General features: G+C 44.7%; 3 protein-coding genes and 1 pseudogene across 12 annotated transcripts; all 4 read left to right on the top strand.

The window, feature by feature from the left end:
- Positions 1 to 18,733: 18,733 nt before the first annotated feature.
- On the top strand, positions 18,734 to 22,321 carry LOC119436926 (keratin-associated protein 19-2). Its single transcript, XM_037703969.2, has 3 exons — positions 18,734 to 18,897; positions 20,416 to 20,872; positions 22,022 to 22,321. Exons 1-2 carry the CDS (start codon positions 18,886 to 18,888, stop codon positions 20,860 to 20,862), a joined length of 459 nt encoding a protein of 152 aa, XP_037559897.1. The 5' UTR covers positions 18,734 to 18,885; the 3' UTR covers positions 20,863 to 20,872; positions 22,022 to 22,321.
- Positions 22,322 to 26,494: 4,173 nt separating this feature from the next.
- On the top strand, positions 26,495 to 26,675 carry LOC119437870 (U2 spliceosomal RNA; annotated as a pseudogene).
- A 30,471-nt stretch (positions 26,676 to 57,146) lies between these two features.
- LOC119436925 (acanthoscurrin-1) lies at positions 57,147 to 60,113 on the top strand. 9 transcript variants are annotated; one of them, XM_049660117.1, is made up of 4 exons: positions 57,147 to 57,288; positions 58,513 to 58,780; positions 58,961 to 59,438; positions 59,921 to 60,113. In XM_049660117.1, the coding sequence occupies exons 1-3, from the start codon at positions 57,277 to 57,279 to the stop codon at positions 59,407 to 59,409; spliced, it is 729 nt and encodes a 242-aa protein (XP_049516074.1). In that variant the 5' UTR covers positions 57,147 to 57,276; the 3' UTR covers positions 59,410 to 59,438; positions 59,921 to 60,113. The 9 variants fall into 9 exon arrangements, with proteins under 9 accessions (XP_049516074.1, XP_049516072.1, XP_049516070.1 ...); XM_049660115.1 differs by having other exon boundaries at positions 58,943 to 59,438; XM_049660113.1 differs by having other exon boundaries at positions 58,925 to 59,438.
- A 6,871-nt stretch (positions 60,114 to 66,984) lies between these two features.
- LOC119436924 (uncharacterized) lies at positions 66,985 to 70,006 on the top strand. Of its 2 annotated transcripts, XM_049660110.1 has the most exons (4): positions 66,985 to 67,141; positions 67,906 to 68,266; positions 68,330 to 69,025; positions 69,723 to 70,006. In XM_049660110.1, exons 1-3 carry the CDS (start codon positions 67,130 to 67,132, stop codon positions 69,004 to 69,006), a joined length of 1,050 nt encoding a protein of 349 aa, XP_049516067.1. In that variant the 5' UTR covers positions 66,985 to 67,129; the 3' UTR covers positions 69,007 to 69,025; positions 69,723 to 70,006. The 2 variants fall into 2 exon arrangements, with proteins under 2 accessions (XP_049516067.1, XP_037559894.1); XM_037703966.2 differs by having other exon boundaries at positions 67,906 to 69,025.
- The last annotated feature ends 2,083 nt before the right edge of the window (positions 70,007 to 72,089 follow it).

Here is a 72,089-nt window from a genome sequence, read left to right as displayed (position 1 = left end):
TTAGAACACGAATTAGCCAGAACCATGAAGGCAACAATTTGCTTCAGAATTGTGTACGCGTATCCTTCCGCCGTCTCCAGAAATCTCAATAAAACTAACTAGAAGCCGTGGTCCGCATGTGCAACAGAGTAGAGCTCGGAGTTCCCCCCCCCCCCCTTCCAAACATTGTTAACACTAAAAAAGCGCGAAAGAATACAGAGAAAAGCAGTTCCATTGATTTTTTTCTACATTTTCGCAGTATGATTCTCCCACGGAACTTATGGCAAGAAATGGTATGCAGTTACTATCTTTACGAAGAAAAAAATTGCGCCCGGACTTTCTTTCGGCACTCATTAGTAATGAATTAATTATTGAGCCATTAATATATATTAAATCCTTAACAACTAGACACATCCGGCACGACAAACGCACACTTTAACCCCATATTTTGCACGTACTGAAGTGTTCAAGTATTCCTTTATTCCACTAACCATTAACGACTGGAACTTGATGCTATCCCCAATTGTACCTACTACTGATTGACATTTGCTACTTTTTTCTTGTGTCTATTCAAATGCTTCTGTACACACCCTGCTTGGACCTGTGCAAGGTCCGCAGTATTGTATAAATAAAAAAAAGTGACACTCTGACTTGCAAGTGGCCGCCACACGCAACCCAATAGGAGATAGCAAGATCGAGGGCAGTTGGATCGCTCGGCTGCGTTTTTAATGCGGGAGCATTACTTGGCTCATTGTGCGACCCCGCCTGTCATCAGAAAGCCGTGGCATAAAAACGGCACACAAATTACGTCATCTTCATCTAACTAGATAAAAGTAGCCACGGTCAGGATTCGATCATCTGCCCCACCACGGCTACCACTCCGCAGCCCAGCTCGCTCAGCTTTTATGCATTATGCCGAGCCCCCCCCCCCCCCCCCCCCTTCCCCGCGTTTTTGTGGTATTTATTATGAATATAAAACGTACGTGCGTAAAGTATTTCCATAGTGTTTAGGAACGTTCTCCTAAGGAGTTTTAAAAATGATCTTGATATAAATCCTCATTCGATTCGACATCTTATGCCACCTAAATGTGAAGATGTGCCTTTTGACATGCTGCTACCTATGGCGTTGCACAATTTATGGAAAACTCGGATGTTAAATCGGAATGCAGAACCAATTGTATCTTCGCCGTGACATTTCATTCGGACGATTTCACAACTGAAATATTTTTTATAATTAAAGATACTTCCAACGAGACTGGTATCCATTGTTGATGCAGTGTATCCTTTTGCCTTCCTTTCATATAAATTTTGCCGTAATATTTGTATTGTGGAGTGTTCGTCTTGTGCTTGTAAACGCGGCTGTGGCTGTTTTGACTGCGCCACCGCTGCATTGCGCTTGCGTTGCAACAGGCGACACTGATGAATATCTTCGAGCCCGTGCACGTAGTTTGCCTCTGCCTGGCGGGCGATTCACTAGATGGCAGAGCGAGCGGCTGCAGAGCAAGCACGGTGAGCTGCAGCCGCTCGCTCGGCCGTTCGGGTTGTCGGGGGCCCTCAGACGCCGGAGCCGATGGTGACGACGACGACGATGAATAAGATGCAAGGCGCTTCAGGTACCCGTCGGACGACGACTATGACATCCCCCCAGAGTAAGAGCAGGAGTTCACCTACGAACCCGATGAAGAAATGTAGTGTCAACACCACGGTGCCGCTCGGAAAAGTACTGTCATCGCTCGGCCAATCGGTGTCATCGTGCTGAAAAGTGGCCTCATCAAGAAAGAAAACTCACCGCAATGTACGTGAAACACTACTTCAATGAGAACTCCGCAAATAAAACCCAGCTGAGAGATTGCAATATGGCCGATTTGTCGTCTTGTGTCCTCATAAGCAGCATCATTACACTCGGAAACATAACGCATCCCCACTAAACTCAGCGACGTAAATGGGAGTAATGATACCGCATTTACACATCAAAGGAATTGTTTAGTTGCCCCCATAGTATTTTTTAAACGCAAATAGCATTCGCTACCTTCTTCAGCCATTTTGTGCATATCTATCTATCTAGCCTGCTTACGCTGATCCAGCGGCCCAAGTAGTCTACCTGCTTGGGCCACTAGGCATGTGCTCCTGGTCGTGATGCCGTCGTGGTCGTTGCATCATCGTCATTCCAGCTTTGTCATTTGACTCACGTCATTCCGTCGTCATCACGATATCGTCATGACACAGTCATTTTGTCATTGACATAACTTCAGTAACGTCATCCCATTGTTGTCCTGCCGTCCTCGTCATACCGCCTTCGTCGTTCCATCGATGTCAGTCTTTCTTCGTCATTCTATTGTAATCGTACTTTGCCATCCTTTTACAGCGTAAGCTGTTACGGGCTCATTCCGATAGCCGTTTCAGGTCACGATGATCCCGTTTCTTCATCCGGTTGTCATCATACTGACGTCGTCACACTATCGTTCTCATACACTCGTTATCATTTCATTGTCCTGGTGTCTTCACTGTCACGTTGTCATCGTTAAATCATCATCATAATTTAAGAATCGACATCTCACTGTCATCATGCCGTGTTTGGTATACGCCTTTGTCGTCCGATCGATGCCATTCCTTCTTTGTCACTCCATCGTCACTGCGTCGGCGTCATAAAGTCGTCGTTGTGCCGCCAAGCTCATCGGCGACCTTGGCGAGCAAGTGCTTTAGCAATGTGGAATGATATCGGAATATGTGGCATAAAGCCAAAGAAACGAAAGTGTGAGTTGCCACTACAGGTTGTAAATAAACGTGACTTCATGAATATTGTCTATCGCTAGATTGCTCGGTTGCTTTTCGCATCTCCATCGAAAGTCATCGTGAGATGAGTTCTGCAGTAATTTTCTTTCTATGTATGTGTTGCCCTTGTGCGTATGCAGTGGAAAGTATTGAAGAAAACCTGAAAAACTGTGACAGCTAAATTCCACCAAACTGTACACGCTCTTGCTACCCGACGCGGTAGCTTAGTGGCTATGTCGCTTTGCTGCGGAGCTCAAGGTCACAGGCTCGATACTGGCCGCGGCGGCCGCATTTAGATGGCGAAATGCAAAACTGCTTGTGTACAGGAAGAATCCCCGGTGGTAAAAATTAATCCAAGGTTCCCCACTGCGGCGTGTCTGATAATCAGATCCGGGTAAGAGGAGGTAAAACCCCCGAATTTATTTTTTAACGCTCTTGCTATGTATAATCGGCCGAGAAGATGTCACCGATGCGGCTCGCCAATGGGCATTCGGCCCGCATTCAAACACACACCCACACACAAAAGCAAAAAATTATGCAGAAACTCCCCTTGAGTTGTAGAGAATGCCTAAGCATTGTGCCACTTGATCTTCTCCACGCATAGGACGCGGCGTATATTGTTTACCGCGATGAACGAAGCAACAAACGGTTGAATAAATCTATGCTTTATTGGCCTTGTAATCTGTTTTGGCTCTTGATTAGACCGGCTTAAACCCCTATAAACCCTTACCAGTCGTTATCAACCTTATCGGACTCGACCCAACCTCATGAACCCTAATCAACCCTTATCGGTCATTATCAACCTTATCGGAATTGATCCTACCTTTATCAACCCTTATTTGTATTTATCAACCTTATCTAACTTGATCAGACCCTTGTCAACCTAATCCGAATTGCTCCGACTATTATAAGCTCTTATCGCTCTTTAGCACCTCAGCCATCTGAGTCAAACCTTTATCAACCGCGATCAGACCCCTATGACCCTTCATCATTCCTTATCATCCTTATCAACTCATTGACTGCTTATCTGTCTGTGTTGTGCAACAACACAGCACATTCACCTGGTTCATATATATTCGCCGTCTGCAAGCGTGGGTATTTGGTCTAGTGGGTAAGACACTCGGCTTCTAAGCGTGGAGTCGTAGGTTCGAAATTGACCACCGCCGACGTTCTGACGTTGGCGCAACAACACAGACAACGCGGTACAAAATATTCATACGGTTCAGATAAATTCGCCTTCTGCAAGCGTAGATAGTTTGCCCAAATGTCCTTTAAGTTATTTGTACCTACCCATGCATGAAGAATGTCAGCCAGATTGATATCCACTTTTGATTAGGTGTTTAACTTCACCTTTCAACTTTTTGTGTGATGGAAGGTGTTGCTTTCAGTGACGTTTTCTTTATATGTACTGCTCGTTCACCTGTGATTGCTTATGACCACCTGGTGATCATATTATTGTAACTAGTTCCTGTACATACATCATGTCATTATTCTCTGTAATAAATGCCATGTTTCAAAAAAATATCTTTTATTTAGTGGTTAAGACACTGGGCTTCTGAGCGAGGGGTAGTTAGTTCGAAATTCACCACCGCCAATGTACTGCTTCGAATTTTTCTTTTCAAATTTATTCCTGTTTTATATGTAGACCGACAGACCGACGGGCATATTTCCTCGGAGAGTCGCCTAAGAATGCTTGCGCATAAAAAGGGACTCTTTGTTGAAGCAACGGTGGAATTGACTAAGGCAACCGGACACAAGATGGTTACCAGCAACGATGGTAAGGTAAGACAGCGTAAGGCCGTCTGCAGCCGCGGTCACGCATGCACTGACATTGTCGTAGACATGTAAAGGAAACAGTAAAAGCTGATAGAAGCACCCAGTCTCACGGTATTGTATTGTCCTGCGTCGTGTTGTTGTCTTTGACTACTTCCTCATTACCTCATGATAATTCAACGGCTACAATATTTTAGTTGTTTGTTTCCTATTTTTAACTAGCATTGGAACTGACTAGGAACTCCCTTTGGCTTTGTTATATCGCGGAGAAAACTTGGCGGGTGTAGGCATTGAAAGCTTAGCTTTAAAAATGTGGTGCCGTACAGCAACAAAGACATGGGGCTCCTACCCGTAGGACTCGCTTCAAGTTATGTGGTTACCATGATGATTTGTTCGTCCTTTTATCTCTAATGTAAGTCGCATCACGACCGATGTTAAGCTCATTCAACAACTCCACGAACCCTTCCAAGAGTTCGTCATACAGCTTCCCATTAAACTTTACGGCCGGCATAGTGAATTCAGGCAATCTTGGTCTAGCCGACATCATCATGATGCAGGCAAATTCGATAACGTCACAAAACAAGGGTCCTCTGTTGCTTAATTACTGTAAATTGGTTGTACCGTCAAAGAGTCAAACAGTAAGAGCGTGTTAGTGACGATTTAGACAGAAAACTCACAGCAACTGCGGCGTATGTCAGTGCGTACATCAGGCACAAATTAAACGCGCCAGTACTGCTGTCCCTAAACAGCAAAGAAAAAAAGACAAACTTGACTGAGAAGCTTGTCAACCACATCCACACTGTTGTTTCCATAGTAAGACGCATCGTAATAATTAGGACATTGCTAATGTTGGGGCACGAAACGCAATAATAATGTAAACTCCTTTATTCCCAACTTGAGAAATCTTGCATCACGCAGCTTTGAACGCCATGATATAAGTCTAGGTTCAGCACGAGAGCACCATATTTCAAACGGTTGGCACTGATTCGCGTGTTGGGCATACTCTACTCAATATTTCTAACCCTGTCGGGGCCCACTTGCAGGACATCATCAGAGCGGAATTGCAGGAAGCTCTCAGTGGTTCCGGGCAGCGCGAACGACGAGAACAGGGAAAGAAACCACATAGGATGGGCTCTGAACTTCAAATACATGTTGTTCACGGATAAATTGCAGTTGAAGTTCAGCGCCCATACTGTGTGGTTTCTTTTTCTATTTTCATCGTTCGCGCTGCCCTTAACTATGACTGGCCCAACCTCAACTTGCCCAATTTTTCGTTCTGTTCCAGAAATGTTGTCGGTGCTTGCACTGCTGTGGTTCATTATGTCAAAAGTTGTCGAATTGAAAGAAGCGCCATGAGATGGGCGTGTCCAACGGCTATCAAGGTGACTCTGCCCGAAATACCTAAATGAAAGGGACGCTCTTCTGGAGAACCTAAAAAAAATTACCTTGCGCCTGCGTGGTGGAAAAGCCAACGCTTGAATCGCAAGCTCAGGAAAAAGATGGCCGAGATCAACAAACAGATCGACGAGCACTGTCAATCCCTGTCTAGGAAGCAATGGGACGAAATTTTCAATTCAATCGACGGGCAGATGCACATGGGAGGGAAGTGGAATCTTCTGAAGCACTTGCTCGACGACTCCGGCACCAAATCATACCAAAGAAGTATCCTCGCTAAAGCACTACACGAAGCCAAAAAGTAGTCTTCAGAAGAAGAAGTGCTGGAGATGCTAGCTAAGAAGTATCTGCCGCTCAAAAGTGTGGCCGATGAGGCGGCATGCCCAGTATACAAAGGGAAGCCGAACTCCGCGCTGGACGAGCCTTTCCAAGTCAGTGAAATCCGCCTCGCCCTACACGACCTCAATGGCAGGTCGGCACCTGGACCGGATCGCATTAACAACAAGGCTCTCAGAAACCTAGAGGAAGAATTGGTTGAGTTTCTCACAGATGAAATAAATCGCATTTGGGAGGAGGGAATTGTACCGGAACAATGGAAGATGGGGAAGGTCATACTCATCTCAAAGCCCGGTAAACCGCCGAGCTTAGACAACCTCCGCCCCATCTCACTGAAGTCATGTGTAGGGAAGGTGGCCGAACACGCCATCCATAACAGAATTGCTGAGTATATCGAGACCAACGACCTTTTCCCTCCCAACATGATAGGTTTCAGGCCCAGCCTCTCCACCCAGGACGCCATGAAGCTTATCAAGATCCAAATCCTGGAACGCTGCACTCGGGACACGAGAGCCATCCTTGGTTTGGACCTGAACAAGGCCTTTGATAACATCCGTCACGAGTTCGTTCTCGACGCCATCTCCAAACTCAACCTGGGCTCGTCCTTCCATGCCTTCGTCAAGTCTTTCTTGAGCAAACGATGCGCCATCCTCAAGGCTGGAGATTTGGAATCAGAGAAAATGGAGCTGAGCGGAAGAGGCACCCCTCAGGGGTCAGTCATCTCGCCGCTCCTCTTCAACATCGCAACGGTTGACCTCTCGAGATACCTAGGCAAGATCCAGGAAATCGGTCACACGATCTACGGGGACGACATCACTGTCTGGTGTGCGGGAGGCAGTGTCGGACAAGTCGAAGCCGCACTCTAGGAAGCTGTCGACACTACAGAGCGCTTTCTAACGGACACGGGACTCCGGTGCTCAACAAAGAAATCGGAACTCCTTCTCAACAGCCCAACTAGAAAGGGCCGCAAGCCACAGAACTGGAAACCCCCCACCGAAATCGACATTAATCTCTACATCAAGTGCGGAGATCCGATTCCCAAAGTCGCGTCCATTAAAATCTTGGGAATGACACTCGAAGGGGCGGGCATAAATAGCATCACCATTCATAAACTAGCAAAGAAGACGGATAGCGTCATCGGTCTAATCAAGCGGGTAGCTAACAGAAGGAGAGGCCTGAGTGAAGAGAATCTGATAAGGCTAGTCCACGCTTTCTTGTTATGCCATTTCACGTACGTAGTGGCCATGCACGTCTGGAAGAGGGCCGAGCGAGACAAGCTAAATGCCATGATAAGGAGGGGGATCAAGAGCGCGCTCGGACTACCAAACTACACACGCACCGATTTCACAACCCGATGCCGGGGCACAACTATGGGCTGTCCAGAGGACCGACGATGCGGCGGTCGGGCATGGCCTGACTGTCCCAACGTGTGAGCGGCCCGCTGCGCGCTGAGTCGCGTACCCCAGGATTTCATTAAAGTTTTACATCCATCCATCCATTGCGCCTGCGTGCCTGCAACACCTTGTTTTCCCAGAAGAATCAGTTTTAGCCCGCAAAGAAGCTTCACATCTTCTTATTACTTTCTTAAAAGAGACTGGTTTGATGGAAATGTGGTGAAACACCGCAGTGATATTGTAAGAGACGCTCGGGCGGAGCAATTGCCTTCATTTATCGCCAAGCTTAACCCCGCCTATGACTACAATTTAACTCCACCACCACCAAAGTGAGGGCGTAATCCTACGGAAATATGCACTGATTCGCGCTGGAGGCCCACGTTTGCGTGAATCTAAGAGTGCCGCTTTGCATTGCTGTATTAAACGGGGAGAATGAGCAAAGCGCAATGCCATAATACTGCAGGCAAGTGTAGGTGGAGGCAGAGTTCACCATTAGCGAATTCACAGAAACGACGAGGGCATCACATTAAGGAGCATAGAAAAGATAACAACTTGGCTTCTGCGTGGTTCCCTGCACTCACTGTCGAAGTGCTCGAGTTTGGTGCTGACGCTTAGAACAACGCATTATGCGCAGAGGGAAAACAATGACCCATCGAATTAAAATGATAGGCTACGAAATGTAATGCGCTATAGTCACATTCTCTTAAGCGGGTCGACGTTAACGCAGGAGGTAGCATAAACAATTCCGAGCATGCTGAAAGTACTGTCGCAAGACTCACACTCGATGCGTCATGGGCGGGCATATTGACAACTAAGACTGCAGTAAGCACTTTGATAAAATTTTGAAAGCTCCTTTCTTGTACCTGGTTACGTCTGTTACAATAACGGTGATGTTGAAATGCCTGTTAGCTTTACAATTCACTTCCACGCAGCCACTCGAGAATTGAAATTCCTGACGCCATCCCCATGTTACCATCTATTTTCGAGTATAGTGCTTCAAGTGCAGTGACACGAAAGTTAAGGCCACCTTGATTTTCTGGAGCGCTCCTATCCCTTGATGATCAAAGTTACAGTGCTGCTCACCTGCCGTGGCGGCTTAGCGGCTATGGTGTTGCTCTGCTAAGCACTCGGTCGAGGGATAAAATCCCGGTCGCATTTTGATGGGGGCGAACTGCGAAAACATCCATTCCCCGTACAATGGGGGCAAGTTAAAGATACCCTGTTGGTTAAAATTAATCCGGAGTGCCCTCACTGTGGCGTGCCTCATAATCAAATCATGGTTTTGGCACCTAAAACATCATCATCATCATCATCATCATCATCATCATCATCATCATCATCATCATCAAGAGCCTATATTTATGTCCACTGTAGGACGAAGGCCTCTCCCTGTAATCTCCAATTACCCCTGTCTTGCGCTAGCTGATTCCAACTTGCGCCTGCAAATTTCTTAGCTTCATCACTCCACTTAGTTTCCTGCCGTCCTCAACTGCGCTTCCCTTATCTTGGTATCCATTCTGTAACTCTAATGGTCCACTGGTTATCCATCCTACGCATCCTGATGTGGTGGCGTGGAGCAGAGGTAGAACACCCGGCCTCTAATCTGAAGGTCGTAAGTTCGAATCCTCCTCCAGTCCACTACATTTTCAGGCATGGAGTGGCGCCTGACATCGGTAAAAAAAGAAAACGCTGAGAGCTAGTGGGGCTATACTAGTCCAGGTGCAACCAAATTACGAAGGCCCATTAAGCTTTAACAAAGTCACTCACTCACCAGAACAGGAATTGGCCTCCCTGGTGCAGTATTCGGCCACTACCTCCCTCATGACTCCTACAATTAAAACCGCACAATTTAATGCAAATACAGTGATGCCATATTGCCAGACCCTTGTTAGCAGGGCTTACAAATCTCCTCCCAGCGGAGCGGGGGCCCTCATAGGGCGGCGACCAGTATAGCGCGCGCGCACTCACACACGCTCAAATATATATATATATATATATATATATATATATATATATAGATGAGCGTGTGTGCGTCCGTGTTGCACTGTCGGATGAGATGATCCGACAGTGCAACACAGGCCACAGAAGTTGTGTTTGGGACGTTCACTTTTTCTTTACTTCATTGACTCCGTCAAAGCCAACTGCTTCACTACAAGCAGTTGTAGTGAAGCCAACTTTATCTAAATAAAAACAAATTTTTATGTGTGTTCTGCAAATAAATGTATTATTTTCAGTATACTTCGGGCACTTATTTAGTGTGCCGATTCAATCAAGCACTTAAAGAAAAATGGGCATTTTGGAAATGTTTTTGTTTTTTTAGAATTAGCTTAGTTATTATTTAAATAGAAATAGTTTATAATTAAATATACGTTAGCTCAGAGCAAATAAGTCTAGCTGCAACACAGAACATTAGTTGCCTTGCTTCATTGATAACATGAGGCACTACAACAATGTATTGTATGTTTTCACGCCTACTTACCTGCAAAAGTGGACAAAATTCATTCGTCTTCAGTATAACACAGCACCCATAATGGACAACAAAACAAATGATATTAACTGGTAACCTAAAGAAACCAAGGTGAATCTCCACTAATTCACTACACGCTCAGGTGGCTCATAAAACAGTATCGTGTGCCAAGAATCTTTGTCGAACAAGGGCAGTGACCATCGTGTGCAGTGCCTCGGGTTAATGCATGTAGCAGTACAACAATACATGCTTTACTGTTCTTGCTCGTGCCACATCAACCGATTAATCGCGAAAAATAATTAATTAATCGCAGAATTGGAGAGTTAGAATCGTCCTGCACAAAGCACTTCTGGTCACGAAATCACCTCCAACACTTGTCGAATGGCTGCCTCAATGCTACATTTGACCTGCCAAGGTGAGGCCGAGCCCCTTCTTAAAAAATGGAAAGGGGGCCGGCCCCCCTGAGCCACCTCCTGACTTTAAGCACTGCTTGTTAGTAAATATGGTGGTAGTGAGCGGTCTATCGTAGATGTATTTGTTGAGACGAATCAGTTAATACATATATAACAGGACCCTGTACATGTCGCTCTGAAAAGTTTTATCTAACAGAATGAAAACACCAATATCATCATCATACTTTGTACCGGATCCCGCGGGTGGCAGAAATGAGCCGACTGGCAAACAAATTTTAGTTTTTAACTGCTGCACTCATTCTGGCGCCTCTTTTGTTGCCTCACCACGTAAGTAATACAAGTTTGGGTGTGCAAAAGTTCGATATTTTGACTACGCATCGAATAGTCTTCGCTATTCAATTAGTATTCGATACAGCAATTGAGTATTCGAAATTGTCGAAAACTTATACATTCCAAAATAAGGGATTACAACGTTCATTGGAGGTAGACCAATACACGTGATGACTGTTAGATACGATTGTGCTGTAGGATATCCGCAGTTGTCGCGTAGACGCACCAGTTCTTGAGCGAACACATATGGGGCACGCAATCTCTGCCATTCATTGAAAAAGAATGTCTCGCTTGTACGTAGCCTTCGTAAGAGTTTGCTGTCTCTATTCAGGTAAAATATGTTATTTGACAAGTCTCACCCTGTTTGCATCCCCCCTTCTATCCCCCGATTTTTTTTTCTGGGCCATAGTATAACAATTCTCTCCTTCGAGGAACACAGCAGCACACTGGGTAGTACATCTGGTGCCGTACTGTTTCCTTGTTTTTTATCACCATCATTGGCATGGTGCACTGCATAAATGAATGCAGTTCTTAATTTACCAGCTCCTCTGTTGACTGGACGTCTATTTGAGAGCGGCTTTGCACATCTGCAATGAATTTGTGTAAAAGCCTCCTTTTTAAGCAAACGGGCTCCAAGCCAACTTAACATTTCAGTTTGTTTAGAAATAAGACAATATTTCATATTCGCAGGTCATATTTCTCGAATATCCGGATTCGATTATGAAATTCCAATCCCATAAATAAAAGCCGAAAGAATGGTCATATTTATTTGCTTTCCAATTCAGATCTGAATTGTGGGAGACAGGGGTAAAGACATGCCACTCAGGCCATAATGTGCGAAAACAGACATGCCTTTTGTTTCACCAAACTTCCTACCATGTCATGAGGCGTAAATCAGATATTGCACATACGGGGTTTCCTAAAAGTATCTCAGCAGTACAAATGGTGGTCCGAAAATTTTAAGCTTTGCTTACGGCAGTGCAGTGAGCACAAAAAGAGGTGCTGAAAATGTCCACCCCTGGCTTGAAGACATGTCTGCACATGACTCTGCATATTTTTAAACACTCGGTGGAGGGTTGCTGGAGTTATCTGTGAAATATGCGTTCTGGGTATTGGTTTGTATCTCCCGCTGTCTGTGAGGATTGTTCTCGTACACCGGTCCTGTGAGTGCACCCCGCAGACGTTATCAGATGAACTACAAGTCTCGCACTATCATATCGCACGTGAAACTGCCATGTCATTCGATATATCACAATTCTTATCATATTTTAATTTTTTTTGTCTTACTACACAGTTACTATTCAGACACTCAGTATATACTCCAGCATTTAGCCGTCATGTATGTTCAGCAAAGGAGCAGGTTAAATGCACGTACTACGTCTCACTGAATGTCTTAGGGCGTTTAAAAATAGTTCATGCACTGCAATATTATCTTGAGTTTCTCGTTTCCTGTATTCCCTCCTTCTGAAAAAGTAGGCAGGCGTTCTGCCCCTCTTGGTGGCAGTTGTCAGCTTGCTCCCTCCCTATTTCATTCATCTCCTTGTGTGTATATTGTTACGGGGAGGTATACAAACCAAATAATAATAATAATAAATACCCCATTCATTATCTATTCCTTGAGACAGTACTGTCACGTTTAGTTCAAGGCAATTTGCGAAGTATGAGGTAGCGGCATCGAATCCCGGCCATGGCGGCCGCATTTCAATGGGGGCGAAATGCGAAAACACCCGTGCACTTAGATTTAGGTGCACGTTAAAGAACCCCCGGTGGTCCAAATTATTCCCAAATCCCCCAATATGGCGTGCCTCATAATCAAATCGTGGTTTTAGCACGTAGAACCCCATAATAAATTTTTTGCTCGCTTTTCTCTATAGGAAAAGAGTTCTCGCGAGAATGAATCATTGTTTTGAGACACTCAGCGAACTGGACGTGCTGAACTGTACTCGCGTTAATAAACTTTCCTACCAAACTTGGAAAATTTAGTTTGGCCAGGAGTCGAAAGTTAAAATATAGAGGGATGTGGCGGCTTTCGTGCGAACTTGCTCACTGCAAAAATAATACTTATAACCAGAATCGAATAACATGCTCCACAATACAAACGAGTTATACATAGTAAAACGTTGAGCTGTATTGTATTAAAAATATTTCCTGCATCTGGAGATGTTTTTTCATGGCAGCAGGTGTACCGGCTTTTTTGAGGCTGTTTTTGCTTCCCCTGAAACGGCAAAAGTGTGGCGTTATTATCACTGTATCTTTAATAATTACGATGATGCCTATATCAGAGAAGTAAACTAATTTGTAGAATTAAAACTTACGAAATACATACAAGCCTCGCGCATAGCCAACACCTTCGTTATCTATATGACAAAAGAGGTTATATATTCGAACGCGGGTTGCAGTGCCTGTCGCAATGTAAGTATGTGCGTTTAAGTGGCAGCCATCCTGTCAAGCTACTGATCTGAGTAGTTTTTTTGTAGCCGCTACTTACGTTTATGTTATTCAACTCAATTCAATTCAGCGTTATTGAATATCTCTCAGATGTTTGGAGCACGGACAAAAAGCCTGAGAAGGCTTGACTGGGTAATAAGTTTAATTCTATTGCACTCAATTCAGAAAAGCGAAAGACGTCAAATGCTTCTGTTTTTTTTTTTTTTTTTTTTTTTACATTCTCGCCGTTCTGGCCAGGTGTAGTGATAATGATCGCTTATTTGATTTTACTGGTCGAAGTGAGCAAAGTGCGAAGACAGATGACATTTTTTCCCTGCTTTCTGCTGAACAAAATCGCCCAATAAAAAAAGAAAAAGAAAAAGAAACTCTTCAGTAAACAGTGGGAGTGTTAGCCTTTGCGTCCTATTATATCATAATTATATCACTCGTTAATTGCGAATAACATAAGACGAAGGGGAACTTGCATACTGATATAAGCCAATTTGCCACTTCGATGATAGCAGACAAGATGCTATATGATTGTGTCATACTTTAAACCATAATTTTTCACCCTGTCATATGATAGCGGTTTTGATAATAACTGTAGAACAGGTGTTTTCAAGAAGATCTTGAGCTGTGAACAGGATGTAAATAACATTATGGTGCTGCGGCTTATAAGGTGCCATGGCTCAGTAATATGGGAATTATAATCACAAATCAGTTCCTATGCTATATAGGCTCTAGCGGGGCGGGGCGCAAGAGCATCCGGCGGACAATCATGCAAACCCATTATTAGTGAAGACTTGAGGCCAATGTCAAACATTTTTTACGAAGTTACGAACAAAACGCTGTGTCACTTTCTCCCCATATTTTTATGCAGCGCATTACTGGCCTGCAAGTGTATAAAGTTTTCGTCTCGTTGCAGTGAGTATGCCATAGACTTCGTATTGCATCATTGGGTTATTCAAAGTGCAGTCAAGTGCATTTATCTTCCCAAAGGAAAGACCTCAGACGTATTGCCTTGGTGTAATACCAGCTTCAATGAGGAAAAATCACACTTTACTCAAAAAACAGCAACATATATTAGAACAAGCTTGGCGTCAAAAAATCGAAAATAAATGCTCAACACACGTGTGTGTGTGTGTGTTTGCAGCCTGGTAAGTAGAAGCTCCTAAGAGTTGTAATGGGTAACTGGAGATCGCTAGGAGAGGCCTTTATGCCGCAGTGGACATAAAAATAGGCTGATGATTATGAAGAAAAAGCAACCAGTGACTCTACTTTTCTATGAATACTTCGACCATAAACCTTGCTCATACTTACTGGATTCGTATATACGCAAAAAACAAAGGATACGGTTCATTACAAATTCTCTTTCTTGAAAAACGACACGCGTCATTTTGGTGTTCGCTAGAACACTTTTTGTTCCTTATCACGTGACAAATCTATGTTATATGCACGTCTACCCATAGCGACACTCCCAGACTATCATATACATATCTATAATGAACAAGAAGAAAGGAAACCGAGGGGCCTGACATTTATTATATTAGTCATAAGAAGAGTCTTATGGCTATATATATATATGCATTTTTGTTGAGGAGGACTAGAATTTAATGAACGCGCCGCGTTTTCTCAGCAGCTATGGCGTTGTGCTACTGAGCACGAGGTCGATGGTTCCCGGCCGCTGCGGGCGCATCCCAATGTAGGCGAAATACAAAAAGAAAAAAAAAATACGCTCAGGTTTCGCTTTTTGTATTCACTTTTGAGAGCCCAACTTGCCAAATTTATCGGCAGCCCTCTATTGCGCCGCCTGTATCGGCCTTGTGTTGCTTTATGGCATTAAACCCCAACATTGAATCTGTTAATTAAACCCCAGCATTAACACTGGTACTTATGTATTTATTCATTTATTTGTTCAAAACGCCTCACAGGCTCCAGCAGGAGTATTGTGTGCGGGGGGATTATACAATATTTGTCTTCATAAGCGGAAGCATTACAAAGAATTGAAAGAGACAATGAGTAAAAAAGTCGTATGCTAAGGTACATACAACAAAATGACGTTACATAATAGTTAGCGGGACGCGATAATACACTATCGGAATATATGGTGGCATACACAATGTAAGGGTACCTCATTTAACGCTGCCAAATTATACAAAACTGATGTAAGCGTATATCTCTTGACACTGCCAAATACGAGAAGCGTGCACATAATTGAGAGAAGATTAACACTGAAAGCAACTGGTGATTGAAAAGATGGCGGTTACTTCATGACGAAACTTAACAGGGTCATGAATGTCGGCAGCATTATCAGGAAGATCATTCCATAGTTCAATGCCTAGTGGTAACGCTGATGAGTTGAAAGCGTTAGCGTGAACAAAAGATGCCTTTGAAGGAGCGGTTGTTGTGTAAACGGCGAAACGTTCATAACTGTTGGGAGAGAGGGAGGGTGGTTTGATGCTGACTCTTTGTTATATTATGAAATAAGCAGCTTAGAGCAATCTTTCTGCGCGATTCTAAGGAGGGTAAGGACGGTGAAGATTTAATATTAGCAACGCTGCAATGACGGCTGAAGTCTTTGGCGATGAAACGTGCGGCACGATTTTGAACACGTTCAAGAGCGTTGATTAGATGGGCTTTGTCTGGTGACCAAATTAATGACGCGTATTCAAGTTGCGGATGGACGAATGTTACTGTATTACTGAATACTTAATGTAAAATGTCCGGCAGCAGAATAGTAACACCACATTAGTCAATATTTTCTTGGGTGAGGTACCAAATGAATGCAGATAACCCCGCACTAGATTCTGGTTGCGCCCTAATTAAGATAAATCGGTCCAACACTATAGGCTTCCGCGCACAAATTTATTGGCGGCGGTGTTTAACTGTTTTACAGAGAAATTAATGTAACTTTATAAAACCAGGAGACTAATGCAATACTTTAACGCTTTTTGATACCATTTGTATTCCTGGAGGCAATAGCGACAGCGTTTCCTCCTAACACCCACGCCCGGACTCCTCCTCCTTCTTCCCGGGATGAACCACTTTCAAAGGAAGTCATTTTTACTGTTTTAGACCTTTTATTTCAAACATAAATGACATTTATGACGGGCTGCCTTAATTAGCAATCTCGTTTAAGACAGGTTACCTCGTCACATGTCGTTGCATTATTTGAAAATGGGTGATTGTTCAGGCGTGTTTCTAACAAACCCCATAATCAAGATGCCCATAGTATGTACCAAGTCGTACTTCGGATATCAAAAACGTAGTGACAAATCTCTGCGAATATCTATTACACAATCTGATAAAAATATCGGCTTACACGTGGGCGCGCTCGCAGTATGAATCGCTGCTACGCGGATTGAGGCAGTGGGTCAGCAGGCAGGCATCACGAGGTGACATCTTAGGGCAGCTACAGTCTACGTGTCACGTGTATACCATACGCTTCTTTAAAATGCTAGGTTTTCCGTGAACGCCAGATCTTGACTCCTGTGTTGTTCTACATCGGACTATGTTCGTAGTCATGTTTTCTTTTTTCGCTTTCTAGCTCTGCGAGCGTCTGGCTTTATCAGTTTCTGAAGACTTGTTAGTGGTATATAATTTATAAAGGGAATAGGGAGGGGCTGTGGGGAAGGTTGGGGGACAAATGCCACGAAAAACTCTGGAAGGTTCACATTTCGAATGAATAGCATAATCGCCACTGCCACTGCCCCTGAAGTAAAGGAGTGTGGCTAATGTGGCTTTCAACACTGCTACTTGTCCCGTGATTTAATGGACGGGTGAAATTTCTAAACACGACGTCTACCTATCAAAACATCACTGCCCTATAGAGCCGATAAAGCGTTAGAGAACAAACGACTGGTTAATGCCGTAATAGGAACAGCAAGCAACTACCGTTGCCGACCTCTCCTGTAGAGAAAATGCTTGCGTCATTGCAGAAATCAAGGACACGTATACATTCACTGTCATGTGGTTGCTCATCGCGCCATTTTGTTCTGAGCAAAACAGGTTCACTGGAAAAGGAAAGCACACCCTTCCGCTTCTATTGAAAAGCGTCGCCTACTTCCGTCTTGCTTGCTTCCTAGGTTATATCCTTCCAGGTGACGGCGGAAGGTGCTGACATCACTGCAAGTCAGACGTTGAGGAGCAATACTTGCGAGAACTACGAGTGACTTAATTTTCTACTTTCTCTCGTTTGAACCATTTCTACAGCATTTTTACAGCTTGAACCATTTCCTTCACTATAATATGAAACAAGAAGTTCGGAGCAAAATTATGTTTAGCTGTATACAGTTAAAGAATAATAAAGACTGATTCAAGCACTCATCACATTCCGATTCATTCTTGCGTGGCTTTAGCTTGTTCATGCGTGCATGGACACCTGTGTCACACATGAAGGTTAACGCACATATTACTGATCCGCCAATTAAATATGTTCCAGTGCACGCGAATGAACGACCTATGGGTGTGAAAGACTATCTTTAAGTGGCTTGTTTGTGCTGACCCTTTCCAGGTGCCCATTTTCGGCGTTACTGCTGGGCCGTCGGTGCCTGTACCGTTCACCTTGAAAACGGTCACCGCAGCAGAGCCGCTCCGAGCGAAACATATGAACCACGACCTCAGCTATAAGCTGCTGGGTCTATAGCTCGACCCCTCGGTGTACAGGGGGAACGATGCCGCGAGCGAATTGCACGACAACTTACGCGAACCCGCATGGCCAAATGAGCGAGCATCACCACAGGCGCAGTATACAGCTGAGCAGTGGCACGCACGCGAGAGTTTGGCCAGCCGAAAAAGAAAGATCCGCAAGAAGCACTTCGAAGGTCACCTGCCCGCTTTTCTTTCCTTCTCTCCAAGCTGGTACCTTACCTCTCTCAGCGCTTATTTTTTTTTTTTTTGTAGCTCTCACTACGGTTGTCTTTAGTTCATGCACGTGGTCTCTCGTCTACGTGGTGTGCTGAGTTTTGTTTATTTCTCTCGCCCTTCTTGGCCTTCTCTCTCAAAGTCGTCTGTGTCAGGTGCAACACGTGGGGGCACCCCTATATCAGCTGGCGCCATCTTAACCGCACGGGTGCAGTCTGTTTTCCTCGCTTTTTTGTTTTTTATCCTGACATTCTGTTTCCGCTCACTCTCTTATACGCAGTGACTGCCACACGGGTCGTCCGCTTTCACACTGCGGGAGACTCGCGCAAGCCAGGGGGCTGGTGTTCCGCGAAATCGGCTGACGACTCCGGTTGCCTCCGGCTGCACGGTCGGCCGACCAGCAGCACACTCCCCTCCTCCCGACATTCTAAGCAAGCCCCGCACACCTTTCGGGTGCCCCCCTCCCTCCAGTCTCGCTCAGGACACGCAGCCTTCTCCACCCCTTCCCGAGCGATTTCGCTTCCGAGAGGGTTGTTGCACCGGACGCGGGCACTTTAGCTTGCCGTGTGCGTGGTCCGCTCTCCGGCCTGGGAAACACGGCCCGCTTCAAGCGTGTCCCCGGCCCCCACGAGCCGACCGCCCGCTCCTCGGGGTCTCGTTATAAAAAGCGGCTTTCGAAGTCTGCCCGGCTACAATCCGCTGCCGAGCTCTTCAGACAGCTGACACCGCCACCGACATGAGCCGCCTGGTAAGCAGCGAGTGGGGCTTCGCTCTCCGTGTGCCCGATTGCGCGATTGATGCCTGTGGGAAAAGGAGTTGAGGTTGACACACTGTTTAGTATGCGACCGATAATGCGAGCATACGTCTGTCGCTTTGTTTCGATTTGTTGCCGACAGGAGTAAGGGCAAAGTCAGATAAGAAAAGCTGGAAAGGGGAGGTGGTCACTGACAATGCGCGTGTTTTGGACGTTGGTACTTTACTCGTCCGATGATTTTGGCTAGTGGTGCCCATTTGTGAGCCGGAGTGAAGATTGCATCCCGTTTTGCCAATTTGCGTTGTAAACAGTTGGTGCACGTAAGCTATTCTTGACTCATCGCTGTGTAGACACGTCACATACGTTTGGGTGTACTCGTTTGAACGGGGTTCAGATTAAGGATATGTGAAATTGATCTTGATTTGAAATTTGATGCATTCATCCGTTTGTTTTAGCACTTCGCAATTAGAACAAACAGCTTTATCTTGATGGATTTTATAATGCCACATGCAAATACTTCCCTTTAGCAATTGAGTGACATAGTGGCAGCCGCGGCCAAGAGGTTAAGTAGATGAACTTAAAAGCTTAATAGAGTGACTCATGTTTAAAACAGGGAAGAAAATGTACGCTTAATGAAGGTCCCCTAGAATAAAATTTATACAAATGCGATATTCTTATAATTACTTGAACACCAATGTGTGTAAAGCACACAGTTGTGGTTTGTGTGAACGATGTGGGCTTTTGTCAAGACGGCGCGACCTGTCACCTTGACAGAAGCCTTAGTCGAAATTCCATCGCTGAACTGAATTTTTGCCGCCATGATGACAAGGGCTCTTCTAAGGACTCTTCTCTCACTAGCCTCTTAAGATTGGTAAAGGATGTTCAGCGTCTCGGCTTCCTGTAAACGCTGGTAGCCGGAAGCGTGCTACGAGTATAATATTGAGTCATCACGAGTATAATATTGAGTGAGAGCTACATTCCCATTCATTGTGGGAGCCTTTGAGTTCCCCAAGTCTTCAATTTAGCGCCTCAAATCTCACCAATATTTCCCAAACTGTAGCCACGTATCATGCTACAGCAGACCTCGAAGTTGCCAGTTGTCAGCGCAGACATAACAAAATCAGTTGACTCCTTCGTAGTCGCTAATTAATTAAATTCTGGGGTTTTACGTTCCTAAACCACGAACTGATTATGAGGCACACCATAGGATATCCCGGATTATTTTAACCACCTGGAGTTCTTTAACGTGCATCCAATTAATGCATTGTAAACACACGTTTATGCATTCCACTTCATCGCAATATGGCCGCCGCGGCTGCGATTGAAACCACAACCACAAGCTTAACAGCGCAACACCATAACCACTCATTTACTGCGGCGGGTGTTTTCATTGTTGTTAAGATCTAACGGAAGTCTATATTTCCCAATACTCCACTTCAGCTTTAAAGCCACGCAAACGATGTATATTACATTGAATGCAAAATTCGTAATTGAGACTCTTTTGTCGTTTAGCTGCCCTTCGCTGTCCTCTTGGCCCTCCTGGGTCTGGCCCTGGCTGCCCCGGCCGAAGAAGTGGCCCCACCCGCTGAGGTTCCTGCTGAAGAGGCCAAGCCTGCTCCGGAAGGCGAGAAGGCTGTTGAGGGACGCACGGGCTTCTACCCGGGCTACGGCGTTGGGGCCTACGGCTCTGGCTTCAACCGCGGTGGAAGCTTTGGCCTGGGTAGCTTCGGCAACACTCACGGGCAGGGTGGCTTTGGCTACAACTATGGAGGCACCAACCGCCGCGACTACGGCAATGTGCAGACCTATGGAGATCGCGAGGCCTTCGGTGTGGCCCAGAGCGCCGGCGCCAACCGCCGCTACGGACAGGGCAGCTCCGGAAACGCCTACAACAACCAGGCCCACGGAGCAGGAGGCAACAGCTACGGCGTGGGATACCAGGGCGGCTACCTCGGCTAGTAACCCAAAGGTGTGACTGACAGTTGCGGCTCATTTGTTTTAGCGAAGCGCAGATAATGTTTCAATTATTTTAGCCCCCATGCGACTTACCACTCTACAGTTACTGCTTCCGTCTCTGCCACCTGCCAGCTTCACGGGTGCTATCCAAGCCGAGCAATGCTGGCACGTAGGAAGCATGGATGTGTTATCTTGCACGCACGAAGATGACAGATTGGCAAAGCGGTAACTGTAACGGTAGAGCGTAAGCGTTATTCCCCAAGCTCTGCGAATGAAAGTTTAGGCAGAGTCCGGAGCTTAACTAAAGATCAAATTATGAATTCGCATTACCCATAGTTTATTTTTCCAAACTGGATGCAGCAATGTGTTGAACAGTACAACCCCATCGGAAAATAGAAAGAAAATGTTTTCTTGGTTTGAAAGTGCTTATAATCGTACCTGCACTGGCGACCATGTTCAGAGAACGTTTTGAAATAACGGGTGCCAATCAAACTAATGTTAAGATGCTTTATCTCTTAGAGTAGCGAACACCTACCCTAGGCATTACGCATCTTATAACAATGTATTTCTCTGTACGACCTCATGATAAATTTCAGCAGACTCATATCACATGTACTAGCACCCATTGTAATAGGGCTGATGCTGTTCAGTTGAACGAAAGAAGCTAAAAATATGTTCACATGAGCATGCGACCAGTAACTCACCTATGTTAAATATGGCTATCCTATTTTAATACAGTCATTGCTAATTCTGCGTCTCATCTATGATGGCAAAATATTGATAAAATGCCTTCTTAGCAGTGATAAAATTAACGCGCTGTATGTACCTTCCACTGATATACCATATGTACGATACAAAAAAGAGAAAACTGCGTGCCACTGTGGTATGCTGTGTTACTATTTCCTGACCTAAAAAGCTAAAGATTATCGTGCTGTAAATACTCGAAAATAGTTTATTCCAGCATAAAAAAATTATCCACCGCGTCTGGGGCATGTTCTGTGGCAGTGTAGTTAGAAATTATATTTCAGTGCTCGCTAATAACGTGGAAGCATTGTTTCCTTCTCAATGTCGCTACCGTTATTACAAGTAACGGAATTTTTCGATCAGCAGGCATTTGCATTTGTTCTTTACTAACCGTATTATATCTCTTGGTCCTTTTCAGAATTCACACGAACGCTTTCTGCTCTCATCACTTCACTCTCGCCTGTTTATGCTTTGGCCAAAATGCAACGGAATGGCCTTAATTGGCACCGAAGGAAATAGCAACCATTCTGCTGAGTAGATCATCGAACGACACGTAGAACAGCATGCAACACGACTGAAAAGAAAGAAAAAACAAGCATTCATGGGCATTAACGAGGCATCTTCTGAGGCCTTCGGAAAGGCAACTCCATCTTGTCCCGGCCCCCATAGAAAGATGTCATGAATCAATTCAATAAAAAGAACTATTTATTTTCCCCAATCAATACAGTTTTCGGAGTGATTTTTCTTGTGAAGCCATCTTCGACGTTACTATATTCAAGCGAAGCTTGTATTGGCTCACTTGTGTGGGGGTTGGTGTACGCGGAAAACTATCATCATCACCAGTGGCTCGAGCGTCGTCGTCTTCTTCCGAAGCCGGATCCTTGGCCACCCTCGGGTTGCGCTCGTGCCACTGCTCCCGCGTTCGCCATCGTCATTTTCTTTCCCAGCTGGCTCCGTTGCCCCTCATCATCCATGCGTATAATTTCATTTCTCTTCTGTCGTCGTAATGGGGAGGCCGCGTTTACGGGGGTATGAGCCATTGCTTAAGGGAGTATGAGCCATTCATTGTCTTACGTGACGGACAGATTTAATTTTGAAGCAATTTAATTTCGAACAATGGCAAGCGGCAATGGCGGGCGAATGGTGCTAACCCCGCCGCCGAGCAAACTCGAGACATCGAACGCAAGCGACAACTGACTTGGTCCACCGATGTCGACATACCCATAGACATTCCGACCCGACCATGAGGGCTTCCGTAGCCGAGGCTCGAAAGTTGCACGAAAGGGAAGGAAAAGTAGAAGGAAAAGGAAGCACAAGTAGTATGAAAGGGAAGGAAAATTAGTTAGAAAGAGAAGGAAAAGTAGTAGGTCAGGTACACACAGGTCAAGCATCGCTTAACGCATTCTCTCGACAGGGGAAGGGCTGGTGATTTTTTACAATATTGTAGCCTCGCATGTACATAGTTGCAAGCTGGCATCCACAAGTAATTCATACTCAGTATCCCGACGGTATAGGTAGCGTAACAAACACTGTGATTGAGCTTGTTGATACGGATCCAAGACTACAGGCAGCGATAGTGTCGTCTGTTCCTTGTGTTCCGGTCCGTTTTGCACTGCCTGTATGTATAGGTAACTGTTAACGCATTAACGCGGCGCGTTATGCACGATTGTAAGCACTTCAACGTAAGTTCCATTCATCGGCGCAAGTAGCTGCAATATAAAATTTTATCTGAATAATTAAAACTGATAAGGAACATTTCTTCTTCACCTGACGATTGTTATCTCGAATAAAACTTTAGGCCACTTTAAGAAGCGGCCTAATGAAGTATTTGTGACAGGGTCGTATTTCTGAAAATTTCGCAGTGCTTCTTTGATTTGTAGGAGTTTTAAGTGCCGAAGAAACACGAGGGCTCTGAGAGGCACCCTGTGGTGGAGGCTTCCAGATCACTTTAGACCACCTGGTAATTTACACACCCAAGATCGGTATGCAAGCTTTCGCATAGGAAGACCTTCGCGGCGGGTATTGACCGCCCAATTACTGAGCCACGTCGGAGCTTTAATGGTTCTTTACGTGAGTAAAGTAAGCGACACATTTATTTATTTATTTATTTATTTATTTATTTATTTATTTATTTATTTATTTATTTATTTATTTATTTATTTATTAAGGTACCCTAAAGGCCCTAGAGGGCGTTACATACTGGGAATACAAAATCATTGTGTAATTTATAGAAACATCTAAAGATGGCGGGTGGAATTACTGTTTGTTGGAATTGGTTTCGCATCTAGGGGTATAAACAAGACAGAGCGAAAAAAGAATTGTGTAGATTCAACGCACATCTTCGAATTTGTGTGACACGAAGCCTTCGAGAACCCTTTAACCAAATGCAATAAATTTAACCATTTTATTCCTGCGTATTTGGCGTCAAGGCAACTAGCACGCCGTGTATGTGCTCTCGCGTACACGCGCTACTCACGTCGCGCACGCACGGCGATCATTTCGGAGAGCTAATGGGCGTTGGCTCAGTGGAAGTCACCGAACGGTTGTAGCTTAATGGTTAGAACATCGGGCCACTGTGCTGACGGACCCATGCTCAATCCCATCATCGAGCGTGTAAATCAATTTTCTTCTTTCTTTTTTTAAGGGTGAGCTATTAGGCAAGACAGCAATAGCAGTGACAGTCAGGAAAGTCAGAGATGGTTTGCAAATAAAGCTTCGCTTCAAATTAAAAGACATACACGCGCGCGCACACACACACATACACACACACTTTAATTTACAGAAGTGCGTATAGGTAGGTACTCAAGGGCTTGTTCGACATTGTCAGTAATTCTTGATTTTAATGTTTCTTAAGAGAGGCCTTGCAACATTTACCGTTGACACCTAGTTCATTGTGCGAAAACTTCAACTTTGGCTAATTAGCTTTAATTGGCTTGCTAGTCGAATAAAGAAGCTGCTGAATATGAACAGTCATTGAAGCCGAGGCGAGCAAAGGGAAACAAAGTGTTCTAATTGGCCGGGTCGTTAATTATCATGGTTGACTTACATACTGACGAATCAGTGGAAATGGCAGAAAGAATTACTTCTCACCTGCTTCATTAGGTATTGTCATCTTCTGCAACCCCATTAGACTAGTCTTGCATCTGTCCTTACTCCTCCGAGTGCTGACGACAAAACCAATGACTGAACATGATTTTTTTTCGCGCAAAATAAGACGGGCGAAAGACGGACATGCCTATAAACACAAAATGCCTGTAGTAACTGATTTAGGGATTTCAGGGACACATGCATCAGACTGTGCAACACGATGTGCGTCTATTGCGAAAGTACACATCTCTTCTATCATGTAAACAAGTTAGTCTCAAACGAGTGCATCTTTGTGAAATATAGCGTAATATATGTACTTGCGTGTCTGCCAGTTGCTCCCTTCACGACGCCTGTGGTTAGAAGGACGTACAACATCCGCCGCTTTCACCTTGACCGGTGCTGGATAACCCTCCCAGGGCTAATCTTGTAGATAAGCACCCAACCACGGAAAGTAGGCTGGTGAATTTCCGCACTGGTATAGCGTAATTGGTAAAGCACCGCACACGTAATGAGGAGGATGTGCCTCACAGTCCTCGCCTGCGGCAGTTTATTCCTTCGTCTACTTTCACTTACCTCTACCTGATTTTTCTCTGTTTCAATTAAAAACATAACAATTGCCTTCCTCTATGCTTTTTTAGGGTTCCGAGGTAGTTGCTTCGTATGGTTGTGACCAACCAACAATAAATTCTCTCGGATCCTCTTATTTTTCTAGTGTCTAGCAATATCGTAAAAAATACTGTTCAGCAAAGTGCAATAACTTGTTAATAAGAAGAAGATAAAAAGACAAGTCATTTTGAACGAATGAGTGGCAGCCCACACGCCATTGGTTATATTATGTTAAATCTCTACACTATATTTTAAGCCACAGGGGCGTCTAGTAAAGAAAACAGCTTATTAGCATAGCGAGTGTTAAAAGGAATAGTAAGTGAGTTAGCTTTTAGCGCTTACACCGACGCATGCGCGAAGTGCTGCAGTATCCAAGATGTCGCTTGAAATTGCACGGACCTGTCACGTATTCCTATATATGCGTTTTGTCTCACTCATTCTCTAGTTCGGATATACACCGTGAACTTCTGAGCCACACATTTAATGAAAAAAAAATCAATTCCCATAATAAATTATACAAAAAGCTTCATAGTCATTAAGCAAGTTTCTTCATTACCATTAAGTTTGCAATTGTCTCGGTATGTTTAATAATGGTGTTTCTTTAACGGGCCATGATTCCAATATTTTGAGCTTGAATTGTTGTGTATTGCATGTTAACCGATACGCGTCCGAAAGTAAACTGGCAAAATTTTAGGGTATTGTATGCGGTAGAAATTTTGCACTTCATTTTTTTATATGTCAGTTGAGCCATAACATCAGTCTAAAAAAAGTTCAGTGCATTCCACTCTGTGAAGGTAAATGACCAGCGCCAGCTGTGCATGTGGTGATTGACCGTTGCTCCGGTGAAACGTTCCGAGTTTGCGAGGTCGGGGCCACATGGACGGTTCGCATTTCTTTCCGCCTCGCGGTCCTGGCGGGCAACACACTCACGCTTGGCGTCCGCGGCCCGTTCATCGTCGGTGTTCTCCTTTCTCCGCCGCCGCGCCCATTCCCTTTTCTGGTCACGCCATTGTTCTTGGTAGGCACGCTGTTCTTCTTCAGACCGTACAACACCCGGCCTACCCATTTCACAGTCAGAGCAGAACTGAGGAAAGGAGCCTACGTAGAGCATGACGTCAGGAGACAGAAGACACTCAGAATGGTAGGCACTAGTATGAATATGCGGCATGGCGTACACGTGTGTGATGTGAACGTAGACATGACCGACGCGGGTAGAAGCATAGTATCTGTTCTTATCAGCCTAATATCTAATACGGGCTGTATTTGGATGTCAAAATATTAAAGTTATTTTTGCAAGTTGTTGGAGTGCTTGAGGCCTGCTTCACCTCCGCCGCGTGTCGGCCCGGTATTTCACAATTTTCGGGATCGGCCCACAATTTTTGGTCTACAGACATCGATCCGCTGGAAACTAGACATATACAGCTTCACTGTAAAACACTGACGAGTGAAGAAGTCATGTGTGTCCTGCGGGACCAATGTGCGCGATATACTCATGGTTTCACTGTTGCGTATGGGTTGGGGGTCAGCCCTAGATAGTTTGTGCAGGCATTTTTTCGTTTTCTTTTTTTTAAAGCGAAGGTTTCATGCCGAGTTCCAGGCACTTTTCCGTACCTATCTGGCCTATAACGCCGAACGCGTTTAACGTGATGGTGCCATCTAGGAACGGAGCAGCGATGAAGTAGTTTATAAAGTTTCGAGCATACAGTTTCATACAATAATAATTGTTATAGAGAACCGTGGCGCTAGTTTATACGGGAGCTGCAACCAGGGTGATCCAGCTAGCACGGGATTAGTGGGTATAGTACATGAATTTGCCCACTCGGCTTCAAACGGCTTTGCGACATTGCAGAGTCATCGTTTTCCACAATATCGGCGTTAAAAATAATTAAATAAGCATTAAGAAACTTGTCCCATGAAAGGATTCCAACACAGAATCTCTAGCGCACAAGCCTGATATTGAATTCATTACGTCACTTATGCATGCGTCGACAAGCGGCTTAGAAGATCCTTTCTCGGGGGCAAGCCAGCGCGTTGAAGACGCTTGGAGCGTTTCGATTCACAGTTGCACTAGAAGAAACTGACTCGTCGGAAACACCGCGAGTGCAACACGACACTATGGACACCACTGAACATTAAACTGAACCTGAACATACTCAAAAAAATTCTCTGGGCCTATAGTTGGTGCAAACAACTTTTTTTAAGGCGCAAACAAAAGACACTGCCCAAAACGAAGGTAAAACACAGGACAGGCGCTACTTTCAACTGTTTATTCCGCAACGTTGTCATGAAATATATGAGAAATGCGCCAGAAGCGTTTATGGAAAAAATACAAGATTTAAAAAAATATATAAAAATGACTGAGTAATTTACATGCGCGTCAAGGAATCCAAACTCTTTTGCGTACAGACTTAAAGAAGGCTCGCTGATGCAAGCTTCCCTCCTCTTTTTTAAGTGATCGATATGCTTCCAGTATCCAGCGGGCCTGCTCATTGTGGATTTTACCGAGAATCTTCGCATCACAAAATAATGTCTCACATCCGCAAGAGTTCACGTGATCCGCCAAATGCGTTCGTTACTTCTTTTAATCATTGACGGCGTGTTCTCCGAATTGTTCATTCACACTTTCCGGTTTGGCCGATATAGCTTTGGCCACAGAGCAAAGGAATGTCATAGACAACTCCGCAGGTACAGTTGAGATAGGGTGAAAGGTGGTTCTTTCGGCAACCTCGCATTGTTTCTCCTGCTGTGGCTATGCGACGGCAAGGACGGTCGAGCTTGTTGGGGGCAGAGAAAACCACACCAACTTCGTGCCTATTCGCGACATTCTTGAGGCTATGCGAAAATTTGTGATTGTAAGGAACTACCTCCAGCGCACGTTTTTTTTTTTAAGCCAAGCTTTATTGGCTCACTTGTGTCGGGGTCGGTGTAAGCGGAAAACTATCATCATCAGCATTGGCTTGAGCGTCGACATCTTCTTCCGCAGCTGGCCGGTTGCACTCGCGCTCGTGCTCGGCACGCGCTCGTGCCACTGCTCCCGCGTTCGTCGTTGTCATCTTCTACAGCTCTCTCTGTTACCGCTCATAATTCCAGCGTAAAGAAAGAGAGAGAGAAAGAGAGAGAGAAAATGAATAATGAAAGGCAGGGAGGTAAACCAGGACTGAGCCCGGTTGGCTACCCTACATTGGGGGAAGGGAAAATGGGAATTTCACTTCACTTCTGTCATCGTAATGGGTAGGCCGCGTTTACGGGGGTATGAGCCATTGCATAAGGTGGCATCAGCCATTCATTGCCTTACCGTGACGGACAGATTTAATTTTGAAGCAATTTAATTTCGAAGAATCGCAAGCGGCAATGGGCAGGCGAATGCTGCTAACCACGCCACCGAGCAAACTCGAGACATCGAACGCAAGTGACAACAGCGACGAGCAGATAATCGTACAACGCAATGGAAGGAAAACTTGCACGAAAGGGAAAGGAAAACTAGAAGTAAAGGGAAAGACAATTAGTACGAAAGGGAAGGAAAAGTAGTAGGTCAGGTACACGCACGACAAGCTTCGCTTACCCCCATTTTCTCGACAGGGGAAGGGCTGGTCATTTTTCCCCCTGAAATCTTTATTGTCCTTTTTTCCTTGCTTAAACTTCGGCAACAGACCCTCAGGAACTGCAGAGATGACTGCTGGAAGGAAACCTGCCACCAGCATGTCTGCCACCTGCGCTCGAAAGCTCTCTTGCATCGTGTGGTAGTACGATTTCTTAAGCGAACACTCGAGGCGAAAAGATGTAATGGCTATTTTCACTATCTTACAGTGAGAAGAGTCAAAACGTAGGATCTCCTTCCAAGTGTCTCTTGTTTGCGCCTTAAAAATAACTTGTCAAATATGGTGTACTGCATGTAAATATGTGTATTAATTAATGTCCAAGCTGACTTTAATTCACTGCTAACAAAATCATTTCTTCGTATAACATGCTGCTCTTTAATGCAACTAGTTAAACCTCAAAAACCACACTTCATAGGCACACAAACGTGTTTCATGAGCCAGTCACACCAATTTCGCCTAACGTAGATGTCAGTTTTTTTAACAGTTAACCCCCTTACCGATGTGTAAGGTAGAAAACCGGACACGCCTCTTGCTGACCTCCCTGATCATCTTTTTTTCACGTCACTCTCTCTCTCTCTCTTTGGTTTGTGTTGTTTTCATTACGAGACTGAAAGAAACAGTCGGCGTTTGTCAGCTCCCGAAACAAGGATTAGATATAGTCCATCAGTGTAGATATTTGGGCTTGTTGGTGTAACATGTTTGCAGATTTCTTCTTGTAGCGCAAACAACACACAGACGTAGACGAAAAATGAACACCACACACAGGCACTAACTTCCAACAACAATTTATTTCCGGGACGGACGCCACTTTTATACCCTCACTTTTTTTCAACTCGCTTCACAAGCACGTGTCTACTGACATGGTACATGATAGTCTAATATACTTGCAGACTAAGGCAAGGCAACAAAGCACATGGTAAAATGACAAAATGACACACTTGCAGGCTAGGCAAACTAACTATTTTGTTTAACGCATGCGCAGGAATTCCAACTCCTTGGATAGTGACAGGGACGATTTGCTAACAAAAGCATCGCCGAACTTTTCAATGTGAGCACTTTCAATGATTAGACGAGTTAATTCGCATTTGCTTTTCCCGATATTAACTGTATCTTCGAAGCGGGGCTTGCCGCATCCGCACAATGAATTGCGAGGAAGCCATCCGCCGCAGGCTTGTTAACTTTATTGGCATATTCTCTAATCCTATCATCGATGCATCTGCCGGTTTGTCCGATATAACTCCTGCCACATTGCAAAGATATTCTGTAAATAACACAGTTCCTACAGTGAAAGTACCCTTTTCTGTGCTGCTTTGCGCACGCGTCCATCAGTCCAACACTGAGAGCTACATTGACCGTATTCTCGCTGTTTCGCTGTGGGCCGGTGGCCGCACCACGAGCTGAGCCGTTGCCTAGTAACCGCCGCAGCTGGCATGACGTCAGACGAGGATCCGGCGAAACCGCGTTGCAACAATAGAGGAGCCGGCGAAACCGCGTTGCAACAATAGAGGAGGAGCCGGCGTTGTATCGTATATATAGAAGGGGCGGCTCGGTGGGATTCGTCGGCAGATATGGAAAGTGAGTCGGATAGACTGAAAGAAGCCATTCTTCGTCGTCGCAACGAAAGCAAGAGGAGGCAGCGAGCCGAGGAGACGGAGGAAGAACGAGCCGCACGCCTCGAGAAGCGTCGTAAGTACGAAGCGGCCAGGCGAGTTGATTCAGATGAGGAGAGCACCCAAAACGTGTTCAAGTCACTGGACGACAACCCCTTATCCTCCCGCCTCACCGACCATCGGGCCGTCTTTGTGGCAATTGAGAAACAACAAGATGAAGACTTTTAAAATAAATGGGTTACACTTTAAAAATGTCTAGTCTTTAATGTAACCATAACTTAACGAGAGGTAACAACCAAACCTAAACACTCACACGTACGAAGCTAAGCAATAAAGACGTAACCGTAGAGAGAACAAAGCTAAACAATAAGATTAACCGTACCTCTCGCTACGCACACCCAGGCATAACTGAGTTAAGCCACAACCAATTTTTTTTTGTACACAAGCTGATAAGCTCATTTGGAGCTGAGAACACAGTGTCGAGGTTTCCACGACGTCCTATATTTTTCAGGTTATGCAATAGACGGTGAATGTATGGAATTACGGCGAAACTTTTCTTTTTACCCTACTCTGCGCTAGCTGTTGTCGAGGAACCATCCTCTCTTGACGGCGTTGCTCTGAGCAAGGCTTTGGAAATTGACACTATCACATGATTTGGAAACCCAGCCTCATTCAAACGCACTCACTGTTGTTGAAAACTGGAGGACATCAAATGAGGGCACGATTTCTTTAGAGCATTGCTCAAACACATTTTCGCTATGCCCCTTTTAATAAGCTTAGAATGAGCAGAACTCTACAATAAAAGAGCCTTGTTAGCTCTAGGTTGATAACACCAGCACATGTGATCGTCAAACAACACAATTTTTAGATCGAGAAAGCGGATATTTTGATCTATTGGGATTTAGAAGGTCACATCAAGGGGACTAAGACATTCACAGATTATGCTTGTAATACCCTCACATTCTTTTTGAAAACACTGAGTGGTGCAGTCAATAAACAAACGGAAATCATCAACATAACGGAACGCTCTGTAGACTGAGGCTCCTCAGAGTCTCTCTGCCAAGACGCTAATTTTGCAAGGCAATACCTGACTTCAACATTTATCCTGAGGGATAATGTTCCGCTTTTACAGAAGCAAGCCATATGTATCGGGTCTTGTTTGGCACCTGTTCTCAGTAACCTGTTTCGTCACTTCGTCATTAGGCTTCGTCACTTGGCTTCGTCACTTCTGACTGCGTCATTTCGTCACCAGGCTTCGTATCTTTTGGCTTTGTCACTTCGTCACTAGGCTTCGTCACTAGGCTTCGTCACTTTTGGCTTCGTCACTTCGTCATTAAGCTTTTTCACTTGACTACGTCACTTTTGGCTTCGTATCTTGGCTTCGTCTCTTTTGGCATCGTCATTTCGTCACTAGGCTTCGTCACTTGGCTTCGTCGCGCCTCTGCAGGCCTTCTAATCACCCCCGCGCGGGCCGCGCACGCACCGTCGACATCAGGACATCACCACGGCGCCGACGGGGCCGGCGCGAATGCGTCTTAAGTGTCCGTATTATTGATATCGCAACAATTAATTTTGTGGCGTCCACGACGGTTTCTGTCATATCTTCAGTGTTCCTTCGGGACTTTAAATTGCACGAATCAATGGAACGCTTACTTACTCCAAGGAAGCGCTTCTTTAAAATGCCTGTGTAATTGAACGCAAGGCGAATCAACTTCTAGAATGCACCGATATGCTGCTGTTTATGCACGTCAGAGGCGACAGCACTTGGTGGTAGGCTATATCAGCAGACTGCATGATTTACCCCCTCTTGAGTTTCTATATTGCAAATAAATATGAAAGACTTAATTTGAATGAAATAGTATCATCTTGTGCACTGGCTCCGTAATATACATTTGTGACGCGAAAGCGGCAAATAACATGGCATAAACTAGGTAGTATAATGTCATCAGAATGAACGCGGGCGAAGAGAAAGACAATTGTTTCTGCTGTGTTTCTGTTTGCTACGGCGCATGGACTTTTTTTCTTTTTCCTTGTTTCTTTTTCCTGTTTTGACATTTCACGCCACACATCGGGCTTCACTGCCTCGGTCCCGTCAACATGACGTCGGGCGAGGTATCAGCGGGCCTGGCAGCTTACATGTTCCAGAGAGAGAGACAGAGAGAGAGAGGAAAGGCAGGGAGGTTAACTAGAGGGAGTTTACGGTTTGCTACCGTGCTTACATGGCAAAGCTTGCTTATTGAGGAGTCGGCTCTTCCCAAGCCACTACGATGGTACGCAGCCGATGTTTGTCTAAGTGTATTTACCCAATTATGAGTTGCGAAACTTCAGTGCGAAACGAAATCCTGAAGGTTTACAGGTAACGAAAAAGATCATAAAGACGGCGCGCGCGGTCTTTCACACCGGAGAAACAGCATCCGCAAACTAAGGGGTAATAGCTGAAACCGTTGAAGTGGACTGCAAGAACCCTCGTTTAGATAAATTACCGCAACTATATATAAGGACAAGACATCCAATTTGAGCTAAGTGACGAGTAAGAGATCAGTAGTGACGATCCTTTCACGTTGAACTTATACAAAAAGAAAAGAACGGAACGGATTTCAGTAGTCTTCCCCCAAAAGAAGAAGGTAGTACTTTCTGGAAACTGAACCCCAATCGTCTGTCAGCATAAATAACTTCGGCAGCGTAGGAAAAAATATATTTAGGACCACTATTGAGACGGAAGTCGGCGTTGCTTAATTGCCATTTGCAATACCCCTCCTCATACATTGCAATGTAGCCGGCTTAGAAGTCAGAACGTGGTTTTCAAGTAAAACCCCATAATTTAATTTGTATATCAATTCTAGATTCGTCGTTCACTGTGCAAACGTTTTCAAAACTAAGATGCTGTCACACCTACAAAACATACCCTTTGTTAGCACTTAGCATTAGCATCAACCTAAACGCGAAGAAAAGCTAGATTACATATTTTCACTTTATATTTTTTCAGCCTTTATGATGTCGGCGAAGATTCGGGTGCCAGCATGTAGAATTAATGCGGAAACATTCTACAGAAGGGGCCGCGGCGCTCCGCGAATTGTATAAGTCGTGGAAAGCCCTTTCTCCACTTCGGCTTTGTGGGAAGAACGGTGAGCGCGAGCTGGGTGAGGAGGACCACCATTTATGTAGATAGTGCTGGAGGGTGCTGTTGCCGATCTTCTGCAGAGCTCCGGATTTGGATTGGCGGCGGCGGGTGGTGTGATCGCCTCTACCCGCTATACGATGGAGTTTGCCTCCACTGCGGCCCATGCTACGTTCGTTTAAAAGGGCTCTGTCACCGACGCTCTGCGAAACAAAATCTTATACCGGAATGAGCGGCTCGTGCTAACAGTGTGACGGATTCAGAGGTCACCCAAAGACGCCGCGGGGCTGCTGATACTGTATAGGCTCATCGGGCACTGGAGACTCCAGTGCATTTGGAAGGGCAGATAGTGGCGAAGCGCAGGCAGGCAGGCAAAAAAAAAAAAAAACAAAACAAACAAATTCTCTCGCTCTGAAGAACTCGCGCCGAACCTTAGTGGGAGTACTGCGCAGTAAATGAAACGTTGTGTGCTCATTACAAGATGCCTTTGTGTGTACTGGGGCGTGATTCATGCGGCACTTGAGCGGGTGAGATGCGCCGCAACCGGTGGTCGCTCAGTATGGTGCTTAGAAATAAGTTATAGTGAGTTGTCATAGCTTAGAAAATGACCAGGACAAACAAAGGAGTCACATGCAAACAAATTACATTTATTTAGACACCAGGAGAGATACCAGCGGTGCTTTCGCGTGTGCAGCCTATGTTTGAAAGTGTAGCCCAAACTTTTTGTGTACTTCATGTTTTAAAATAGGTTGCACTGTTATTGCACGCAGTCCTATGTCTTGGTGATTTGAAAATGAATGGTAACTTTTTATTAGCTTTTCTGTTAAAGATGGTTGTGCAAGTGCCCATCAACTTTTTTCAATTTTCCTGCAAGAAGGAACCCAAACCATTCCCATACTCTTGTTCAGAACACACACGGCAAGGGGTTTTCGTTTGCATGATCAATCCAAGACTTCTTGGAACACCCTCAATACTTCTAACTGTCACTTCCACAGACTGCACCCTTCACTGAAACTCCCAAGTGCCATCGCACCTTTCCCGCAGTGATGCAACGTGACTGCGCCGCCTGTGGTAAGGGGTGATCTTACGCAACCTTACTAATTTCTTATTGGAATGACAGACTCATCCATGTTTGACTCGTGAAACTCTGAAAAGACAATCGAACAGGTTTTGCGTTTTTGTCGTTGTTATAACGTTGAACGCGATATTCTTCTGACTATTTTGAACGGGCCAGATCGCGGTCCATTTTCCGAGTCAAAGATTCTGAGACCATGGCCCCATATGACGCTGGCTTACAAAAAATCAAAGCAGGTGTTACTTCACTTTATTAAACCGACTATCCTCAACGAGCAGTTGTAGGTGTGATGGCCAGCCCAACGTGTGCGCAGTGCTGATGTCTCCTTTCCCCTCGTTTCCGTTAACCTACTTCACCCAGCGTAATGTTGACCTCTCTGCTTTCCGTCTTTCTCTCTCCTCTGCATGGCAGGAAGCAGCCGGATTTCTACACGAACACATACATATTTGCGAGTATTCATGGTATTATTAAGTAATAAAAACAACCATATCTTGGCATGGAGACAGAACCAATATATAAGTACGCAGTTACGTAAGAGATAAGCGTTGGAAGAGCCGGGAAACAGAATACGTAACATTCAAAAGCATCCCCCCCTGAAGCAAATGTTGTGTAAGTGCGAAAGACCTTGTCAAATTGATAGGTACCAACGCAAAGAGCGGCGACATTTATTATCGAGTGGAAAACCAAAAGCTTTCTCATGTACATGTTGTATTAGTTCCTACCCATTCTTCACTTCGGTTATCACGTTCCTCCTTTTTCACTTTTCAATACTTGCGTACGTCTTTCCTCTTTTTCACTAGAATGAAATCTTTCCTTCTCGTCTCTGTGTTTTCCCCAGAACGCCTGCGACATTCCTTTTTTTCATGCTTTTATGCTCCAATATCTGATGTAGTAAGCAGGCGGAAACAGTGACCTTCAGGTCACGTCTGTATAGACAGTTCGACGGCGGAAGACAGATCGCTCTATTATGTCGCAATGAGTTTCTGGAAGAATGACAAATGTTCTCTGTGGGCCTGCGACGCATACCTAACTCTAGCCAGAACGAAAAAAGAAAGAAAAAAATGTTGTCGTGTGTGCCACAGAGATCCGCATTGTGTCTTCTATAGGGGGCAATCACTGATGTTCCTTTCACGCGCCAACCAAAACGAGAGTTTCATTATTTATTTTTCAATTTGTGCCGAGCTCTCATCGAGAAAATTGTGCTATTGTGGCCCACCTCGGAGTTACGCGCAGAAGACAACCACGCTGTAAAGCCATGAGGCCAATATCTAGTTTAGAATGACTAGAAAAAAAATCATTCGATGAGTTCCGGAAATAAGCCTATTACCTGTCTGAAATAGGTTTGATCTGCTATGCGGAGAAAGGGGAATGGAGAGGGGGCGGAAAGCTAGAAATTGCATCTATCGCAATCAGGCATTCTCGGAAACTGATACTGTGCTGTCCTTGGGCATCCTGTATCCGCGGGGTGCCTGTTCAAGAGAATGCATAGCCCACAGCGACCGAGGTGGCGTCTGTTATTCAACCTTGCGTTATCCATTTCGCAAAATGCCAACTTCGAGTGTGTAGAGACGTCTACGCTCTCTGAATTTGTCATTGTATCGGATGAAGCCGGTGCGGGAGAGTGTCGTACTGGCACACGGTATTTAAGGTAGACTCCGTGTACTGTTGAGCCAAACATACGCTTTTTTTTTTTGCAACAAACAAGGCACACATTAACCAGACTCATGAGTTGCCGTTTTCTCAAGAACAAGCACCGGGTGGCAATGAATTTAAACGTGACCAGATGAAAAGTAGTGAAACACGTGACTGAAGGTTCGTTGTATTATCTAGGAAGTTCCTAAGAGCAGTGATATACTTAAAAAAATGAAACACAAAGAAATGTATGCGGAGTGCACATGCACTGGGTGCATTAAAGAACATATACTCGTATACATATACTAAGGGACAGCACCTACAGAGGCATGTAAAAGCTTTTTGAATCATACGCAACTGCACATTCACTTCATTCTAAGATAAAACTTAAAAACACACCCTTTTTCTCAAATATGGAGTGTGGAATTTCTAGTTCGGAATGCAGGTGTAAATGCTTCTCTTGCTTCACAACTTAGATACTGTTCGATAAATTTCGCGCATCGATCACATTCTGTGAAGTATTTAAAGACCAAGTTAATAGAGAGTACCCTGCAAATAGGTACAGCAAGCGTGCCCTATCGGGAGACGTCTAACCGAAAATACAGATTTATCGGCGCCACATGGCTTCACCACACGAATTGATATTGCCTGCTGAGACTTAAACTCGTTAGGGTTCGATTAAAGAAAATTTGTATTAGACATGGCATTGCAGTTCACTTTTCATAAACAAGGCAAGAGCATTTACATAACCATTTCTCTTTGGGCAAGATAACCGAAGGCTCAGTTAAGCGCCATAATGCACCCGTCTGGCAACAAATTTTGGAGCATACTTTCAATCATGACAGTAACGAAATTGAGCATTAATAGAAATCAATTAATAGAAAGTCTTCGAGCAGCGTTTACGACTAAACGTAAGTACACTACGTACTTAAAGAAATATCGTTATGCTCAGTGCACATGCCCAGTAGGTTATTGGGTTTCTGCGGTTTACGTGCGCTATGATAACGTACGTTATTTGGCGAATTTAACGTTAGTAATGTTTATGCACGCTAAGAAAAGCGTTGCCGAAGATGGCGTCGCCTATATGGCTCCAGCTTCAGCGTGAATTCTCGTGAGGAATATGCTCTCGCTATCATCGATCGCCAGTAATTATTGAACTTAGCGTTCTCCCCTTCTAAACTTACCTAAAACGGTAGTCATGAGCGAACAGCGCGTCCAATTTCCGAGATCATTCGGCGATTCTGTTGCCAATAGGCCTAACGAGACGCGTCCGCATAGGAACGCCAAGATGGTCACTAATGGATTGTCGTGGCTACAGATGGGTCGCTGAGGAGCGATCCGGATATTTGCAGTTGCTCTGCTTAAATAACGAGTGAGCCATGGTTCAGTAAAAGTGATCGGTGGTTCTTTTAAAGATGAAGCCGAGCCGTTCCGCCTGAGCCGGCTCTTCTGGGTGCGACTTCGGTAGTTACCGGTCTTTCTCCACGTTCCAACCATTCGACCACGTTTATTCGAGTTCCAGCCAGCTCGGCTCGGACCCGGCTGCCGTTCTGTTTCGGTCCACTGCTGTCGCTCTCACATCTCCGCTCCGCTAGAGTGTATACCTGCGCTCAGCTCATTGGCTCACGGCTCACAGGGGCGAGATCACTAAATCATCTCGCTTTCCGAACGCTCGCTTGTGCGCTCGTAATTCGCCAGAGCCACACTTTCGTCCGCTGTCGTCAGCACGGCGAGGCGGGAGTGAGCGCTGCCTACTCATTGATGCACCACTTACAGTATAAGAAGCATTTTATCGCCAATATCAGAAAAGAAAGGTTCATTAATATTGTTACGGTGAGGAAAACAGACAATGTCGGCGAAGGAGAAGAGGACGAAGTGGCAACAGCCTCTCTGTGTTCTCAGCTGCTGTCTATCTCCTGTAAATACATTTTGTAAACAGTTTATACCCGTGACATTTTGGTCGAGGTGCTGGGTATCGATCCCAGTACCTCTCGCGTGAGATTATAGTACCTAGCCCTGACAATAATAAAACTTCGCGCTTTTAAATTAAGAAATTATTTAATAGTCACCAAGTAGAGTCCAAATGCCTATAACACGCTTATTCTACTAACACATATGTTATTTTTTTTCAAAGCCAAATAACTAGAGTATGCATACCACAGGTTAAAGATTTAAGTGAACCGGTGAGCCGTTCATATGAACAGGTTCATTTTCGTGAGCGGAGCCCTTCCGAGTGCCTCACTGAAGTGAGCTGTTTTGACCATCTCTTAGTCTTTGCTTGGATACGTACGTTTGGCACGAGGCACCAGTTGGCAGGACCCTGTCTTCTATCGCCTTCGTTACGTTTGCGTTCCGATACGTTAAACTGCGTTAAACTAAATGTCTTTATTTTACGTGCACCGCAGCGTACCGCAAAGGTGCTTGCGTTTAACGTATATCAGACAACAAACGCTATTCAAAAACGGTCTGATCGCTGATTGATGCAATGTCCTGTATACTCTACATAGATGCGACGACAGCTGGAAGGAAATTTAGAAAATACGGCCATTCGGCGTGCTGAGAAATGGTTGGTATGATTTACATAACACCTATCCGTCTTCTCTTGCAATTCAACAGGTGTTTTTCTGCACCCGGTGGCGCATATATTTCTTAACTCATTCTCCCCTGTAAACACAAGGTTGGGCCCATATCGACTCCCAGATTTCTTAAGTTGTGAAAAAGAGTTAATGTATGAAATACCCACGTCTCTTCTTACTCTCAATGCTTTCTGCAACCATAAGCGAACTGGAAGACATGATGTATCTTTTTAAGCGTTCCGAAACAGTGGGTACGGCAACACGAGCAAAACCTGCTGCGGGGACACGAATGTTTACGTTGGCGGACTGATTACTCCTACGGCGGGCATCTGCTGCAGCTCTTGTCAAAGTCATGTTTTACGGCGAACAGCAGTTATCATCTAGGGAGTGCAGTGAACGCGTCCCTTGCCAAAAAGTTCGAATAATTTTTTTTTCATGTATGGTATGGTGAATCAAACCAGCAATAAGGCAGCTTCCCATGTCCGTCAGGCAAGGGCTGCAGCTCGAAAATGAGAGAACGGGGAAAGACAAAGAGCGCTAGAAAACCCTTCTAACTGCTTTTTGCAGTAATTGGCTAACTGAAATCAGAGTCACTGGAGTCTGCCACTTGTTCTGTCTTTTTTTTATAATGCACATGCAGTATGCTTTGTTGTTTTTCGTACAATCGTAATGTATTGCAACTCGAATGAATATTTCGCTCTCAACGATTTTTGTGCTCTGTACTTAAGCACGACACGTTTCATTACTCTCACATTCAAGTGTGATGTCTTGCAGCTATCAGATATTAATCCTTAAACGCTTCATAGTCCAGCTGGAAAGTAGGAAGTAAAATCAGCCATCACTCGTTACAACAGTTCGAAAGGCGGAGTTTAGTCTTGAAATGCCATGATGACTGTTGCCCAGTCTTGAAACAAGGTGCGCGCTCCGGTTGTAACTGTGAAACTCGATTACTTCAGTTATATGCACTTCATCCTTTACCATGAAATTCGCATTTGTCAAGCAGACAAATGCAGCTTTAACTGGCAGCTTTACGACTTGTTTAATGATTTCCTTTCGCGTGTGAAGTACAAATAAGGTAGATAGCGCTCTTGCCTTATGATTCAGGCTACTTTCAGATGGGCTCGCAAAAGGCGCTTGCCGCTCAGACAGACGTCGAGAGCTTCTTCGAGGTGCTGTATCCATTGGACAGACGTGACTGCTACTTGAAGCAATGAACGGGAAGCTCTCTCTACACAGGACATCGCCAGAGATGCTGTCGATGACGACGTACTTCATGCTTAAAAGTGGATCTTCTACACTACTGAACTGTCGACACAGCAGCTGTTGCATGCACTCCAGGCTCATTCAATGTATAAGGAGAAGTACAGTAGATGTGCCAGGGAGTTGTTGGTTGGCTAGCTTAAGTAACTCTCTCTATGTTTTTTTTTTCTTCAAAATAGTAGTAAGGTATCCTATCATATTGTTCTTTGTAGCAGATGGCATTCTCACACTGTTAAATACAATTGAAACTGAACCAAGGGATTACATTTCTCTTCTATTGACTGCAATATTCACTGCAGCGTTTCACAATTCGCAGCTCATACCGCTTTCTCGCATTGCTTGGCAAAAATAAGCGAAAGCTTTTAATCTTCGCACTGTGCTTTACATGTACAGAAATGTGCTTTACAACCCACATAAGGTTCAGGTATTTACCGCTGGGCCAAATTAAAGGCATAGAAATAAGTGGGGTGAGTTGTCAATGTTGCTGTTGCCCAGAAATATATGATACGTTCAAACTATGGGGGAGTAACCACAAGTCACGAGGATTATACCCAGCGACATTCGGAAATAAATTTTAGTTGGTGGGATTTAGAGCTGATGGTGAAATTTGGAGTTGATGGGATACCAGTATTTGTATTAAAATAGCTTCTCCGCTTTTACACGCCAAGACTCCAATATAATGTTGAGGCGCTCTGTGAGGGGGGACTCAGGATTAATTTTGACCACCGGGGTTTCCTTAACGGGCACCCAATGCATGGTGCACGGTTATTATTGCTGTGTTTTTTTTGCTTTTTCCCGGTCCCATATTAATGCGTCCCCCGCGACCGGCATTTGCTCCCGTGCCGTCGGGCTTAGCAGCGCATCGCCAAAGGTACTACGCCATTAAGGCGGGTGGAGTACCTCCATTTAGTACTCAGCTTATTCATCCTTCATTTCGGAGCCACCTGGTATGAGGCCTGTAGGCGCTACCGCGCGCGCGCGCGCGCGCGCGCACGCACACACACACACACACACACACACACACACACACACACACACACACACACACACACACACACACACACACACACACACACACACACACACACACACACACACACACACACACACACCACACACACACACACACACACACACACACACACACACACACACACACACACACACACACACACACACACACACACACACACACACACACACACACACACACACACGCACCCACATACACACACACACACACACACACACACACACGCACGCACGCACCCACATACATACATACGCACACACGCACACGTGCACTTTTCGTTTAATCTTGCGTTTGTATCCCGGATGTGTTACTTTTCATAAACTTTTTTAACCTTTTAGACCTGTTTTCATGATACTACTGAATTGTTGGTTTTACTTCTTTGTTGTTGTTGAAGGTGCATGCAAGTGATCCCCCACACTTATCAGTGTTATTGACCTGTCGCCACATTGATGGTCTTATGCTAGTTGATGGTGTTGCAGAACGTGCTCATGGGCCCCTAGCCATGTGTGCATTCAGGAAACGCGCATTCCTGTTACCTGCATTCCCTGATGAAGGCCGGACGCCAGCCGAAATGTCTGAAAAGTAAAATGTTTTCGTTTCATGCACCTGCAGATGCACACACACACACACACACACACACACACACACACACACACACACACACATATATATATATATATATATATATATATATATATGGTATAAAAGGTATAAATTGAGCTCTGTATGCTTGTACACGCACTCTTGATGAAGGCTGGGCCCCGGCCGAAACGTCAGTAAAGTCTTGTTATGTTTTTCCTACGTGCTTCTATTTTTTGAACTATATATATATATATATATATATATATATATAGTAGAAAGATAAGCGTTCCTGGCAACCGTATTTGCGACGCGTCCGAAATTGTTTATCCAATTCCGGTTGTTGCCAGATGCGATCTCCTGGAACCTTGCCTATAACAGCTTGACTGTAAAAAAAAGTTGTAAACCAATAATTCTAAGAGTCAACACATGAACTGCACATGTTTATGAAAGAGGCACCATAATATAAAAATACACACACACACACACACACACACACAGAAAAAACATAAGGAAGTATAAAACTAAGTAACAGGCAAATCACGAGATAACAAATGCTGGTAAGCTTTGTTTTTGAAATATATATCGAGCAGTGAGCAAAGTCAGTATCGTCTTCTTCTTCTGAGGGTTTTAGGTGCCAAAACCAGTTCTGATAATGAAGCACGCCGTAGCGGAGGGCTCCGGATTGATTTGGCCACCTGGGGTTCTTTAACGTGCACTACAACGCAAGCACACAGGCGTTCTTGCATTTCGCCTCCATCTAAATGCGGCCGCCGCGGCCGGGATTCGATCCCGCGGCCTCGTGCTCAGCAGCGCAACGCCTTAGCTAGAGCCACCGCGGTGGGTGGTCAGTATCGTCTGAAAATCAGTTAAAAGCTGTGATTACTTCCTAGTTAATATTTTGTTTACCGTAGTTTGTTCTTGTAAAAGAAACAAGTATTGTTTTGGAACGTGAACAATATGTTTTGCTCATTTCAGTAGGGCTAGAAACATATGTAACCTGTTGCGGTTTATATGTCGCACTAGACGGAATGAGTAAACTTGGTCTGCTCTGAGAAACCCATATTGAGTAAATAGGGGTTTAGTACAAAAGTCCCGTGGACGCCCAAAATAACCCTCACTTACTCGTAAAGCCTTCTTTGAAGATTTGTAGCTTATATATGATACAAGATGTCGGTGGTCCCCTACACCAGAATTTGATACGAAAATTTAGAATTAAAAGGGGCATATTATATTTATATCTTTAACCACAGATGTAATAGGTTAGTAAGCCTTGTACATACCACCAAAACTTCTACTTTATTGCGGTATGAGGTTGGAGGCGTGGACTTTCCAGGACAGATTCAGGTGGAACTAAATGCCAAGACATTCTATACTTGTCACTTCCGTTATCTTTGTGCTAAAGAGCGAACAGAATGCTAATGAGCGAGTGCGAAGTGTTATTTGACCGAAATATTATGTACCTTGTTTTTAAAAAACTCAAACGGAACTAATTATATTGCAGCCATGACCGCAAGTAGCCTACGTATTTACCGTATTTTCGACTTATCTATGAAAGTTAGCTGTAAAAATATGTTGGTGTGATGTGCATACATAATTAAATCGGTAGTATTCTCACTATTGGCAATGTCCATTACCAGATATTACAAACACCAATCTTCCCAAAATAGCGCCCTGTGGGATCCATAGATTACTGGCAACCTATTCAGAGGAGTTGACTCTTACATATTGTCTGTTTTATCTAGAGCTCTTTAGTAGATCCAATTCAATATCAGGTACTCCATTATTGCCCAGCTTACTTACGAGATTACCATGCTGTGCACAATCAAATGCATCCAGAAGCACAGGAACATGCCGAGAGTAAATCTTCTGTGCTCAATATTATCAATAATTCTGTTTTGAATAACAAGTGGTGCCTGCTCCGTAAGTCTGATTCTTAGAAAACCATACTGAGAGGGAGATATGACATAATACTTGTTCAAGAATTTTTGTTATCGGCAATTAATGACACCTTCGAACACTTTAGACAAGATGCGTAGTAAAGCGATCCGTCGGTAACTGGATATCTCAGTTCCGTCGGGACTTTTATAGATATAAAAAAATGGGCACAGAGGGATGTTGCGGGAGCGAGAGGTTAGGCTCACTTCAGCGAACTGAACAAAAACCGTAGAGGTCGTAAGATGCTTGCGTTTGTGGCTATGGAAGAGCCGGTCTGACGGTAAGCGCGCGAGCACCAAAAGGACTGATGCAACAAACGACTGTAACATGTGACAAAGGACTGTTGTCCTTTTCTTACATGTTTTCTTTTCACCTTCTACTCTTCCGCTCTTGTTCCCTCGTCTTATAAACCACGCCTACAGATGTCATGCGATAGCCCTCCTTTTCTTCTCAGTCTCTTCCTTTAAAGCCAGCCGCCGCCGCCGACAACGACCGCACGTGACGTCAGACTACTACCCTGTTAAAACTAACCGACCGAGAATGACAAGGCCACCTTTGACGAAGATAGATAGGCCCTCCAATCAAAACCAGCCTTTCCGAGGCACCTTATCTATGTTTGTAACTTTTATACATAAATACCTAAGTTAATCGACGGATTAATATGACCGTCGCTGTAGCACAATTGGTAGTGCATCACCCTTTTAATGCGAAGCTTGTAAGTTCGCTCCCCAGCGTCAACAAATTATCTTTTCATCCACTTTCATTTCCCCATTTCTTATTTATTTTAAACATTTCAATTTCAATATCCTTGGCGTATTTGGCTGCTCGCTTTATGTGGTCGTGATTAACAAAAAACAAGCCCTCTGTTTCTCTTCTCCTCATATGTATACTTGCTTGCACTGCTTATGCCCTGATGCCCTTGGTGGCTTTTTGAGCTCTCTCCTGTACGTATATACATATAGGTGGCGTGAGATATGCTGAAGGAAGCACTTTATTACTATGTTCTTTTCATTACAATGACGTAATGTTTTCTTCATTAAACAATTTATCGTTGTGAAAAGAAGCTGCTACAATTTAGCAATGTTTGTCAATTCAATTAACTAAACCAATGAACTGTGCAAAAAAGATAACAAAAAACTTACAGCTTTGTCCTTAACGTGGGGCAAATGACGAGCTAGTGCAGTATATATTGCGCTGCTCCTTGCGCAATCGGTTGGTGTTAACATTCGCAGGGGTGCGTGACCAACGTAATTTCGAGAAGAAGAAGCAAAAGAAAGAGAATTTTAAGTTATTGATTGATCGATCGATTGAAGCCTAGTTTGGAAATGATTACCTGTGGTCTAATATGAGGGTAGGGAATCAATTGCAAGGAAGTATGTCTGCCTCCTCAGCGAAGGCAAGCGAAGCGTTGTGTTTTTCTGGTGGATTCTCATTGCGGTGCTACCAGTCGTCGTATGAAGCGAGCTTTAGGAGTCGGGTGTGCTTGTCCCTGAGACTGGCTGTGGCGGAACAGGACCACATCAGATGCTTGAAATTGAGGCTGGAGATGGCAGGGCACTTAAAGTAGCTTGCTTGTGTTCCTCTCGACCTGCTCAAAACGTGTGATGGCGGCCATAGCTCTTGCTCTGAGGGCAACAACCTGGGCTACTCTGGGAAGGCCAGTGGGAATGGGAGGGGAGATATTAGTAATGGACTCCCGTAGTAGAGGTTTCCTCTCGTGCTTCAGTCTGGCAATCTGGTGGTCTTGTACAATAATGTATGACTGGGAACTATAGGAGGAGTAGATTTTAAAGAAGAGAAGGGAGGAGAGGTCGGCCTGGAGAGCGTGTCTCTAGCCTGCTACTCCTCACAGGGGTAAGGGGAAGTTGGAGATACAGGGAGAGCTAAGTGGCAGGTGATTATGATATCGTACAATGAGCTACTATTTACACAGGTTCTCCCATACGAGGTTGTGAACTTTTCACACACTACACGCAGGAGTAGTGTTGTCCACACAAAACGTCACCGCGCAAAGGGAGCTATATGTGTTGTCCAGAATTGGTGGGCACAGCATTGGTGGGCACAGACTGCGCTGGCGGTCCTATCTAATTTTCTCGCTCTCAGCCTCATGGGCCATCCTGTTCTCCGCTCCTCACATGAGCTTATCACTCTAGTTTGACTCGTTTTCATTTCTAGAGGTGACGCTACATAAGACGCTACAATGTGGGCGAAGAAGGCGCCGGCAGGACTTTTTCTTCTACCTCTTTCCTATACAACGTTTTGCTTCTGAAAGGTCTGCCTCTGTAAACTCTACGATTAAACGGGATGCCAAATATTGCCTAGGGACCTGTTCACTCAGTTGGTGTCATAAAATTATGCCCAACTGCGGACCTTTAGCGTCGTAAAACATTGAAATTTGGTTGCAGCGTCAGCACGCCTGTTTCTGCGTATTTAGCTAGGCTACGACCCAGAGATGAGATATTAAAGCGTATATTTTAGTGACTAGACGTAATGACAAATTATATATACATTTTTTATTTTATCCGCAGTGTGGAAGAAAGAAGACAATAATATGGTTGGTATAACGAAGAAATCGTGATAGAAGATTAGTCGTAATCGACGTGTGGACGTGAAACGCCGGCAGCGCGGCATGTCAAGCCTGCGAGTCATATGGCAAAAATAGCATTGCAAGCCCTTGGCAGGTTTCCGGTTTACTATTACTTCTATTATTATTATTATTATTTGATCGGCACGCGGAAAAAGTGGTCAGGAAGCTAAATTGGTAGATATCGGATACCATGTTGCTGTTCGGTAGCATCGTCGAGATGACAGGAAGCAGAGCCTTTCTTCAAAATATAGGCGATATTGATTAGCGATATTGAGTTAGCGTAATATATTACTGTTACTACTGATACGAAACTGATACTATTAGACGGGTGATAGCGCATTGCAACAGCTTCGGTGTGCAGGTGTTTTCACTCATAGCCGGACCGTTAGTAAAAGGAGGAAGTGTATTCATATCCTTCAGGATATATATATGCATCAAAGTAGATTGCCAAGTTTTTCGGATCAACAGTACTGATGTAGACTGTCTTTGTGCATTAGCATCAAGCGAGCCCCATTTATATGCTCAGTCGTCTTGCCACAGCAATTGCATAAGTCAGCGCTTCTTCACTCCAGGACCCACCAGAAACATAATACATTGCTTCGCACTACACCTTTCCCCTTAGCACTGCGGGTTTTCGCAAATGCACAAGTTACGCTGTATCTATGCCTGAAAAAAAGAAAAAAGTCTGCCTCCATTCCACCCTTTGGAAGTGAATGTACAGCGAAGGTGTTGCCGGCATTAGACAAGCACGACTGACGTTCGACAAGCACCCCCACCACAAGCGATGTAGGTCACGTGCGCACGCACGTGTGCGGAAGTACAGCATATATGCTTATTCATCCAGGCCCTCCACCAAGCGCAAGTGCCGTATTGAACTAATTCCATTTTTCAAAGTAAATTGCGTCAGAGAATTCATAAAGTACGACTGACACACAAGCTGCAGACGTGACAGCTTCGGATTGTAATTCGAATATACGAGAAAACATATTTCTGTTACACGGAAACTCAAAGGTAAAGCCATTTCCCAGCTGCCATTTGAGGTCCATCTGAGTGGCCGCGGCCACTAGGTGGAGGTACGGTTTTTGGACAGTGTTTGCCTTAATATCGATTACGGTCGCAGCACATGCTGTGCGACAGATGCCACGGGCAGAGCCCCCACGTATCAAAGACAGATACATTGTGTGGACACGTACGTCACGCGCACGTGTGCAGAAGTGCAGCATACAGGGTTTTTCTGGAATGTAGTAGGACTGAATTTTTTTATTTATTCACAGTTTTGACACATCGACTTAATAGTTTTCAAAATATGCCCCTTCGGCATCAACACAACGTTTCCAGCTACTCTGCCAATCCCTGAAGGCTCCCTGGAACGCAGAAACTGGAAGGCTCTTCAGCTCCCTCGTTACGGCCTCTTCAATGGCCTGGACTGAGCCGTGGTGCCGTCCTTTCATGACCCTTTTCAGTCGGGGGAAGAGGAAGAAGTCTGAAGGAGCGGCATCTCAGCTGTAGGGTTGCTGGGTAAGCTGTGTGATGCCATGTTTGGTCAGGAAGTCCATGACAGCAAAGGCGGTGCGGCTCGGCGCATTGTCGTGATGGAGCCTCCATTATCCATCGATTTCTGGAAGGACGCGGGCGACTCGTTTTCCTAATCTTTCAAGTACTTTCACGTAGAATGCAGCATTCACAGTCTGACCAGGCAGTACAAACTCTCTGTGTACTACTCCTTTTCACTCAAAAAAGATGGTCAACATCAATTTCATTTTCGACTTCCTCATGCGGGCTTTTTTTCGGGTGAATTGAAGGGGGGGGGGGTGCCATTCAGAGCTTTGGTGCTTCGTCGTGCGGTCGTACTTAAAAAGCCACAACTCGTCTCCGGTGATAACACTGTCGAGAAAATTTATATCGTCACGAACACAATCAAGAAGTTCTTGACAAATCACAAGCCGTCTTTGTTTTTATTCATCTGTTAACACCTTCAGCACCAATTTTGTACAAACTTTTCTCAATCCAAAGGTTTCGGTCACAATTTCGTGCACGACATTTTTTGGCAAGTTTAATTGTTCTGATATCATCCGCACACTCAATCTGCGGTCGGAGTTCAAAAGATTTCACATTTTCGCTAAGTTTTCGTTCCTTTTCTTGCCGTTGAAGGGCGTCCTCACCATTGGTCTTCTTCCACTTGCTCTCTTCCTTCCCGAAACAATTTGTGCCACTCAAAAACACTTCACTGACCCATGGCATCACTCACATAAGCAGTCTTGATCATGTATGGGTCTCACCCGTAGTTTTACCCAGTTTGACGCAAAACTTCACCGCGTAACGCTGCTCTAACAAACGATTCATTGTGCAGATGACAAGGTACCTTGAAAGGGGTTCCCCTTAAACTCGATCTACAGTCCGTGAAGGTTTGTAGAGGACTAAGACCGTAACTAAGACCCCCCACCACCCAATCAGCGCAGTAACATCCCCCTCCTTCACCAGGTTTTCGCGGGAAAGAAATCAGTCGTACTACTTCCCCGCCAAACCACGTATATCCTCATTTTCCTAGGCCCTACGTGAAGCGCAAGTGTGTTAGTGCACTAACTGAATTTCTTGAAGCAAATTGCATAGGAAAATTTGTAAAGAACGACTTACACGCAAGCAGCAGACATGATGGCGTCGGATTGTAATTCGAATATACAATACCAGCGGCACCGTCACATTACGATATCACCTAATGACGTCATCATGTCAAACGTGACGTCCCGCCATTGCGTCTTCGTTAAGTGATTAAGTCACTTGATAACGTCATGTGATGCCTCTTTGAGAAACAGCATACTGTGCGTTTCCTGCTTCTTTGCACGGTCTCCAAGATCCGCCCACGTTTTTGTGCGAGCGCGACGCACGCGGACATGAAAGATCCCGACCACCTAGAGGCGAACAGCTTCGCTGTAGAACAGTGCACTAAATCTGAGATGGTGAAAGCTTGTGTGAGAGCATTATTAACAGCGAAGCTGTTAAAGCGGCAGGAGAAACGTCCGAAGTACGCTGTAAACTCCGCGACATTGCCTAGCAACAACGAAGCCACAGCTGCGCGCCACCAGGCCCAACCTCGCCTATCCGCGCATGCGCCGAAGCAGTAGCAATGACGTTTCCTCACGTTCCCTAGTACCCTCTTGCGCAGGTGCGCGCTCGCTTCGCCCGACACAGACACGGCTCAGCCGAGCTCCCGCCAGCTGTGCGCTACAACGCATGCGCCATGACGTCATCTCGGCGAGTCGTCTGCTGTGCGCCACCCCTACACTGTGCATAGCTTTCACCCCACTGCCCCTACGTGTGCTCGGACTGCAAGTTCTTCGCGAGGCGTTCCCCGATGCCACTGACCACGAGGAAATGCTTATACACTTCGTATAACTTAGCATCACTTCCTATAGCCACGAACAGCTAGGGACCGATCAGCTCCACTGTGGCCTTGCGCCACTAGTGCAAGCTACCCCAAATTTTTTGTAAGCATTTTCCCGGCACTGTTCCCTACTATAATTTGAATAAGAAGTTCTTGAAAAGCGCGCTGACGGCAAAGGAATGAGAAAGGGCTTATTTTATCGCTACTGCTACTGGCTCCGTAATTTGTCAGCTTTGGATGCGCTAGCAGAGCCATGCTACGGGCAAGAGTCGTGAGGTGTTGTGCAAAGCTTTCAGTGTACACTCATGGTACATTAGACTGCCTTACATTAGGAGTAATATTGAGTACATTCAGAGCCGTGTTGAAGTTGAATCTTTAGAAAACATGCCTGAAACGTTCAACTGCTCCCAGAGCCCGTCATCTTGTTCGATCTCGCTCACGCTCCTCTCTCGAAGGAGAGAGCATCTCCGTGCGCACTGAGCTGAAGGAACAAGGCGAATATGTTCTAAGGAGTCAAATTCCACCAATCTGAATGTAAAGCGCGACTCCAGAGCCCTCTAGAGCGCTCGAGAATGACCAGTCAGTGCACAATCAAAAATTGTTCTCGTTGGCTGGCTAAGAGATTTACGCAGATAAAATTTGGCATGGGGAGAAATAAAGAAATAAAAATGAGATTTGCGTATATCCAAGGTCGTGGGATCACTGTAATAGTTGTAATGAAATGCTAAAATTGTGCACCACCCGATTATTGGATTTCTTTCACTCAATATTTGCGAAAAACATAAGAGAATTCTCTATTCGCTTAGAGAATCCCACGTGATCTTCTGAAGTACGGCTGGAAAACAGTGAGATAACACTAGTATCACTACAAAAACATCTGACAACTCCTACAACATAAGAGATTTGCCCCATATCTGAAGAAGATAGAACCACGCCAGGAACAATAGTCGCGGGGTTTAGCGACCACGGGCTATGATAGCGGTATGTTAAAACTCTCAACTGCGCATTGTATGTGTTCTCCGTGTTGGATTTTTAAGTCAGCATATGCACTCGACCTCAATTTCCTGTTTATTTTCTATCGTCAATTGCATAACATCTAGGAAATAACACACGCACAAGTGCAAGAACACGAACCCGCACCGACATTGACGTGCACGACGCAACCAGGCTCGCGCGTGCACACATTCACGCACACACGCACGCACGCACGCACGCACGCACGCACGCACGCACGCACGCACGCACGCACACACACACACACACACACACACACACACACGTCCATAAGAGCAGAAGCTCTGGACAAGAGACTGACATAAATAGCACACAAAGGTCACAAATCACTACTGCTGACAGCGTAATAATTCATGCATTCGGCGACTAATAAGCAGTCATTGTCATTATAAAGCTTTATTAGGGCACGATATCTCAGTATCCATACAGTTATGAATGTGTACACATTTAGCCTGCCTGGAGCCCTAGAGCTTTAAGTGCAGTAGAGGAAGTGTATATGAATCTGCGCTGTGGATTATTTACTGACGGCCAAAACATTAGTTAGTGGCGCAAAAGAAGGAAAAACATGTGAAATGAATTTTCTGTTTGAATCAGCTTAGTGTATAAATTTTCCTAAACAGTAAATATTAAATATACCAGAAATGAAAAAGAACGCACCTGGCGGCATATGCCCCCATCATGTTTCAGAGGTGATGCTGAAATAATCAATGAATAACTTATTTGACGTGCCCAGGAACAACACTGAGGTCTGGGTGCCGGTGCACAAAAAAACTAAAACAAAGCACATAAAAATGTAAAACAAATACAACCAAAAATTATCGGATAAATAATAGAATGAAAAAGAAAACAAAACAGAACTGGATAAACAGCTACACAATTGTTAGTATTTGATTTGTAAACATATATACAGGAAAGAGAAAGCGAGGAGCAAGGCTGGCACCTGCCACCAGAAGGGGCACAATGCCTGCCTACTCTTCGGAAAGGAGGGGACAAACATAGAAATGAAAGATAGGAAGGAGGGGAGGAAAGAAAGAGCGAGATGACAAATCTCAAAGAAAAAAGTACAACATACAGTAGGGCCCGTCCCTGCAGGTAAGGCTACTAAAGAATGTAAAATAAAAGAAATAGTTGCTGGGTTACAAACGTGCCCTTTAGTTCGTTGCTTCTAGAAAAGTAAGGAGAGCGCGATGAGCTTGATCACGTCGAGGCGTACAACCACTGGGGTATAAACATCCCACATAATGAGCAACAATACAGCAATAACACACACTTGAGAGATGGATAACATGTACGCAAGGAAAGAATAACTATGAGAACACAAGAAATGAGTGCAGCTAGATTGAAGGCTGAAAAGAAAGAGCGATGCTCAGAACAGAAAGAAAACAACACGTTTTGAAAGATATTAGGAGAAAATGACAGTTGTAACGGCGAGCACCTGTTAAAAGAAGCCATAATGTGGACTGGCCTATGTTCCTTGGTGGTTGTCTGCGGAACCCACAGTGAAGCTTAATCTGATAGATCAGTACACGTAATAATTCCATGAAATATTTCGTATAGAGAGAGGACGTAATAATAATACTAATAATTGTGAAGCAGACGTCTCAATTGCATGTCCCGCAAAAGGAAAAAAAAAATGGCAGCATGCTACAATCCTGTAACACGTGAAGACGAAAGCCTGCTGCACACTTGGTAATGCATTAAATTATACGATCTGAGGGGTCAGACTTTTTTACGTTGCATTCTCTCAGCAGTAGAAAGCAGGAGCCGCGGTCGAACGCCTTGCTTCCGTCGCTTCGCAAGTCGCACCTCGTTTTTCGCTTGGTGAGCATCCTCGGCCGTATCATACTTCCCAGGCCTGCCGCGAAATTCGCTAGGCCCCGGGCGAGCGTCCTCCATCGCCGTCTCGCTGGCTTTGCAGTCGGTTGTGGCCACAACCGCCACCGCCGCCGCGTGACGTCAGCGTCGCAACACTTGGCCCGAATTCACAAAACTTTTCGTTCGTAAATGCTGCTTGCCATTGCGATCCGCATTCGCTAATGCTATGTCCAACACCACGATTGGTTGACACCATCTTCTACGAACAGTTTTAGCGTAAGAACGTTTTTGTGAATCCGGCCCCCGTTTTTTTCTGCGACCTCTCCACGCGCCCCTTGCTCGGCGAGGGTCACGTGGTTTTGAGTGGTCGTTTTTTAATGGGGCAGGAATGCGCAAGCTTTGTGTACACAATGCTGTACGCATGTTAGTACGGAATTGAGCCCGCGATCTCGTGCCAAGCTGCAGAATGGTATAGCCATTGAGACACCGAGGCCGGTGAAATGGTAGTAGTGTAATCGGCGGTACGCGCAAACTGTGATCCGAACTGGGAACGCTTCCTCAATTTTTGTTGTGTGTTAGGTAGCATTTCGGGAAAGTAATCCTCGTTCAGAATATTGAAGGCACTTTTCAAAGTTAAGAACTGTTGTAGGAACATTGTTCACGCTCGGCAAAGATTAGTGCTAGGAACAATTTGGGCACTAGTATTTTATGACTGCGCGCTATACAGTCGTCCACCACATGTGAGTCCAGGGCACTCTTGATAGTTTGACGTTCGAGTGGCCTATCAGATAAATTGTAGTTCTCACGGGCGTTTCCTATCTTCTATATTTTTTGTGTCTTGGCTATATCTTGGAGGGTTTACGGTAGCGCGAATAAAGTACAGGACAAAATAAGACACAGAGGGACACGCACGGCGCCGTGTGTGTCCCTGTGTGTCTTATTTTGTCCTGTACTTTATTCGCGCTACCGTTAACGTTACCTCGCAGATGCGTTACCAACAAGCCCACATTGCCACCCTTGTTTGCTTTATCTCTCGGCTATTCCTTCCGTCATTATCTTCCATTTACCCTTCCCTCAATGCAGGGTAGTAAACCATAAGCTCTTCAGGTTAACCTCGCTGCCTTTACCACCCCATTTCTCTATCTCTCTCTCTCTCTACGACTTCGCAAAATAAGGCTTCACCAATAGTGAACCCCATTATTTCAACATTAAATAGGCAATTAATCTATCATGCGGGCAATTGAAAACTGGTTCTTTGGTTGCAAAAAAAAAAAACAAAAGAAAAAAGAATAAAAAACAAGAAATAAAAGAAAGAATGAAATTATGAAAGAACTAAGTTCTACGGGTTACATTTAGGTCCTGAATAATACCGAAGACTTTCGGGAAGTCTACGCGTTCAGTCGAAAATTTAAACAATTTCGAAATAGAATGCAAATATTATTTCAGAATCTGTACATCCGGCTCCCGTAATAGAGCAGGAAGTGTCAAGTAACATCTCAATGTTGCTCAGAAATAACAATGCCACATATTTCATTGTAGAAACGTGTCTTTGCCTGGCATGTTGAGAAGAGAGATATTCCTGCGATATACGAACATCAATTCCCACATCGAAAGACGACATGGAGGCGTGCTGATATCAAAAAGAGAAAATAAAGAAAGCAAGTGATTTGCGGGAGCTGATCACACATGCCGCTTTCGAGAATTCGTAATGACAGCATGAAGCGCAGGTACGCGTTGCAACATGACTTGGCACCACGCCCGGTTACAAAGCTTGCCGGCGGCAATGGAAATTAATCTCTAGCAAGGTCGCAGAGTCGAGGTGGCGTTGCTTTGTTATTAGACTGCCGCGCAAATGCGTTTTTCGTCTTGCTCTTGCTCGATTGCGCTTCACTGACGTCGGACTCATACGATGAAAAAGCAATGACAGGAATTGTGTGTGACTCACTGCCTCGAAAAGGAGCTGCAATAGGAAGTTCGACGTCAAAGTATTGTAGGCTAGAAATCTTCGTAACTCTAACAGCGAAGAAAAAAAAATACGGTACATTAATTAACCAAACATAATTTGCTGAGTTTTATGAATTTGATTCAATATTACGATCGGAATTAATTTAACGAAGGGATAGTTATACTCCGAAGGCATTGAGTATTTACACAACAAAAAGAACTTACAGAGCAGTAGGGCTATGTGATTCATCGATTAATCTTACAATTAATTAATTAATGTTTTAATTGCGATAACTTTTTGATCGCGACGAATCGGCTGAAGCATACGTGATCAAAGTCAGGCAAACGTCCTTTTTTTCTTTATTGCAGTTTGACATTTACTGAGTATACGTGATTTTCATTGTCTTGAGGTGAAATGTGTCGACATGAGACACGTGATATGATATGTCCACTTACGTAATGCGTCGGTCACGTACTGATGTAAAGTGCACGTCGTGGATCAGGAAAGTTGTATATTATAGTCATGAAAACGTGCTTTGAATAAATGCCACATTGTAAGTGCAGTACATGTCGACATTAGATCAAGGTACAACGGGAAAACGGCGCGATTCGCACGACACTACAAATTTCACTGCGAAGATAGTGATCACGCCAAAAGAACACAAATTCTTCAGTACAGAAATTGGAATACAAGGAACCATGAAGCAGAATATTTTAACCATCTTTACCGAAGTCCTTGAAGTAACAATTAATTATTCGTATCCAACGTCCAGGAACTCCAGTTGGTGAAACTGTTGAAGAAAGGATTTACTTTTCTTATTATATATCGATTATTTCATGGGTGTTTTTTTCAGTCAAGATATATCACATTCTTTTTTTTTGTTAGGGGATGTTGTCGCCGCTTAAATCTTCACGTACGCAAAACGTACCCTGTTATAGTTTGCACGAATTCTTACCATGTACAACTAACCACACGTTGAGGAAATGGAAGTTTTACTACATCCAGAAAGTGAGAAATGTATACTGAGAACAATACAGCTCTTTGTGATTTATTTAATCATTAAATTAGGCATAACAGCTACAATAGGAAGCAAAGTTCAAATTTTAATAAGGCCACATTGCCAGTAACACTAACATAACACTTCGATGAGGCAAGTTTTCAACAGTTTAGAGAAAGTTCGCAGAAAGAAGCATGACGTCTTTCCTTATGTTCACTCTCAGTTATTACGAACGCCTTTCGGCGTCCTGAAATAGGTTTGTTCGTATTGTTCATATCGGACTAAGATACATGGCATTTCGAAATGAAATGCCACTTGACGTGCGTAACATCTGTTCACACAGACATGTGCGAAAGACAGAATAAAAGTTGAAAAGTAAATGCGAAATAGCTGTTTACAAAACTCACAGTTGACGTACGAATGGCACGAAGGCTGTTCATGCATTCAAGAAAGGCTACATCAATTCAACGTGGCTGTTGTAAAAAGCTGCATCACACGGTGATTCAATGCAACCTATCGGAGTTCCCATACTCAATGAAAGAAAAAGCTTTTCCGCGTTATTACGATACATGGCTGTGCCCATTTACTCGAGATGGTGAGCGTACGTATCATTGCTTAATTCATGGCAAAAGTGAAAAGCGAGAAATAAACTGGGGCAAAAAAAAAACTTCATACGTTGAGCTACATTTGAGAAACGAACGGTATCTATATAGATGCCTGTCACACGTACGACGACTGGGATCATTCTCCCACCCACTTGACGACCCGGGAATGTACTCTGCAGCAATTATTTTCAGTATTAATTATTATTTCTCCTATTCCTCGACTTGCACGAAGCCGCGTCCTTTGGTTTGGTCACTCGTGGCGACGGATGATAAGAAGAAAAAAAATACAAGGAAAAGAATTCGTACAACATCCGGTCCCTGGGCCAAGTAATGTCAAGAATCCGAAATTGTGGAAACCCGCAAAGTGTCCTTAATAATCATATCGTTCTAAATGCCCCTATTGCGTCCGCAATCCCGACGTGAACCTATAATATCAAAAACTGTCGGAGGAAACTTTGAAAACGACTTGCATCACACTGGATATTTGTTAGTACAGTAAATCATCGGAGCATCGGTTTTGCCGACTTAGCGAAGGTCATAAATTAGTTTCATGATCAGCTCTAATAATCAGCTCATGGCCAGCTTTCTGATAGAACTTGAAGAGCATGGTTGCCGTAATCCGACCTCACATGAACGTATGCCGGACGGACTTGAGTCGATCGATAGCGGGGTCTTCCTGTTCCGGTGCTTCCCTAAGGCCGGTGCAGGAAGCCGCGAGCGCACTTATCGCTGTCGACCACGGCCAGACATCGTTGTCTGTAGGTGCCACACGGTGTCGGCTGTCCTACCGGTCGTACTGAGCAGGCACCGAAGGGCTTCTTACGTCCGCTTCCCTCCGCCATCTTTTCTTTTCTTTATTTTCACATGTCTTTTCTGCCACGGTCGAGACGGTTCCGTCCGCTAGAACGCGCCTTCGGCGTGGCGAAATCTGGGAGGCCCACCATTGCGTGCGCCTCCGTGGACTACCTGTGCATAGCGCGCTGGTCTGATATCTACAATGGTGGAAAGAGTGGTTTCAGCCCTGTACGTACGTTATGAAGAAGAAAAAAATGAGAGAGGCTCACCTAGGAAGGCGAAGGGTACATGTGGGCCTAAATCTACCCGGCACGCCTTCTACCTCATTGTGCGACAAGGAAGGCGAATGCATATAAAACAAGGGCCGCATCTGCCCTCTAGTCACCAGTCGTCACCAGTCCTCCCAGAGCCATCACCGCCATGAAGCCACTGGTGAGTGCAAAGCCTTTTGCATGCATTATCTTGCGCGAAGAGCATTGTTACTTTCAGAAATTAATTGTTGCTTCCTAGGTAAATATGACACAGTACAAGCTTTATTACATGTTCAGCTTTCAAAGTTGCTGCTAGTGACGTTTCTCCGCACCTGGCTTCTAGCAACTGTGCCAGAAGCCATGTTTGGCAGAAACAAGCTATAGCTGCAAAACAGGTACTTGAAATTTTAGAGCAATCTACATTTATCACAGCTGTACGTTATCTATGGTTCGAAAGAAGCAAATACCTCAGGTTTAATGACCTTAGAATCGAAGCACCCGTGCAAGAGAGTAAAACGTTCAAGAAGCAAGAAGGGAGTGCTTGTCTTGAAACAGTCCTTAAAAATATTGTGAAATGTTTTTGATCGCACAATAACATGATTATCACGATAAAAAAGCTGCAGCTTCGTATACTATTGCTCTTTCAATTATTTCTACACCACTGTATTCCATATTTAACAATATTTGCCTATCACCACGGATGACTAGTGCGACTACTATATTGGTTCGCATGTTTAGAATCACAGCAGTTTTTTTGAAACTGGACGCACGCTTGGACCGTTCTGGTTTAAAATATTTCCCATGTAAAAAAAAAATACAATCTCACAAACGCCTGCTTCCCTGTAAAAGTTAAAAGGCACTTCTTAAAAAAAATACCTACTGGTATTTTTGCTAATATATTCCGATGAAAAAATAGGACACAGTAGTCTACCACTGTTGTTCACAAAAATGCTTTAAAGAACGAAATATTAGAAAAACAAAAGTTTCTAATAAGTTTGTCCATAAATGTTCATCATTAGAGTGACTGCAATGATTGAATAATAACCTGTCATCATACCGAGAAGTGGTAATTTGCTTTAAGTGCCCGCTCGTGTGGTTAAAAGCTCTGGTCATAGTGGACAGAAATTCGCTTCGCATTATTGAATACCATTTGCAAATATTCATGATTACGTAAAAATAACATAACGTTATTCAAAAGGTACTGGAAACCAAGCCGGCCATCACTAATGGTCTTTCTTTTATCAGGTGCATTCATGGCTAAAAACATTGAAGTCCGAAAGGGCCACTACTTATCGCAAATTTCTGTGCTTTTCATGGCCACCTCTCTAAGTGATCGTTCCAGTTGAATTCACGTAGACGAAAAAGAGTTCTAAAGCGTATGTGAACTGTTTAAACCGCTCCGCAGTGCGTTGTCGTCCTGCTGGCGCTGTGCGCCATCGCCGCTGCCAAGAAGAAGGAGAAGGTCGAGGGCCGTGGGGCTCTACTCGGAGCTGGAGCGGGTGGCTGCTGCCCCTGCACCGGTGGCCTTGGAGTCGGTGGCGTCGGCCTAGGCAGCGGTCTCGGCAGCGGCCTCGGTGGAGGCAGCAGCTACAACAGCGGTAGCTACAGCTCGGGCTACGGCTCTGGTGTTGGCGCGGGTGCCGGACTTGCATCAGGCGCCGGACTTGCCTCAGGTGCTGGACTTGCCTCGGGTGCCGGACTTGCCTCAGGTGCTGGACTTTCCTCGGGTGCTGCACTTGCTTCTGGTGCTGGTCATGCTTCGGGTGCCGGACTTGCCTCAGGTTCTGGACTCGCCTCGGGTGCCGGACTTGCCTCAGGCGCCGGACTTGCCTCAGGCGCCGGACTTGCCTCAGGCGCCGGACTTGCCTCAGGCGCCGGACTCGGTGCTGGGGCTGCTGGTGCTGGCCTCGGAGTTGGAGGAGCTGGTGTTGGAGCTGGCGTCCCTCTGGCCAGCCCCGGAGTAGGCCTTGGTGTTGGCGGAGTTGGTCTTGGAGGTGGCCTTGGAGGTGGCTTCGGATCATCCTCGGGCTACTCTGGCTTCAAGCAGGGCTCTGGATTCAACAACCAGGCAGGAGCGAATAAGGCCGGTCAGGGAAGCTTTGCCTACAACGTCGGCGGCTCGGATAGCAACAAGTACGGCCACAGTTCCAGTTACGGAGACTCCAAGAGCTTCGGAAAGAGCGCAAGCGAGGGCTTCAACCGCGCCGCGGGTCAGGGAAGCCACGGTAGCTCGTTCAACAAGGCCGCCGGGGGATCTGGAGCCCAGAGTTCCAGCTCTGGCAGCAAGGTTGTCTCTGGTTAAGCACTACAAGCGACGCCTGTGATTCTTGTGTAAGTAATCCTCTGTTTTATATGCTTTGCTACTTTCAGCCGTTATTGATGTGACTACAGATAGGATGCCAACGGTATGTCATTCTGGTCAGCACAATCAAGAAAAGTTTTCTTGGCAAAAAAATTGTAGGCCATGACTTCGTTTCCTGTGGGGGAGAAGAAACAACGAAACAGTAGCACTAACATTTTGGGACATGCAGGTTGCAGTTATGAAGAGTAATTGGGAATTTATACGTTGAAAAGAAATACTTTAGGTTCAGCGTTAAATAGTGTTGCCAGCATTTTTGTTTAAGAATTACTGTCCTATGCTGGCGCGTTAGTACTTTAAAATCATTCTTATTAGTTCTTAAAGAACTACACATGTTTTAATGAAACATGGGTAGTAACTTGTACAGTTAATTCACTTTTCGTTGCCATCTTCAGCGAAATCTTGAAATGCATGATGATTCCACCGACTTAAGAATGATCCTTGATCTTTGCAGGCCCCTCCTTAACACTCAGATGGTTGCTGAACGGCTGGACAACAACGGCTTGAAGATTTAAAGTTTATAGATGCAGGAGAAGTGATAGGGTGTACCGCATAGTGATACCTTTTTTTATGTAAAGAAGTTTGTTTGTTCATCCAATGAAATGCTGCCCTGCATCAATAAAGAGCCATATGTTACTATAAAAGAAGGAGCCTTGCTTGTGTGTTTTTGGACTAGACCTGCGTGCGCCACTGCATTTGAACGATATTCTTACGGCGGGAACTCGAGCAGAATACCGCCTAAGAATCAGGTGTGAGCTTCAACACTAGCGTTTCTTTTTTTTATTCACTGTAAAAATATTTTTACACCATGAGTATGGAATCATAGAGTATGGAAAAGTATTTCTCAATTCTACGCCACGTTCTATGCACTTTAGCAGTGGCACCTTGGGCGTTTCGGTGAGTAGGCACTGATGACCTCTGCTAAAAATTATGGTGCAACAAGAAAAAAAAAAGCTTTAAACAAACTGCAACAATGCCGCGTATTATATAAAGATGGAATTAAATATATACTCTTTTATGCTGCTCAATTTATTCTGTTAGTGTAGTGTCTACTAGAAAATAGAAACAGAAGTTGTCGTTAATAAATGTTTGCGGGTGCAACTATCAACAAATATCTCAGTGCATGAGCTCAGTACTGGACGTTATTCATTTGAAATTGTCGCGTCGCATCATAGTGATGGACTCACGGAACTTTACTGTCAAAAACCGTTGACCTAGGGTGGAGCTCTTATTAATCTGGTGATAGTGCTGTTGGCGGAGAGTACAAAAAAAATAATCTCGTCCTAAATGGAATTAAAAAGTCAAGTGATGTATTCGAAGTGCTTGAAATATCCTACGCAATATTTATAGAAATATAAGCTTAATGCTTACGATCTTAGAGTTCTCTTCAAGAGGTCTGCAGCTGTGTTGTGGCGAGCTTACCGAAAGTGCGATAGCATAGTCACAACCTGTTCACCTCTATACACAGTTACGAAAGGGGAAAAAAGAAAAACATTGCAGCCATCAAGCGTTGAAATATTATGGTAATTTAGTTTCTCGAAAATGGAGAAAAAATACGCTAAATACTTCCATCGGCTGCCTACAGATTCTTTAAGGACTTTCAAATAAGCGAGCATTATGTGTATAAGCCATACTTGTACGCGTTACAGAAAAACAGTAACCGATTACAATTGCAATTACTTAATTCAAAAATGTAATTTATTACAGTTAGCAATTAGTGCTTCCCGAAAATAATTGAGGAATTATTCGAATGTAATCCATTACTTCTACGTTACTTTTCACAGAAATTTTAATAACATTGAACAGGTGCCATAACTAAAACGAGCTGGCACTGCACATTCAGTGCATCTATTGCAGCGCTTCATACATTGCTTATCTTTACAAACGATTGCTTTTCAAAAATGTCATCGGTCATCCTGTCTCGCTTTTGTCATGAAGTCATCAGCAGCGGCACTGAAATCTCGCTCCATGTGTCCGCTGGGAATGAGGGCAGTGTTGTAACTTACGGACATCTTGCGTACAAGAGTCGTTACTCAGCCTCTGGTTCCTCTGTGACGCGCAGCACTTCATTCTTGCTGGGGCTTGAAGAATACCTTCCCGATGGGGCTTATAAAGAGCTGTGTTATCGTTCGTACAGATGACATCCTGGTATGAACGTCCTAAGTGGCCATCGCTATCGAGCCAATCAAGCACGGATTTATTCTTCGGCCAAGATCTGGTGGAGCGTTAACATGAGGATACTTAGAAGCGATGATTAGAAGTTGTGTACTGGACATTCTGGAACGGCTATATGCGTGAAAAGTAGTGCAGTTGCGCAAACACGCTCATGAGCAGTGGTTCAGATTAAACCATCATAGTGCGCGACCTGAACTCTCACAGAATAGCAAGGCGTAATGAAATTAAAGCCCTCAATCGGAGAACAACGGCGTTCGTTTGTTTATACAAGGGACAGGTACTGACAGATCGCAGGGCGAGTGAAAATTACATTCGACTGCGTTTTACTTGTTGTTTCCTAAAGCGATGAATGAACCACAGAGTTCTAGGGACGTATTCTGCGCCGATCCACTTCGGCGATACTATCGCTTTGGCCGCGCTTTGGACATATTGCGCGCACTGATTCCCTGGCTGAGCAAAATCGGATGTGCTGATTGGGTGGTTGAGCACTACGTGCTCAACTTTTTCTAAACCAGCCAATCAGCGCACGCCTCATGGCCAAGGCGTGGCCAAGACGATAGTATCACCAAAAATGATCGTCAAAGAAAACGTCCCCTACTTGCCCCGCGATGTCTACATAATCTACGACAGTACACGACTTTTTTTTGTTATTGTTTTGCACAATATTTGTGCCAGCCTCCATAGCTGACTCGAGCATGCAAAGGATTTCTTCCTTCCTTATTTTGCTCATTACTGTTCCTGCGCAAGATTCCTAAATAATCATTAAGAATTCCACACAGCTTTGTCAAGACAGGAAGTTTAGTTAAACAGAGCCGTCGCTGATAATAAGAATCCAAATTGAAAGGGTAAAATTCACATCCCAGGATCCCAACTAAAGAACACTAAGACAATTTAACTGAGCCCTTTATGTCAATAAACTTCGAAATGAATGGTTAGAAAGTAGCTCGTTCCTTCAGTGTTCTTCTTTGCTTTAAATTTCTTTCTTGCTACTTTCACTCATCTAGGTGCGATATTTTACATTCAAAGTGCAAATTTTATTCTAAAGCCTCGCTTTTAATCCAAGTCACCAGAATGGCCCCCTATTGAACTCGTTCAACACAACAATCGTCGAGATCTGTAGCGGCTGAAACATAGCTCTTTTTCTCACAGAAATCTCTTTGTGAGAACTTACTAATCTTGAAGCCCTTTAGGACAGAAAACGTGAGACATTACCTTCCAAACATGACGTGTTGCACTACACATGTACCTCCCACTATACACTATAGAACAGAATATTTCCTTCGAATGCGCGTGCCTGAAGCGTCTGCCAAGGAATTATTTTACCGGGTGGTGAGAAATACGCGGTATAGAGGGGCAATTATCTCCGCAATGGCTCCACTTGCGTCCTTTTCCTGCAAAGGATTGCTAAACAGGGACACGGAAGTTACTCTCATGGTTACGTATGCGTGAATTGCGAAAAGGGCTTGCCTTTACCTAGTCGCTTGTTGCGGCTCTGGTATAATCTAAGCCAACAAAAAGTGGAACAAACGTAAATGAAAACTTATAACCAGATTGAGAGTTATTTGTATGCAATAATCGCTTTCAGGCTTCAACTAGTATTGCGGTCGCTTAATTAAATGAAAAGCGTGGCAGTCAATCACGAACATAATTTCATTCGCAAACAGTTTTCCAAATTCGCCATTTGGTGCCCAACGCATACGCCGAATTTACGTAAGGGCGTTCTGTTCACTTGATGCCGCAGTCGTTGTTGTCCTCCAAGAAAATGCCTGCTTGCATGATATGCTGTTGATAGTTTATTGACACAGTACAATATTACGTCCCAGACAGGTTCCCCCTCAAAGGGCTAGCGGTTGAAAGAAAAAGAAATGTGCTTTTACCAATGCTACACCCGCACAAGAAAGGAACCCACGTGAGTCCACAGACCGCAGGTGTTAGTGATGCAGATGGGACGTAGTGTAACAACAAGTTTTGGTTGATTGTTTGTCCTTTCTTGCTCAAATTCTTCTTCCTCCCTTTCGTGCTTTAATCCATATTTTCCTTCACTACATGAAGGGTAACAAACTACAGTTACCTCTGGTTAAGCTTCCCACCTTTTTTCGTATATTTTCTCCCCGATGATGCAAAACAAAACAATTGACGCGACCGAGAACAGGGCACACATACGCACACAAACACGCTCACGCGCACATGCACACACACGAACAAACACACAGGCACCATAGCAGAGGGCTCTGGAATATTTTTGACACTGTGCACTCGAACATTGGTACACAAGCATTTTGTATTCTGCCGCCTTCTCAAGTGACCGCGAAGAGTATAACTAGGGCCGGAAATTAGGTTATATAAATGTATATTAGTAATAATTAGCGATTTAAAATTAGAAATAACCCCGGAAATTAGGCGAACATTTAATGAACTTGATCAAATGTGTGACCCAGCTAACGCTAGCCAAGCTGTTCGAAGAAAAAAACAGATTAAAACAAATACGGTGCAAGATACAATTATGAAACCTACGGTGTTCGGTCGTCAGAGGTATGGCGACCTCACACCGTGTGTCTTAAGATTGTATCTTTCACAGTGTTTTAAATATTTGTTCTTAACAGCTTGGCTAACTTTAGCTGGGACCACCCTAGAGAAATAATCGAAAACTCTCAAGATTGTCGGACGGAGCTTGCTAATATCCTAATCACATCTTTATCTGAGGGGTGTTAACAATAACGCACTGGGAAGGAATTCCTGTATGTGTGCTTTTACAAGATTGAACAAAACGCTTATAAAAAGAATTCGACTCACAATTTCAGCTTGTAAAACTGGCAAAACTGAAACTAAAGCTTCTGCGCAGTAATTTTTCCTACAAATCCTGCTTTAGATGTTGTGCGACATTCCGGATAAAATGAAAGCGATGTCATTTTAGCTTTCTGCCAGTCTTTATTAACTGTTCTTTCTTGCACGCTTGATTCGACACACTCTGACACTTGATACGTTCTGAAAATTCACGTGTGAGTAGATCTTTCCCGCATCAAATAAAGGACGCTTCAGAACGCATGGATGGCACGACACGCTGGAATATCCAAGTGACTCGCTGCTTCTTGTCAGAAAAACAAGAATATGCGTCATTTGCATGGCGTGTAAGCGGGCTGTCTCGCTCGAGTAGCATCTTGATCTGGTGTCACGTGCCGTCCTGACGTTTCCCGTACCCGTCTCTTGCGCCTGGTCTACTCCAGCTCGTGCAAGCGGCCACGAAGGCTTCCATAACCACTCGTACGGTTAGCGATGGCTCAAGGACGGCTTCAATAACTGAGAGACTCATACTTGTTGTCTTGCAAGTTCGCGCTTTGACTATTACACACTGCAGTGGCCAATGCCGACGTAATTGTTATGTTTTTCAGACTTGTAATATGCCATAGTAGACAAAAAAAGGTTTCTAAATAAATTTTTCGGAGTACAAGCTTCATGAAATACTAAATTTCATGAACAATGTGCTCGGCCAGACTGTTCTTGTTGTTCGACTAAACTAGAGGCTGAAAATACCAAAATGGATTATCTGCGCACGAGAAACATTGCATGTTAAGTGTCACATTTCGAACAACTTCAGGAGGCATTATATTATACAACCTGATGTTCGATTTCAGTGGTATTGCGCATTCTTATTATTATTCATAGCCTAAATTAACCACGGACTGATTTAAACAGGAATATCAGTCACTTTCGCGTGATAGCATGAGATTCATTCATATTATTATTTGAATGAACAATAAAACATACCAGGCAGAGCACTGACAATTGCATCGCAAATTTATCTTGAATCGACTAATTAGGGATTCAACGCTGAACAGTTCATTTCTCGGCGGCTTGGAGTGAGTAATGAGCTCAAATTGCTTTGACTACTACTCTAAACACTTTGAAGCCTTTTGGGAGACAAAGTGGCAAGCTCACGTCTTGTAGAATTTGAATGTGACGACTCCTGATATTCAACCTCTGTTTCCATAGTGTGCGCACTCTGAAAATGTCCGCCGGCCGCATGAGGGGTTCCCATAAATATCATGCCCTACGCGCCGGAACAATATTCGCACAACTAGTTTTGAAAAGACTTCGTATTAAAAGGACCTTACGCATGCTTCAGAAAACTGGATATAGAGAATTACAAAATAACGTGGCAGAAATGCGATCGATACTTCCTTCTATCTCATCGTTATGTTCACCACTGAGTATATAAGTCCGTGCTAAGGATGCGATTGCTTGTTAAAGCAAACGCATCGCTCCCTATTAACAGAAAATGCGGCATTATTGATCACATTTGGTAGGCTTTTGAATACCTTTGAAGACCTGTTCAAGGATTAAACATTAAGGTAAGAAATGTTGTTATCAAATTTCGTGGCCATGTTATGGCTGCACCAAAGAATGACTTAGGACTTCAAGGCGTAGCCCGGTAGTGATGCTTTGGAAGTAAAATTGATTCTTACTTCAGCATGTCTACGGGCAGCCAGCGTATGACAATTATAACAGTCTTCTACGAAGAATCCGCAAGATTCCTGGCTGCGCCAGCAGATTGTTAAGCGAGACCCACGATAATCTCCGAGATTTGGGAGTTCCGCCTAGATGCATGACGCAATCAAGCGACTTGAATTTAAACAGCCTACTTACAAAACGTAAGGTGCTCATTATTTACAAGCTTACAAAATAGCTGCGCAATGCATGAAGTTATAATTTCTGTGGAAACTGACCTGACCCCCCCCCCCCCCCCTCCACGTTCTCTTTTCGAGTTGTTCCATCAGAATATTTAATAATTCAATTCACGTTGCCCTCACACCTCACATGTTACCTACCGTGCTACCGCCTTTCCAACTTCTGTATATGCAATGATTAAAAAAACGCATACACACATCTCATTACCTGGCTTCATTTCTATTTCACTTTCTTGAGACAGAAGTACGAGACAATGTAGGAAAAGCCGAAATGCCTCATTAATAATTGCCCGAGACATGTCGTTAATTCCCGGCGGCGACAACGTCATGCGCATGCCCGCAAGGTTAACGGGGAGTCACGAACCAGCCCGAACGCGTCTATATACAAACTCGACTCCCCGCCGGTGAACATAATCACCTACGCACTAGTGTTACAAGCAATGGCATGCGAACTGCGGCAGGCGGCGGCGCCCTCTTGGCACACGTCCGTTGCGCAAACCGCGCTGTCTGTGCGTGTGAGCGCGGGAGAGTGCCCAGGTGGGCCTGTTGATTGAGAAAGATGGCCAGGAAACCTCTGACCGGGGAGAGTAAACCGGCATCGCGTCGAAGGCGATTGCCGGCGCCGCTTCATTGTCAGGCACGAGGAACTAGACGTGTAGCAGGAGAAATGCCTTCCGAGAAGGAAGCCAGCGCTGGCCTGTCCAACGCCTACGGGTCCTTGAAACCAGGGAGGAGACGCGTGAATATAAAACAGCGCGCGCCATGGTAGCGACTGGGATCAGACCACCAAAAGCGTCAGAGCCATGAGGACCACTGTAAGCATGTCCACCCCGCTTTGTGTGTTTTTGTGCGCAAATGTTTGATTCTGCTAGTTTCTGGTGCATCCTTCGAGCCATCGAAATCTTTCACCTTTTTTAGGCAACAGTGTCATTCTAACCCACCAGTGCAGTATTTAGCGCACTTTGCGCTTACTTAGTAGGTTAGTGCTAGAAACGACGTTGCAGCGCAGTGAACTACGGCGTTCACAAAGAAGCCTGCTTGTACAGGAGCCGGCTTGTTTGGCGTCATGTAGTCTCGGTGCCTGTAACGTGGTGACAGTGCTTTTGTGAGCCATGTTCTTCAGTAATGGCATTTTACTATATCTTTGGGTAGCCACGTCATGTGACACCATATTTGATATGATGGATGTGGTTTCTAGAACACGCAAGCATCATCATCTCAGGTGTGGTTCATATAAAGGCGCTTTATCGCAATTTTTTAAAGCAGTTCACCCGTGAAAACAAATCCCATATTAACACGTGTCTTGCTGCAGTCAGGGTTACAGTACGGATAATCAGGGGACCGCAATGTGTAAGGATTAATTGGACCGATTCTATCCATTTATTATCAGTCCCACTGAGTGGCCGACCTCTGCGTGGCTCCGTGCGGGCCAATAACGAAGGGCAAAAGCAATGGGAAACGAAAATGATCGTAACATAATATGACACCAGTATTGTGTGCGTGAAATCAAACAGCACTCCGTGCCGTTTTTTTTTCTCTGTGTGCGTTTGTGCTAATTAGCGATTTGTATGATTTGCAGCTAGTTTTATCGAGTCTACTTGCCCTCTGTCTCCTTGTCCTCGCTGAAGACAAGCCGGCCGATGAGAAACCAGCTGAAACAACAACAGCGGCACCCGCTGACGATGACAAGAAGGAAGGCGACGAGAAAGTCGAAGGCCGTGGACTCTTCCTGAGCGGCGGCGGGCTCGGCGGTGGCCTCGGCGGCTGCCCGCCATGCCCCTGTGGCTACGGACCGGGAGTAGGTGGAGGATATGGTGGAGCAGGCTACGGCTCCGGCTTGGGCGGTAGTTACGGTGCCGGCGGAGCTGGCTATGGAGGAGGTTACAGTGGAGGCTACCGCGGTGGTTACGGTGGTGGCTATGGAGGTGGCTACAGTGGAGGTGTTCGTCCCGGCGTAGGCATCGGTGGCGCTAGCTACGGTGGAGGCGCTGGCTACGCTGGAGGCGTTCGTCCCGGCGTCGGCATTGGAGGCGCTGGCTACGGAGGTGGGGTCGGTCCTGGCTACGGAGGAGGAGTCGGTCCCGGTGTTGGCGTTGGTCCTGGCATCGGCAAGGGTGTCGTCGGAGGACCTGTTGGCCCCGTTGGTGGTGCTGAAGTGGGAATCGGTCCCGGTATCGGTAAGGGAGTCGTCGGAGGGCCCGTTGGAGGACCTGTTGGAGGCGCTGTTGGTGTCGGTCCCGGCCTCGGTAAGGGAGTCGTCGGAGGACCCGTCGGAGGACCTGTTGGAGGTGCTATCGGTGTTGGTCCCGGAGTTGGTGGGGTTGGCGGACCCGGCCTGGGTGTTGCACCGGGAGTTGGCGGAGGTTACGGAGGCTACGGAGGAGGTGTCGGTGGTGCGGCTGCTGCCAGTGCCGGCTACGAGAGTGCCGGAGGTTTCGCTAATAAGGCCGCTGGGCAGGAAGCCGGCCAGGGAAGCTTTGCCTACAATCTTGGAGGCTCGGACAAGAAGGTCTTCGGGCACAGCTCATCCTACGGAGACTCGAAAAGCTTTGGCCTGAGCGAAAGCGAGGGCTTCAACCGCGGCGAGGGCCAAGCAAGCCATGGTAGTGCCTTCGGCAAGGAGGCTGCCGGATCTGGTTCCACGTCCCATAGTTCTGGAAAGGAGGTCGTCGTCGGCTGAAATATTTTTATGGATCGCTGTAAGTATGCAATGGCTGAGTGTGACGAGTATCTTAAGGCCAGAAAGATTTGTTACTGCTATTGCCATTCGCACATATTGAGATAACATATCACTAACAGCTGTAGCGGAAATTTTCAGACATTAGGAGTGCTAGTGAGAGCTACATACTAAAAAGCTGTGCAAGCAGGACAGTCATGTCGGCGTATGTGAGCTAACCAAAGAATTGACAGCGTCGCTGAGAAGCCTTGGATGATCTTTATCAAACGATCGATTTCCCAATAGCACGAGTCAAAAACATTGCGCCACATTACGGTAAAACGTTCGCAAAAAGGTTTATTTAATATTTTAAGTTAACACCGGAGTTGTATGCACCTTGTCGCAAGTTCGATGTGTGTTTAGACGCTCAACCACTCTCAAGCAGGGAGCATATGTAAATTATTAGGCATATAGTAGTCTCAAGAACAAATTCACTAAAGCATTTTTCTACCTTTTTCACGATAAACTTGTGTACTGCAGTATTTGACAAAGAATGGGTGCAGAAATGATTGGAGAATATTTAAACACACACATTTGTAAAAAATATTTTTTTGGAGTGCAACTGGTGGTATTGCAGAGTAAAGGAAAGTAGACGCTTTTTATATTACTGGGTACCTTTGAAGAAACGTGTCGCACAACTTCTTAAACAATCTTTGTTTTCTGTGTTTATTTTCTTCTAGGTTTGTGTGCTGGTCGCCAACGCAGTTTTCCACTTCTCCAATGAAGCTCACATCTAGCTCTAGCCTGTGCCATAGTCTTCGGAGCTTCGTGCAGTAAACAGTGATACTTCTGCACTACACACAAATTAATAAAACGATAGCGCTCCGAAGAACGACAACGTAATACATGTTTTGTTTTCTCAATGGGAGCACCCACATTTGCCAAACATTGCAGAAGCGAGTACCAAAAAATGGAGTTATCCTGCACAGAATATCTGCAATAAAAATGTCTTCATAAAGTTCCACCGTGGTTTCAGTTTCTTTATTTTTGGCGATGACATTCATGCGATGAAAGCAAAACTAATGAAAGTATTAAAAAAACTGTTTGGCAAGATGGTAAGACAAATATGAGGTTGAAGCAGCGGCAAGAACCTTGCGAAAGCGTCGCATAAAACTTCCGCGTGAGCGTGAATAAATCAACCTCAACAATCCAAACTACATTGTTAAAATTAAAATTTTAATTGATTGATTGAGTGATTCCCCACATTCTCGAAGGGAGGTCTTACGTAGGTGACATGGTTGACGCGAGCCGGTGAAAAGCGGTAATCTGAAAAAAAGAGACATTTATCAGCTGAATGTGTAAAGTGTGAGATTAGGATGGAAAAGGGGGAGGGGGTTGTGTTGCTGAATTAGCAGTGCATGTGTCTACACAGTATAAGTAACATAAGTACCTCCCTCTTTAATGACACTGCGATAATTATTGGGATAACATAAAAGAAGTGTTGTAAAAAGTCAAGCAAATGACGATAAACCAGATTTATGGGGGCATAAGGGGGATATAATAGAGCATGTTCATAGGTAGCTGAAAAAAAAACAGTAACAGTGCAGAGAACGAAATTTGTAGACTGCACGTCTCGTTCTGTGCGCTGTTACTCGTTTTTTCATTCACGTACCAACTAGCACAAGTTGGCACTTTATTGCAAATTATTTCTACTACACCAGGCGCCGTTTTACCTAACCTTCTTCTTAGCTCACAACTTGTGTGTGGGCACCTTCTAAATACTACGTTGTGCAAAACGCGCCAGTCCTTACGTCCCGTTCTTTGCGCTGTTACTCATTTTTTCAGACATGTACCAACCTTAACAAGTTCGCACTTTCATACATAGGCGTACCTGGCTTTAGAGCAAGCATAACAATATAAATAATTATGCCACGTTAATTTCATCAAAATAGATATGTGTAGGTGTTCTGTATTTATAATCGCGCGAGTACAGAAGAAAGAATGAATCGCGTCTTCACACGTGCACGTACTTTTGAAGAGGCAGCTTTCTCGGGCCCCAGCCGCTAAAGTACACGTGAAACGTTGAAATGCTCTCATTGTTCAGCAATCGCTTAACCAGTTCAGGTGAAACCTACTGCCTTAAAATAAATAGAAAATTCTGGTGACAGTTTGGAGCGACGATTATTTAGGGTTGTTCTAAAAACTCGAAACCTTAGGACATGAAACCTGAAATTTTCAACTTAAAATTCACAAAGAAAGAAATTGCCAATGAGTGTTTTGTTAGGGTATCCAACTTAAAATCCGCAAAGTAAGAAATTGCAAATGAGTGTTTTGTTAGGGTGTCCGAAGCCGACAAAATTCGAATACTCGTCATGGCTTCATATGAATTGAATTTCCAGGTTTTACGTGCCAAAACCAATATTTGATTACGAGGGAGGCCGTAGTGGGCGACTACGGATTAATTTTGAGAACCAGGGGATCTTTAACCTCCCTTCAATGCACGGGACATGGGAGTTTTTGGATTTCGCTCCTACCGAAACGCGGCTGCTGCGGCCGGGATTCGATCCCGCGAACTCGGGTTTAGCAGCGAAACACCATAGCCGCTAAGCCACCGTGGCGGGTGTGGCTTCATATGGTATGGTGCTATTTGTTCAATAGAACTGCAGTCAAACTCATGTTAGCTCTGTATTAATGTCCCATAAACGGCTCACATACGTACATGTTGAATTTGGCCACTTTATTTTTTTAGGAGTTTTAGTTTACAGAAATGGAAATATTTGTACTATGCCGCTAAGTTACTTGGACGACTACAGTTGTCAAAGGACGTCTTATTGGGTCCTTGGTGTTACTGGAGATCTAGTTTTTAGGCCATCCAGGCCTTACTTGGATTTAAAAAAAACACCTAGGCTGTGAGTGGATTTGCCCACTCTGTGTTTTGTCAGTGATCTTGTCTCTCTTTGCCCCGCTTCTGCTTTCCCCAGGGCGGAGTAGCTCCCTCGAGGAATGTACCTCAGACCAACCTCTCTGCATTTCTTCTCATTAAACTCTTTTTTTTTACTGTCTCTAAATTGTGCTTTTAAAGCGAAACTTTATATGTCTAGGCGAAA

This window comes from Dermacentor silvarum, chromosome 1 (genome assembly GCF_013339745.2).
Source record: "Dermacentor silvarum isolate Dsil-2018 chromosome 1, BIME_Dsil_1.4, whole genome shotgun sequence".
NCBI classification, from domain to species: domain Eukaryota; kingdom Metazoa; phylum Arthropoda; class Arachnida; order Ixodida; family Ixodidae; genus Dermacentor; species Dermacentor silvarum.
The sequence above is the reverse complement of the archived record's forward strand: the minus strand, read 5'-3'. Positions and strand labels throughout refer to the sequence as shown.